The sequence below is a fragment of the Uloborus diversus genome, chromosome 5 (genome assembly GCF_026930045.1).
Source record: "Uloborus diversus isolate 005 chromosome 5, Udiv.v.3.1, whole genome shotgun sequence".
In the NCBI taxonomy this organism is placed as follows: Eukaryota; Metazoa; Arthropoda; class Arachnida; order Araneae; family Uloboridae; genus Uloborus; species Uloborus diversus.
The window spans coordinates 47,484,382-47,535,997 of NC_072735.1; the positions used below are offsets into that span (position 1 = coordinate 47,484,382).

General features: G+C 32.1%; 1 protein-coding gene across 1 annotated transcript; it reads right to left on the reverse strand.

The window, feature by feature from the left end:
- Positions 1 to 9,767: 9,767 nt before the first annotated feature.
- On the reverse strand, positions 9,768 to 46,315 carry LOC129222869 (solute carrier organic anion transporter family member 1A1-like). The gene is made up of 9 exons (XM_054857428.1): positions 44,376 to 46,315; positions 42,454 to 42,540; positions 33,315 to 33,503; positions 29,286 to 29,450; positions 27,171 to 27,366; positions 24,892 to 25,048; positions 16,274 to 16,452; positions 12,339 to 12,403; positions 9,768 to 10,204 (listed from the first exon to the last, which is right to left on the reverse strand). Exons 1-9 carry the CDS (start codon positions 46,231 to 46,233, stop codon positions 9,906 to 9,908), a joined length of 3,195 nt encoding a protein of 1,064 aa, XP_054713403.1. The 5' UTR covers positions 46,234 to 46,315; the 3' UTR covers positions 9,768 to 9,905.
- Positions 46,316 to 51,616: the final 5,301 nt, after the last annotated feature.

The following is a 51,616-nucleotide window of genomic DNA, read 5'->3' on the forward strand; positions in this document are numbered from 1 at the left end:
CAATTCTGGGTTTCCCCTCTCGTTGTGGGGCTATCCATATAGATGTCACACTTTTTTTCATCATATTTGAAACACCTACAATTTTCATTACAAAGTCTAATACTTCACTCTGCTCCTCCTCTGCCCAGGGCCTGATTAGAGAATAGGCCAACGAGGCCCCCACTTTTTAGGGGCATTTCTTTGAATGGCTGAAATTGTTTTAGGTTTAACTACAAAAGGCCTCAAAAAAAGTTTGCCCTGGGACCGCACAATATCTTCATCGGACCCTGCCTCCCCTTGTCAAATATCACGCGAAATTACATAAGCATATTGTTATAAAAAGTGTGTGTTATCGTAATTAGTGTCATCCACTTACGCTCGATTGTCACAAATTGTTATTATCTCACGATTCCCTCCCCCACAAAGCTTGATATCATTTGTGGACGTCCCCTCATTTGTGGACGTCATCTATAAGGTTTTCCTTCCAAAAATAATTAATAGAATAAAAAAGGCATAAAACGAAATAGCCAAACTACGGTAAGTCATTATATACCCCAAATTATACGCGCGTACATCATATTTTATCAAGAAGCGATGCTATATTTTTAGTCTGACTTCGCGTAATCACTATTGTGAACTACACCATGGACATCAGTCATGAATTACATTATGGTCAAAAAATACATATCCCGAATATAGTGTTTTCAATGTCCAGTCAGGTGTTTACTGTTCCCAACAATGTACACTTTTGTTATACTTTTTAATTTTCCATAGCTACTTAACCTTAAATATGTGTTTCAGCCATAAACAATTCTAGTGGGGAAATCTTAACTTAATAATAACTATTGATAATGCGTTACACTGTCGATTTATCACTAATTATAAATGAAAGCAATGGGGAAAATATGATCATGTTCTCTCTAGCTTTAGGATTGCAACAAGTTGAAAATGTTATAATTTTATAGAGTCTGAACCTATCTGAACCTAATCTGAGTCGCCCTATAGTGACAAATCGCCACTATAGGTTCTGACTCAGATTATTTGATTTTACAAGAGTTGAGCCAAGTATAAAAAAATGACTACGTTCTATAATAACGTTTCATATCACTTAACCGAAGCCAACTTAATAGAAGAAAAAAACAATTTTAAGTAATTTTTTTGTAAATCAAAAGGCTTTGTTTTTCATAATTGAAAACATTTTCTATAAAACAACGCAATTGTAGAAAAACTTTGATATCGTAGCAGAGATAAGAGCTCTCTGATTCAGATCGTTTTATCGATAATCAAATAATGCATAAGACTTCAAACAAGAACTTATCAAGTTTGCTAAGTAAAAAAACATTAAAATAGGGAAAGTAAATAGTTAATCAAATATGAGTAATATCCTTAATAAAAAAAATCTTAGGCTTCTTTATTTGTGATATGAAACAACGAGAAGCAAAGGCAGTTCCAAAATAAAAAATTTGGAGATAGCTTCTGCAAATAGATTAAACTCTCATCTGGTTTTGGGGCAAGAGATGGTACTAAATGCTGAAATACAGAGGAATATTTATAAAAATGTTCCAATGAAAGCCTACGTGGGGTTTGAACTTTACACATAGTTTATCTAAAATTAGAGAATAAATACAGGCAGTCACGGGACTGCCAACAGAAGTAAAACTTAAAACTATAAAACAAATTTGGTACGTTTGTGCGCGCGTGTGTTTGTGGGAGTGGGTGTGCGTGTGGTGGGTTTTTAGTTTTCTTTTAAAATTAATTGTAGTTTCAAAAATTAAAATATTATCATTGTAATTAAGCAATTATTGATGCAAATATAGGAAATATTTGAAAATAAATTCTTAGTTTGTTATTCAGTCTTCCATGCATAAAATAATAATTGATACACATGCTGAACTTTCCACGTAATCAATTGACTGAACTATTCCTCTTTAGCCGACATGCCGACAGATTTACCAGCATGCCGGGAAATTTTGAGGCATGCCAGATAATTCAGGGTTCATTTCGAAAAAAAAAAGAAGAACAAAAAAAAAGTGAGCTTATGGATGAAAAGACGTTTGGCAGAAACCAAGTGCCTATTTGTTTGTCCTTATTTTATGCATTTATATGTACAATTATGCAGTTTTAAGTTTGATTTGAATCTTAAACAGCTGTATTAAACCGGTTTCGCATGCTGATATGAAAACATTTCGGAGACGTGTTATTTGAAATTTAATTGTTTTTAAAGTATTAGAATATCGAGAGAGATTTTAAGTTCAATTGTAGTTTTATATCTCGTTGCGCTAACTAGAGAACCTCACGATTTCAGTAATCATGGAAAAAGTTCAAAATGGTCTCATTCGAAAGAGCATATTTAGACATATTTTTAACCCATGAACTGTGTGCCTTCGTGCACTTGTTTTTGAGATATGGGGTCTTAAAGATTTAAAGACTTGGCAAGAAATTGAAAACACAGCACTATTTCATCGTCTGTATCTTGCATCTGCTCTCATTTCCATTTTGAGTCATCTGCAAAGCGTGTGAAAGATGTATTGCATTATACCCTTACTTGTGCGTGTTAAATTAAAGGAATTACCATCAAGATTATGAAGTGAAAAGTAGTAAGCTTTATCCAGAGGACCAAAGGAACAACAACTTTACAATGAAATTAAACATAAATTGTATCATTTCATTCGAGATAATAATACATTTCAGAATTTTTCTGTATTTTCAGTGTATTTAACTTAACTTATTTAAGTGTTAATTCTTATTAATGAAATATGTTGTAAATAATTCTTAATAATCTGAGAGAATTAATATGTACAAAAAGAGACTAGGTTGAGTTCATATACAGATAATGAAACGAATGGTCTTTGATGTTGAAAAAAATTGGTCAAGGATTATGGTATCAGCTTCATTTTCAGCGGAAAACGCATGTGCAATTTTGTACACTAAAGCTCAGGCAGAGGTGCCTCCCCCCAGAGGCAAGGGCGCACCCCCCCCCTGAACTATCACGGAGACCCCCCCCCCAAAAAAGCAAGAGAGCCCTCCCCAAAATGAGAAAAATTCTCCTCAAAACACCCCCCTAAAAATTTCAATGGCGCAGTCTGGCCTACGACCTACCCGCCCCAGGTTGGCCTCCTTGGATAAAGTACAGAATGTGGCAAAAAAGAAAAAAAAAAGACCTGTGACCCACTTCCCCCAATTAACTCTAATTTGAATTCTGAAACTTTGAATTCAAATTATGTTTTTCGCAATCACGAGTTGCGACAAGACCCTACTGAATAGAGTTATTGTTTCTAGAAATGGCTCCCCCCCCCCCAAGCATGTCCCTCCTTCTGAGTGGTTACGTGTGTATATTTGTGTGTGTGTGTGTGTGTGTGTGTGCAGGCTTACGTGTGTGCGCGTAGGCGTGTGTATGTGTGTAAAGGCGCGCGCGTAGGCGAGTGTGTATGTGCATGCATGTGTAGGACATGGACGCCACCATCCAGCAGAAGGGATTCCGGGGGACAGTGCTCAGGACCAGAGGAGTCGCGCCGCCGCTGGTCAGTGGTGGTGCTGCAGAGGCCCCTGGTTCAAGCTGAAAAAGGAACCACAACATCAAGGACTGTCAAGTGAGAACAATAAGCAATCGTGATTGCTCAAAAAAAAAAGAAAGAAAAATTTGCTGATACTACGTTTTGCTTTCCCACAGCAGAATTATATAAAATGCTTATCATGCCGAAAAGCAACAGAAAACACACCCACATACACTTAGCTAGAGCTGGAAATAATGTGTCTGTGAACTCACCATGGGGTTTAGGGGACTCGCCAGAAAAAAAAAGGTAGTTTGAAATAAATTAACATTATAATTTGCATTGTTTAAAAAAAAAAAACATCCGGTGACATCGTTCCCAAGCGCTCGTCCTTATTCCCTACCATACTACTCTTGCAAATAGGGGAATGTGGGGCAAAGTGAAATAGCGGGGCAAAGTGAAATGGTGAAATATTTACTTTGCTTTTAGCGTCACCTATCTAGTAATATTTTAACTACGTAATAACACATGTAGCCTATTCCAGTCAAGATAAAATTAACTCTGAAAATCATAGAATATGATAATATAAGCGATTTTCAAAAAATTATATTCATATTGTAATTATTTCTTGTATGTCAAAAACTATTTTTGGTATTATAAAATGATAAAGTTCTTGTAGTTAACATTTGAAACATTAATTGAGACCTTCTAATATTCTATGCAACATTTATTTAGTTAATATTGAACCTATTTGTATTTTAAATATTTTTTACAATTTGACAAGTACATGCGGGGCAAAGTGAAATAGTTAATTTTGTTTAATTATTCAATCATTTATTAAATGTCTTACGTATTTCTTGTTACTTTGTTAACACACCTTAATTTAGTAATTCACTTATTTATTCATTTATTTATTTATTTTCTCCCTCGTTTATTCGTCTTCATACACTAATTTATTTATTTATTTAATTATTCGTTTGTTTTTTTCCAATAACTTTTCATTTACTCATTCAACCTTTCATTTTGTGATTCATTTGATCAAAAATATTTTTTATAATCGAATAGAAAACATTTCATTGCAAAACATTTTCATATTTCACTTTACCCCATGAAAAAATATAGAGAAAATTTTCCACTTTGTTTTTAAAGCAAAAATTCACCGCCAAAAATAAAAATACTATTTCAATGCAGGTTTTATCATAAAATACTGTTACAAATTCTGTAAATAGTAATTATTTTTGTGATTAATTTGTTGTAATCTAGCTAAATTTGGTGTTTATTCCATTATTTTGCATCTAAAATCATCTTAGTTACGTAACCTGTAAATAGTTTCTTGTAGTGTACATACAACCCCCTGACATTCGACAGAAGTATACGGGCCACCTATTTTTCATTGATAAGATTCGTGAATGAATAAAAAGAAAATACGAGAAGCATTTCGAATTTTGTGGAAACTTCTTTCAAGATTTATAAATAGCCACGGCCAACGGGGGAGTCAGTCTCGTTTTAGTTTTTGTTTGTGAATTGTGTCAGCGGCGCGCTGGAGAGCATGTATTAGCTCTGTTTTGAGAAGCCTTTCAGCTGTATTTTTGCGCATTTTGATGTAAATACGTGGTTGACCGTTGAGTATACGGTGTTAATCGATATTTGCCTAATTGCTATGGTTAATTTAGCAGTTGTTAACGATATTTCTTGTACATAGTTGTAAATAAATCTTCTGTGTTTTCTCAAGAACTGTGTTGTCATTGAAAGAAAGTTTGAAGCTGTATCATGAACTCTTAACAATACAATGATCTTTCTTTATTTACAGTAATTTTCAAAATGAATTTCCAATTTTTTCATTTTGAAAAATCTCAGTCATCTTAACCATTTCACTTTGTCCCACGTTCCCCTTCATGTAAATACATTTTCGTTAAAAACTAGGAGGGTCAACCTTAGCCCCTTAAATCCAAGCCCCCCTCCCACGACTTTGGTGGGCATGCTTTTATCATTAATAATAAGATAAAACTTATTCTTAATCTTGATTTAAAGTTGTTCCTCTGGAAAAACTTTCCACTTTATAAGCTTGATAGTGGTTCAACTTTGACGCACACAAGTAAAGCAGGGATGCCAATTTCCTCCTAGAGCGATAATGCTACCCTTCCCTCACACTAATACCATAAAGACCCCACAAAAACAAAAGCCCCCCGCCAGATAAGAGAAACCTTTGCAAACAACCCCTTAAAAACTTTAATGGCGAGCCTCTCCCCCTGGTAGTCACCCATGTGTAAAGAATTAACTTAAAACATCTTTCACACATTCTGGTGAAGTCCAAAAATGGCAATGAGATGTCTTGTCAGATGCAGATCTAGAATTCGCGCCGTACCTACCATTTTTGAACAAAACTCGCTAAATTTGGCTACTTAACTTAAAACTTTGGAAAACTTTAATACCACGTATTTCGATAACGGGGTCGCGAGGGGACGTAATTTTTGTGCCATAAAGATGTTTTACGATGCTCTTTCACATGCCAACAATTTCGATTTTTTTCGAATTTCCTTCATCTTGTGGTTTCCTAGTAAGATTGCGATCATTGGACATCGTTAAAAATTAAATTCTCTTTTGAAAAATTTAATTAATGATAGATTTGTATCATGCGCAAAGTTGATGTTGAAATCCCCACTCAAAATCATTGGCAAAGCATCAAAGTTCTTCCCGATTTTATTTTGAAGTGATTCAGAAGAGTCTTTAGAAAAACTGAATTAATTTTCATTCAAAAATTCTTGTGTTGCGTTTATAAACTTAGCCGGTAAAATATAAGCTGCAACCATTACAATTAGCTGTCCGTTTGCAGAGTGGCAGCGACAAACATGTGTATCACTGACATCAGAAACATTATTGTTTTCCCCTTCTCAAAAAAAAAAAAAAAAAACCATACAGCGTCTAAAGAAGTTTTCTTTTCAGTAACATTATGTAAGCTTAAAGATATTTTCTTCTGGTGAAGAAATGCACTGACCCGGGTGAGGACCGAACTCACGGTCACTCGGGAATCGGATGATTATCAAACTCACCCGCTGCTGGCAGCGCTACAGAAGTCCGCAGTTTCCAACGAAAGCAACGTAGTAAAGGACTGAGAGAAGCCACGCATGCCCTGTATTCCAAATGTCGGTGAGGTGACGGTGTCACAAAATTAAGCTCGCGACGCTAAAAAATACGAAAATTAAAAAACTAAACTAAAAAAACTAAAAAAGAAAAAAAAAACCCTAAACACACGAAAATCGCGAAATGTTTTTCCCCATCTCAAAAATGATAAACGCGCCTAAAGAAGTTTTCACTTGAAAAGTCTATTTATATCCCTTCACATTTCACTGTCTCATATATACTTAAGGTGCTATATTTTTAAAAAATCTGGTAAATAACTTAATTTGCAGGGTCAGGGTCAGGTGGGAGAAAGTGAACCTTGATTTAAAAAAAGTTTCTGTTATTGAAAAATCAATTACAGAAATCAAATTCGACCTTGTTACCAACAAAAACTTATTAAGTAATAAAGTGATTTACATTTTCTTTTTTCCTTTCTTTCTTTTTCTTTTTTTTAATTTTGAGTTGCGATGATCTGTGATGAGTTATGATTTGCTCCGATATAAAACTTTTTTTTCTTTTTTTGTGACGGAGATTGGCTGTCAGAGGTTCCATTCTTTATAAAAAATAATAAAAATTCTTCAGATGAGTTTTATCATGCAGTAATTTTTAAAATAAATTTACAGAGTATCCAAAAAATCGTTGACCTACTTTGAAAAAGGCATAGAAAAACAGAAAACTGTCGTATAAATAAGCACTTTAATCCGTAGTACATTATACGTTCATGATTTTTTTTTTTTTTTTTTCAATCTGTGTTTGTATTCATTTGTGTCAAATTGCGCAGCATTGCTAGCAATGAAGATCTGAAGAGGCGAATTTCCAAAGTAGGCGTAACTATTCATCCACAGTTCGTGCTGGCTAGAATATGGGATGAACTTGAGTACCGTTTAGATGCGGTTTGGGCAACAAACGATGCACACATTAAACTATAGAGATTGAAAGGTATTGCTTTCTGGTTAATTAAATGATTTAACTTCGTACATTACGTTTGCTTTTCTTACTGTAACAGCAGTGTGTTTTTTTTTTTTTTTTTTTGTGTCGAGGAATTTTCGGCCTCCGTCGTCAAACATTTGAAAATAGGATTTATTGTATCGAATAAACTGTACTTTCCTATTACGAAATAAATGGCATGTGATAGGAACTCTCAGACTTCGGATTTATATCAGCATGCTAAAAATATTCCAAAATCATTCAAATTTCGGACACAGAAATTTCATTGCAGTCTTATTTTTACTTTCTTCTATATCTCATATATAGAAGAAAGTATTGGATTCGTGCAAATTTTCGAATTTCGAATTTGACGGATTCGAACGTTTTGAGGTGTGCTGAGTCCATTTGATTATTTTTGGAAAATGTCTCTCTGTGTGTGCGTGTGTGTGTATGTTTGTGTGTGTATGTTTGTGTGTGTACGTGTGTGTGTGTGTATGTGTGTGTGTTTGTGTGTGTATGTGTGTGTGTTTGTGTGTGTATGTGTGTGTGTTTGTGTGTGTATGTGTGTGTGGTCGTGTGTCGCGTGTGTGTGTGTGTCACGTCTGTGTGTGACCAGTTTTTTGTGGCCGCTCTACAGCAAAAACTACCGCATGAAATCGAACGAAATTTGGTACACATATGTGCCCTTATATGAACTTGTGCCCATTAGTTTTTGGCGCGAATTCCTCTAAGGAGGGTGGAGCAATGGTACGTTTTTTGAGTTACGCGTGATTGCTATTCCTCAGGAAGTAACTGGCGGAATAAAACAAAATTTGGTCCATATGTTGCCATTAACAGGAACAGGAGCTGATTCAATTTTGGTGTTAATAACTCAAATGGGGGTTGAGCTATAGAAGGTTTTTTGTCGTTAATTGTGACTGCTGTATCTCAAGAAATAATGAACGGAATGAAAGAAAAATTTATCGGCAAGTAGAACTTAGTGGGTATAAGAGCTAATTTTATTTTGGTGTCAACAGCTAAAAAGGGGGGTTGCGCATTTGCACGTTCTTTTTTTCCATTGTGAGTGCCCTATCTCAAGAAGTAATGCTACGTTCTGGTTGAAATCTGGAATATATGTGAATCCATATGTAAACAGGCTTTGGTCCAATTTTGATGTCAATCGCTCCAAGAGGTGTTGATTTTTTTTTTTTTTTTTCTTTTGCGAATAAAAATAGTTTTATTAATGCAACAATAAGAGAGGTAAATCGTAATAGATTGTCGTCTGCGAATTTCTCGTGATTTTAATTGTATGGAAATGATCGGAAATATTATCTCAATGATTTAAAATTTTTAACTGTTGCCATGTTATGTTTGTTAACAAATAAAAAATTTGTAATTAATTCAAGCAAGGCTTTTAAAGTAACTTTCAATTTTCGCTCTTTGCTTTGCTTTTGTAATAATTCAGACATTGGGATGGTCGTCAAGTTTTTGCATGTGTAATTTTGTTTCTGTTGGGAATATTGCTACCTCGTCAAGCATGGGGAGGGATCAGAAAAAAAAAAGAAAAATATAGAAGAAAGTTTCGTGATGGCCACAACAAACTAGTTAAATACTGTACCATCAGTAGTGGCTAGTACTTCACTGGTTACTTCAAGGTTTAAAACGTACTAGTAGGGGCCACAGTGAAATATATTTTTAAACTGTGGGTCTACAATATTAATTACCGCTCTTGAAACCTTATTTCTCTTGAAACTAAACCTCTTGAGCGTATTACATCTCAACTCTGCCTTAAAAAGCCCCATTTTCTAAAAATGGCGGAATTTCAATGCGTTCTTTTATCCACTTTTTCCCAAACCCCCAAATTTGGTCCATTAGTTGCCATCCCAAAATCTGAAAATTTCAGTAGTGGCCACATAACATTCTCCCATTCGAAGAATTTACATTACTTACTTTACGTTTAAATAACTCATGAATAAAATTAATTCAAAAAGATAGTTACATTACGTACCAACATATTAATTACATTATTATTGTTCATTTCTTTCTTCAAAGTATATACTTTGAAGTGGCTATTACTGAAGCACTGACCGCTACTGGTGTGTTTACCTTAAATTCATAAAAATGTAAGAATTAAACTATCAAAATTTCAAAAAAAAAAAAAAAAAAAATGAATTAGAAAAAATAAATTCAGAAAATAAGAATACATGTGAATGTTTGTGTTTTAAGTATTCGTAAGATGTTGATTACCTCCAAAAAATATACTTAAAATGTTTTATAAAAAACATATATTTTTCTTCAAGTACAGAAATTAATAAACATACAGCAGTTATTACGTGAAATTTACAAGTTGTATCTTAACAAAAAATGCTAAGAAATACTGAACAAATTTTAAAACATGAGAAACACATTTTACAATTTAGTAACAGCACTAGATACAGTATCTATTTTTATTGGATTATTTTTTTCATATTGTTCAATCTCACTCTCATCTTCGTCGTAGAGGCTATGCACTCGCTCATGCAGAAAATAAATTCCCACCAAGCAAAGAGCAGACATTGCGCAAAAGAAAGCCGATGCCCCATGAAGTAAATAGTTAAATTTCTCCACGTCATAAAACCAGCAATTTCCAGTCTTCCCACAACTTTTTTCCCACACCAAGCACGCAGAGTCGACCAAAGCTCCAAATGTTACGGGGTAAGGGATAAATCCTAAAATAAGGAGAAAGTACACCAATTAATATAGTTTTTATCTTCTTATCAGATTTATGCACATAAAGTTTGTATCCAAAAATTTTTTATCCCTTGCAGTTGCTGAAAAGCTTTATGGTTATCTCCACTGAGAATATAGGCCTTAAATTTAGACTTTTACACATTAATAATTTAAAAAAATATTTCATACACAAAGAACGAGTTAGCTTTTATGTTTCATATGATATTTGGTTAAGAAATTGCTGTAGAGATTTATCCAAAATACATTCTCATGTACAACAAAAAATAATACGTTTACTTTATTTATATGGAAAAATATCTTTGCATATCGTCGCCTCAAGGCAACAGTAGGATATCTTACTGCTATTCCTGAGATTAAATGTCGTACTGTTGCTTGGAGACGACGATGGTATGGAAATGGGTATAGAAATGGGGATGATATTTTAATGTCCATTAGAAAAAGAAAATACTGGAGCTCAGGATTAAGTATACGTTATTTGTCAACTGCCAGTTACATTGGCAGCTAGCCCATCGATTTTCTAGCTCACCAATATCTTTGAAATCTACAGCAATAATTACTTAGCGTAGAATGCTCGTCCGAATGATCCGCCATCATTTATTGCTTAAATTCATACAAAGTACATTATGGAGAATCAACAAGTCTAATGCTTTGTAAATGAGCTTGTAAAAAATTTGTATCTCTTCAAAGGTCAAGAGAAGAAAAATAATCAACAAACAATCACGGTCGTTCAAAAACAGTGGCAGCATCAATCCTATTAGATAGCATTAAAGAACTTATCAGGACAAGTATGGAAGTAAAATCTTTAAAGTACAGTAAGCTTTCTGTTTAACGACGCTCTATTTAATGACTTTCTCTATTAAAGACTTCTTTTCACGGTCCCAGATGGTCCACTATAGTGTTAAAATCATTTTATTTAAAGACGCTTTCTACTTAAGGACGATTTTTTGTGGTCCCTTTAAAGTCGTTAAACAGAGAGCCAACTGTATAATGAACAAATCAGGGACATCAGAAGCTTAACTGAATGGAAGCATATATTCATTGTTGGCTTTTGGAGAAACTAAGCCTCCTTTTTGGCAAGCAGATCAATTATCTCATTCCCATGTATTTTGAAAAAAGTTAATAATTTTATAAATTTTTCTCTCACGTAAGAGTTAATTTTTCTCTCACATAAATTCTCGCTATTAAAGTGATAACTACTGTAGCCATCTATTGTGACAGACGTAATGGTTCTATCACAATATAAAAGAATTCAACATTTTTCGTACATTTGATACAATTGGCTTATCGGACAAGACTTAGATTCCACTGGCTTGGTGCGATTGAGAATAAGACGAATTTATATTAAAGATAACAGCAGCATAAAATAATATATTGATGACAATAAAAGTATAGTATTTAGAACTGAAATTCAATTTGACGCATTGCCTTTCTAAACATACTTTTTATAGCATTCATTTCCTGTTAACATAACATCTTAGAAGTTTGGTTCATTGTTCTGACAAGCTCTCTTACGCTGTTTTATGAAAATATACTCAATACTCAAGAATATTATAGATCTATAAGCCAGAGTTACCCAGAGTATGCCATACAAGATCAGAGTTTTGTCATGCAAACAATTTGAAAAATGTTAGATAGATTTTTTTTTTGCGTGTGTGTCAAATGTCCAATTTTTATTCAGCAACACTTTTATGTCACTTTTTATATTTTTTTTTTCAAACAATGTCAGATTAAGAACATAAGCCTCTCTTGAACGAAAATATCATTTAAAAGACATAAAAAAAAGAAGAAAAACGTAAATAAAATTAGAATGACCTTTAACCTCCAAACAAGAAAATAGCTTTATAGCTCACTAATTAATAAATGGATTTTACAGTATTAATCTTCAATCTTCTTTTTTACCTTCTTTAAGAGTGAAAAAACCTCGATATTCCAAATTAAAGGGGAAAAATGGCTTTTTGTTCAAAGAAATCTTCTAAAACCTTTTTTCAAAAAACATTTTGTAGAAAGATTTTGATAAGTTTTCTTCATTTCAAATAAAAATGGGATACACTACCATAATTTAGCATTTTTATTTGAAACAAAATGAACATAATAGGAAAAAAATTTACTTACCAAAAAGAGAGATAAAAGTTTCAAACGTCCCTAAAGCAACACTTTTATCTTCAGGGTTTATTGATCTGAAACATAATTTCCAAATTAATGAAATGTAATGAATAAACCCAATTCCTAAAATAAAAAACTTTTTTAAAAAAGAAGACAGTCAGTTTGAAGTAATTACAAAAATCGAATAACATTCTAATCCTGATGTAAAAAATACAGCTTGCTAAAAGATGTTTTCGTAAATGAAACTTTCAAAATTTACCACCAATTACTTTTTTTAATAATAAAGTAAATGAATGTTTATAGCAAACTGTTAAACAAAATATGCTCGTTATTGCGATATTTGATATATAACTTGAGCAATTTTTAAAAAAATAAGAAAATTTAAAAGTTAAAAATTTTAAAGATAGTGTCCAGTAAAAATTTTGAAAAAAAAATATGTTTTGAGAATAAAGCGAAAAACAAATGATGATTGATAAAAAAAATTTTTAATCAACTAGGGAGTTCTGCCGCTCACCAACCCCCGAAGATTGCTTCGCAATCTTATTTGATTCGCAAACATTTAAATCGTCAGTTAAAAAGAAACAGATTAAAAACACATTGTGAGCTCCCATTGGATCAAAAAGCACCCCTTCCCCGGGTTTCGAAATAACTTGTACCAACTTGCAGAGCCGTAAGGGCTAAGGGACTCCTGAGCATTGCAAAACTGCAGTTTTGTATATTCACGGTCCCAGTAATATATTATGCTCTTTAGACCGGGGCTTGAATTGAGTTAAGCCTAAGATTTTCCGTTAAAATCAAAACCTATAAAGTTTGTGAATAAGGGAAAGAAGAATCATGTGAAACGAAAAGACGTAACTATGGCAACGCCAAATAAAACATCAATAATTTTAATTTAGATGAGGATTATTCGAACTTTGTTTTTAACGGCTTATAACTTTTTTTCCTTTGGAGATAGAAGCTCAGTTTTTGGACTATGGGTCAAGTTAGATCTGGAGTAAAAAAAGCCGCTCTTTTCAGTGGTGTCAAATAGAAAACTGTAGAACAATTCCTTCGCCTTTTACTTCCTCTTTCAAAAGAAGTAAGTATTGCATTCGCGAAAAAAATGTCACTCAAAAATCGCTTTAATTTCCATTTTGCTCGCCCCCGAATGAATATTGATTTTTTTTTTCAACCCGACCACACATGGATACATGCCTAAGAACGTACAGACACCAAAAGAATCCATTTTGACGATCCCCGAGTTAATTACAACGAGTTTTCTCGTGACGTCCGTATGTACGTATGTATGTGCGTATGTGTGTATGTGTGTATGTATCTCGCATAACGCATGAACGGTATGTCCTAGAAAGTTGAAATTTGACACATAGACTCCAAATGGGGTCTAGTTGTGCACCTTCTTTTTTGGTTGCATTCCGATATTCCAAAGGGGGTCATTTACACCTTTTTGGGGTAAAATCATTGTTAATTTCAATGTAAACTCAAGCGGTGCTATAATTTGGCAAACACTTGGCAATATATCGCCAAGATTTTGGTCGCCAAGTTTTAACGGCAACTTGTATATATATATATATATATATATATATATATATATATATATATATATATATATATATATATATATATATATATATATATATATATATATATATATATATATATATATATATATATATATATATATATATGTATGTATATATATATATATATATATATATATATATATATATATATATATATATATATATATATATATATATATATATATATATATATATATATATATATATATGTATATATATATATATATATATATATATATATATATATATATATATATATATATATATATATATATATATATATATATATATATATATATATATATATATAATCTGGTTTCAATTTAGTGATATTTAGAGAGTTAACCATTGAACCACATTAAAACTGCCAATATTGGGAAAATTTATCTGTATAAAACGTTTTCTTTGCTTTGGTTTGCAACAGACTTGGAATAAAAGTATTTAAAGTGTTTTTTTTTTTTTTTTTGCTTTCTCCGAGGCACTATATTATCTTTAAATTGGAGTAAAAGGAAGTCATGTGATGCACAGATCAGCTCGTTATCGATAGATTTAATGAAGAAAGTAGTGCCTTAATTTTAGCTAAGCCTAAAAAAGTTCGAGCTAAAAACGCAAATAACTCCCGCCGTATTTCAGTTAGAGCATTGAAACAAATTGCGTTGAACGCGGAAAATTATACCCTTTTCAACGATACATATATAATACTAAAACGTGCAAGCAATTTTTCACCCCTTTAATAGACAATAATAGGCAGTTTACGCGAAAATTTGAGCTTAAAAAATCAAGTACAAAAAACTAATTAGAATTTCAAAAAATAAAACCCCAGGTGCGCACCCTCAGGACTCGAAGTTATTTTGTACAAAATTTCAAGGCTGCAGGTGCTACGCGGTCTCCTGGACGCACGTCCGCCACAGACTTCCTTCCAGAATTTCTTTGAAACCTTACTTTTATTTACTGCTAGCAAAAATACCCGGCGTTGCCTGAGTCAGTAATAATTGTGAGAAACAGTCGCTACTTTCTTTCGTTTTCTGTTTTAACTGAAAGTACTCAAAACACACCGCTTTGAGGTGATTAAAAATTGAGCTTTTTCCTTGCCCATAAAATTAAAGTAGCAATAAATATTAAGAACGAACGAGAGAACATTTAGAAACGAATTGAAGCATATAAAAATTTGAAGAATTTCCAAAATATGAACTAACAAAAACAAAGATCACTGAAAAAAACCGTGCACTTTATTTAATTAAATAGTACACACACCCACACACGCAAAGAAAAAAAAAGCTCTCTACAATATTTCCCTAAGTGTGCAAAAAGTAGAGTTTCCAAATGTTTAAATGACTTTAAACTCATGTTTGCTCTGGAGAAGCCTTGATTCAAAATTTTCACTATGATTACTTTTAATATTGCTGTTGTTAGGCAACGAATTTTCGTTACAATGGGTTTTATATTTAATCATTTAATGGGGTAATTATATGATGAAATTTACTGTCATCCGTCATAACGTTTTAAAACTAAGTTTTTAGTAATAAATTATAGCCTAAATTGCTCCCTGATAATGTTCCTATCTGTGGTGAAAAAATGGTTAAAATCGGTCCAGTAGTTTTGAAGATTACCCCGGACGTACATACATGTATACAGAAGTAGCCATTTATGTATAAAGATAAAGAGATATTATATAGTATGTAACTACTGGTATAAACCTGTTTGAAATAAGTTATTAAGTAATTTGGAATATTTAATAGTCTAACGTAGTAAATTGTTAATGTTAGTTCTGATGTTAAGATAAGACTGACATCTGGCGGATGAGGACTGAGACAAAATTTGATGAAAAATCTGAAACATGTTTTTAAATTCTAGGAACTCTATTACCAAGTTTCATAAAAAAATATAATTATTGTGCCAATTAGTTCTATTACAAAAAATTTCCAGCAAGTTTGAAATGCATTTTGTTTTTTGTATGATGAGCTATCTCTATCTGGTACTGGCCCACAAGTCTCAAGAAATTTTCAAAAGGTGCCCTTTGGCTATAAAATTTAGAAACCCCAATCTTAGATTCATAATAATATTTTGAATCTAAAAGATTTCGACAACATGCAAAATCACCAAACACGACCGGTTCTTTTTTCTTACACATCACAAATTTTAGGGAGACCATTGAAATATATAAATTACATGTAAGGCAAGGGCATCATTTTTTCGGCAAATTTGGAGACGATATTACAATATTGAATGTCTTTTAATCTTTTCTACTTGGGATGCTTGTATTTTATCATTCAATAAAATTCGAAATTTCATGTGGTAATTTGGGAATTTCCCCCATCCCAAAAATTTAACTTCGGTGCGCCTCTAGTGAAAATGTATTCTTACCTGAGTAGTATCATAGTATGAGCAACTCTAAGAAGACTTGTTATTCCAGAGAAAATTGGCATTGTTATGATATAAGCAAGTGCTTGAGACCAACAATTTTCAACAATGCAAATTCCTTCGGTTGCGGTCACCATTTGCTCCCTTGTTGGATCTCTTACGCACGAACAGTTGGTAAATATCTAAAATAGGACAGTAACATTTTATAACTTTTGAAGGAATTGAGCTAAAAAATATGTATGTACTAATCACTTGTTCAAAATTTTAAAAAAGTGGAATAATCTTTTGCTTGTGCAAAAAGTATGATGACTGGATTATATGGTAGATTTCCAGACCTTTATTAAAATCTCATTTATATGTAAACTATAACACATATTAATCTGTACTTAAATTTAGTATTTACACAGTAATCCATCATTAACAAAATAAATAAAAATGTAATGTAGAAACTACTATTCCATCGTGGACAGTAATTGTAAATTTTTCAACTTTCATTTTATTTATTTATTTATTTATTTGCTAGTGGTCCCCGCACGGCTTTGCCCGTAATAGAAAAATTAAAAGGTCTTTTGGTTCGCCTGTATATTTACAAATAATGTATGGTGAATTTTCTAGCCAATCGGCTTGTATCCATGTTACGGTTCCACGTTATGATAATTATGTATCTCGCCACTTGGCTTGTGCCCATGTTACGGTTCCACGTGATGATAATTTCGTAATTTACTCGTGCATCTTATGATAATTTTGTTCTTAAAATTGGAATAGAAAATGAACCACATCGAATTTTCGAAAAATCGCTTCGAGGTGCAAACCCCCATGCTACAAACTAACTTTGTGCCAAATTTCATGAAAATCGGCAGAGCGGTCTAGGCACTATGCGCGTCACAGAGATGCAGACATCCTACAGACATCCAGACATCCTCCTGATATCCAGACATCCTGACAGAGAGACTTTCAGCTTTATTATTAGTAAAGATTTGGATTTTTGTCATCTATCGTACGTACGCTTTCTTGTACAAGCTTGTTTATTTGGTTTCCGCTGAAAAAAAGGGCGAAAAGAGCTTCTAGTTCCATCATTACCCTATCGTTAATATTGAACCCAAAACACATTTTTTTTTAAATCTCGAAAGCTCGTTTCTGATGCAGATACTGCCGTTTGCCTGCCCACAGCTGCATTTCTTAGGAAAAGAAGAAATGCGCTTTTTGTAACAACGTTTTCTTGTCAGAAAAAATTTATTCCATTTTATTCTAGATCATAGGTTCTTAAATTGTCTTTCGTAAACCCCTGGGGTTGCGCGGAAGAGTTTTGGGGTAAATTTTACATCTCCAAACTATTCCCTTTTATTCAAAGAACTCATTGAGTAAAACCCGACACAGTTGAGACTTTATCTACTTTTGTAACTGAATTTGTGGTTATCATTGAAAACACGCGTGGATTCTATGAAAATTGGTATTTTTTCGATTATATAGTTTTATTTTCTACCATTTATATTATTATTTAAATGTTTATTTTAAATCTTATTTAAAGTAGTTCTCTCAATAAGTCTGCAAGGCTGTTTATTAAAACAACAAGCAATAGATTTTCATGAAAACTTATTACAGCGAAGTGGTTAGGGGCTACCTACGTGTATATAAATGACGTACTTTTTTCAACGTATTTAAAAAATCTCCTCCTTTGCCAAAAAGTGTCAATCTTCAGTTTATCTCCTCCTCTTTTGTCATATGTCGCGCTGTATTACATAAGCGTATTAATATTTAAAAAAATGTATGGTGTCATACTTCCTGTTACATCCACCCTCTCTCTTGTCACAAACTATCACCAACTCAAAGCGTGACACCATTTGTGGGCGAATTATTAAAGCATAATTAAAACTCAAAAACATCCAAGTTACATAATGATGTGATGAGGTCTCAAAAAAAATATTGTTCAAGAAATATTCTTCGGACTAAATTTAAGAACCTATATTTTTGGTGATATTATATCCTGGACCATCAAACATGTTAAAAACATTTAAAATCATGCGACAAATCCAGCATTTCCACTACTGCGATAGGAAGGTTTAAATCAGTAACTAGAAATGTTTCTTTTTTTTTTTTTTTTTTTTTTTGTCATCTATTGTACGTTAGCTTTGTTGTATACGCTAGCTCATTTGGTTTCCACTGAAAAAGAAGGGCGAAAAAAACGTCTAATTAAAACCTTCTCCATTGTTCCTTTCCGCAGACACTGCCTTTTAGCTACCCAGGGCAGTATAAATGTTAAGACATGTTCTGTTTGTTTTCTGCTGATACATTGTTTTCAGCTTAAACTACCAAAAAACATAAAATATATCCAGAACATATTCCAACTTTTGGCATTTATGGTGATAGAAGTTATTTTCATTGCTTTCCAGGTAGAACGCATTGCATTTTACTCGTAGACGAAGCTATTAAATATCTTCCAACTGCTTAAAATAATCTGTAAATAATAGAAAATTTTGCCAGTTGTTTTATTCATTCTGAAAACGTTTTATGTATTCTGCGAAAAGAAACTGCTCTAGCCAAATCCTCCTGTCTTGGCAATGAGTCATAAAGGACTGTAACTTTCCATAGAGTGTAATGCTAATTTTTTTGACATTTTAAGAATTGAAGAAAAGAAATTTCAAAAACAAACCTGAGAAATTTTTTTTCTGATAAGTATCTTAAGTTTTGACTTTTGTTGGATCTCTTTTCATCCACAAACACTTTTTATTTTGCATCGAAAAACGTTTCTTACAACCTCGAAAGACGTGTCTGCAATTGTAATTTCTATTTGAAATTTTACGCTGTTCTATGTTTCTAATTTTTTGCCTAAAGGTAAGCATTTTATTTACGTTTGTAAAGATGTTGAATATTAAAGCGTGTAAAGAAAGATGTTTCGAGCAGAAAAAATGGCGAAATTGAACTTTTCTTGAAATGAATTGTGTGAAAAGGGGCAAATGAATAGATCAACTTACCGTTCTGCACACGTTCTCTCATCTCTCTCTCTCTCTCTCTCTCTCTCTCTCTCTCTCTCTCTCTCTCTCTCTTTAAATTATTTACTTATTTTTCCATTTGAATTTGGAGAGGGTTTTTTATTTGTATTTATTTATTCATTCAAAGATAACGTCCTAAGTAGGCATTCATTGATTTTTCTTTTCTAAATCATGCTGTACAGCAGTACCTACCAGGACTACTTGTACTATCTCTTGCCCCAAGACAGAGGAGTGCTTACTGGTTATCTCTAAATCTTTATTTTTGCCACTTACATCCTTTTGTTCTCTCTGCCTCATATGACCGTTCTCAATGTTCGTATGATTTTTCAAATTACCATGACGACACGAAAAGTTGTTTTCAATATTTATTTAGAGAGACTAGTTTCTGTCTTTAGTGCAGAATCACATTTTTTTTTCTTAATTTTTTTTTCAGCAAAAACGCCTATATGGATGAACTTAACAGTAAAACTTCATCTAAATACTAAATTTCCTGATTACTAATTCCTATCATTTAAGATTGATAAAATACAAAAATACCATAGCGGTATACGCAATAAATGTAATCTTTATGATAAGTGCACGAGTGCAAATTACCCATAATGTCTATATCTTTATTACTGCATCACAATTACTATTTCTTTTTTTATGAATAAACCTCCCGGTACCTAATCTAGAAAATCACCAGTAATAATATGACAAGTGTGAAATTGTTCTCTATTTACATTCCATTTGTAGTGTAGAAGCTAGAAACCCAACGATTAGGGTCATATAACGATTCGTTGTTGCGAAAAAAATATATATAATTTGAATTCATGACGTCAAAGTTTAAAGGAATGCCGTGGCTCTTTACTAGGCATTTTTCTCTCTTTTTTATGACATTTATTCAAGTTATAACTTGTGAGAAAAAGGTATGAAGATGCAGTAAAAATTCCCAATGTCACGTGGTAAATTTTTACTATAAATAAAACCTTGTGTAATCTTTGTTAAGTTAAAGCAAGTTAATTATACATTCATTAATTAATTACCCCTTGTTGTTATAAATTAAAATAGCTTCCCTCAAATACATTACTAATAATTAAAATACATTATTTATCATATTAAATATATAAAATACCAAAATCATCAATGTTTCCCATAACATGTATTTAATGAGGATTCTGTAGTCACTCCATTTTGCAGCTATCAAAATTAAGATAGAAATGAAGATTTTATTATAAGAGGTGGACTTTTTTTAAACCTTAGCAAAGTTACTCGTAACAAAAATTCTAAAAATATAGCAAAAAAGGGGAAGAAAGTAAAAAAAAAACACGTATTCGTAGACTTGTGGCTATTAACTTAAGAGAAGAAATGCAGTTCTATCTAGATCTGTCATGTTCTAAACGTCTGGATCGTGATAAGGCCAAATCATTGTTTGTTTATTTGCGAATGACACTCGTGCTGGAATTGGACAACGATCAAAGTTGAAATCTCTCAAGATAAAAATCCTTGAAACATAGACTTTCCAAAATAAGAATTTATTTCAAATCAAAGAAAACTGTTTGGAATATAGAAACAGTTGAAATGAATTGCCTTGTGTTTTTGTTTTTGGTGACCTTCAGTTTGGTTGTGTGCCGACTAACTTGGACGGCGTACCAATACGCTTCTAGTAGTGGTGAAGAATCACTAGCACACTGTGAATGTCTTTGCCACGATTATAGATATGATTTTGCGGATATGAAAACAACAATACGATATTCTGGAACCATGAAGTCAAGATCTTGTGCCTGTGAGGAATTTTTGCTGCCAAAGTTATATTCTGGCCATTTTATTCCGTCTCCAAGAGACAACAAAACTTGTGAAATATGTAAGTGCAGGACATACAATGGTTTAGATTGTCTCGATGGAACAATAGTAAATTTTACCACCGTTTTTGACATCATAACAGCAACGGTTCTTGGAATAACTTTGGTGTACCTCCTGATGACAGCACTAGAAAACATTCTACTAGTAACTCAAGAGCTTACGGATAAAGTTGGTAGTTCATCGCATGAGGGCGGCAATAAGCCTACTTCCAATTACTTGCTTCCTATTGCCAAAGATAATGGACAAAATAAAAGAATAGATGTTACTGAAAATCAGAAAACTTATGAAACATTTCATTCTATTTCGTGAAATATTGAAACATAATGGGCAATATAATGGGTGGTTTGCATGTTGATCTATTGTTTATTTCATTGTGTGGTTAAAAACTCAAAGGAAACTAAAAGGTATTTTACTATCAAGCATTAACAATTTACCTTCAGTTTATCAAAAAGTTATGTATGTTTGCTAAATTTTTTATTTAAAGTAATTTAAATAGGATTTTGATCTTAAAACTTCAGAATTTAGCATGAAAGTTGTATAAAAGATAATCTAAGACCATCATTTTTTTAATAGATATAACACTATCTCAAATGTCTGTATGAATATTTATAAAGTTTCTTTCTATCATTGACTTGATATTTTCGGACTTAAAACATACATTTCACAGTCTAGATGTTGAAATACTTAACTAAATTGGTGGGGGAAAAAGAATTTTTCTACAATTCAATAGAAAATAAATTGATAATGCACTTAATTTGTCAAGTAGTTGTGTAAGAAAAGAGTTACTAAGTGAACTCATTTCTTATACAATTTATTTTATTAGATAATTTACTTTTAAATTTATAATTTAATGCAACTAACGTAAAGTATACACAAAACTAAAATTGGTTTAGAAATTGGCTTGATTAAACTGGTATTTAAATATAGAACTTATTTCAGATTTTCTCCGAGGAAAAGTTAAATCAAATCAAATCATTAACTATATGAAAAATTTGTGAGTCTGACTCCGCATGTTCTATATTATCTTCATTTTCTGTGTATGACGTATTTTCGTTGAGATATTTTGCGTCTTTAAAACTCTAGTTTTATTTTTTTATAATAGTCTTCCATTTCGTTTGGGAGGAAAAGGTTTGAAAAGATGAGATTAGCATTTTTTTCTTTTACTTGCTTTTATAGTTTATACTCCACGCATCTTTAAATGAAAATATATTTTTTATTTATGTTTTCTATAAACTAAATACGTTTTCTAAAACTGACGCTTCCTTCTGCCTTGCATTTGTGCCATTACTAATATAGTTAAGATTCAAATACACTTATGCTCCGACAAGCAAAAATCAGTGCAGCAATTAATTTAACGTGTATGTAAAAGATGAAAAAATTCTTCATTAACAACTACTTTAATGAAATATATCCTCAAGCTTTTAAGATTAAGTGAATTTAATCTTAAGTACTGCATAACAATTTTGATGTAAAGAATGTCATGAAATATATTTATGCACTTGGGTTTTCTTTGAAACTAAATTTTAAACCTTTTTTTTTTTTCAAATGCCTTATAAAGTTAAACTTACATTCTCTGTATATATAAATTAGTTTAAAATATTTTTTCAGGTGATCTAAAATTTTATCGACTACCTGAAAAAAAAATTGAGTGATACTTTGATCATCTATATCTGTGTAAGAAAATACTTTTCAACTGTTCATTTCGTGCTTTATAATTTCTGAAGAATTCTAAAGTTTCTGATGTTAATATTTATTAGTACTACTGGTTAGTAGTTATATAAAAGTAAGTGCAAAAACATGTTTTAACTAAAATACTTAACATTCATTAACATGTCTTTAATTCATAAAGTAGTTGTATAAGTAGTATCATTACACAGTTGTTAACACAACTGGTATTATTTGAAACCAGGTAGTAGCTAGTTGATTGGGGAAGAATGCCTAACATAACCCTTCATTTTAACATCATTACCAATCCCTCCCCCCCCCTCCTCCTTTCCACAAGTAAATTTAAGCTGCAGTACGTAGGAAATAAACTAAGCATACCTTTTATTGGAATTGAACTTTATAAAAATGGAATGAATATATATATTATATAAGTTGAGTAAATGTTGTGTGTTTTGTAGTATTCAATTTAATGTGAAGATCTGAAGATTTCATATTCATTAATAAAACATTTCATGAATTACATCACTCGTTCTGGTCATTTAGTTGTTTTTAAAAACGATGGAAAACCAAAAATACACATTGTGATTGAAAATTTTGAGATAACTTGTACGCATGGTAGACGTAACTCTCATCTGTTTTGGGGCAAGAGATGGTACTAGTACAGTACTGGAGGTGGTAGGTGTTGCTATACAGCATGATTTTGAAAAAACATTTAAATGAAAGCATGTCTACGGCTTGAAATGTGCACGGGTTCGACTCAAAACCTTAAAATGTTCACTAACACCACTTAGTTTCTCATTTCCTCAGTTTAAAAATAATCTTTTTTTTTTAAATTTCAATAACTTATTTTAAGACAATAATTGAGAATCATTTTAGTTCTATTATTTAGTTTTTATTGAACTATGTTTTGCAAGATTATGACACTGAATGGCATTTGTATTGATATTATTATAGTGATTTTCGTTTTTAAACGTTTTCAGACATCACGCTATCATTTTATAATTGTTTTATGTGAGTTAACCTCTAATGTCTTGCAGCGATTTTCCTCGTTACAAACATCATTTGAAAAGAAATCCTTGCTTCCACCGAAGGGAATTCTGCTTCAGTGATGCGAATCTGCTTCGTAAAGATTTGGAAACAAAGTGAAAATTTCAATCTTTCCTTTGTAACCGTATTTTTTCAATTACATCGAAATAGAAATGTGACCTTCAGTTTCCTTCAAGTTAATCCTTTGGTCAAATATCACGCTGAGAATTGTTTCAAAAATTTAATAATGACAATAAGTGATGATGTATACATTCTTTATCAAGATGTTTTTGGTTTATTTTGCATAGAACGTGAGTAGTTTTAAATGTCTTCCAAGAAAAGTGTCTAAAGATTGATTTTTTCTCTTATTGTAAACGTCTGGTTTTAAGATTCATGAGTTATTGTAGTTATAGGAGTTCCCATGCAAAAAAAAAAAAAAATAGTTTTGTTACTTATGATGGAAAATTAAAAACTTAAAAATTTTTCTAAAAAAGAAAAAAAGTAGTAATAACAAAAATTGAAATTAACAATACGGTAATAAAAAATCATCCAGATGATTATTTATAACAAATAATAATGAAATATCTAGTTGATTTTTTAAATAATCATCAGGGTATTTTATTATTATTTGTTTTAAATAATCATCTTGATCATTTTTTTATTACCGTATTTAAAAAATGATAGTAAAAAACTATCCAGATTCTCACATAAAAATAACAGTAAAAACTTTAATCCTAACTTAATATATTAAAATAACTAATATCACACAAAAGTATTTTCAATTTGTACTATTATAGAATAATTCGGTAATGCTCATTTGATTTCTGAAAAACTAAATAATACAAGAATTCTGAATCAAATATTGATATCCTCCCACAATAAGTACAGTAAAATGAATGTATTTAGTTAATTAATGCAAATAAGCTTGAACAAAAACACCCAATTACAAACTCTGATATTTTAACAGGAAAACTTGATTGCACTGAAACATAATGAATCTACAGCTTAGACACAAATTATTAAACAACTGATTGTCTGACAACTTTATGTGGTACTTTAAAAAAAATTAACGTTAGTTTTTGGATAAAAATATAATACCTGTTCTTTCTGGTAGGGCAAAGCACTATGAAGTGTTCCCTCACACCCTGCAAAACATGGTGAGAAATATGTTGTTTTTCCGTCTGGCCCGCAAACAGGCGTGAAAGCACTTGTCGTGCAATTACAGTTTGTATTACATGCATCTTCTAAAATAAATCTGTAAGAAAATTCAGTAAAAAAGGATTAAAAGTTATTTTGGTTCTTGCTTACAACCAAGTTTTCATTACATTACAAATGCACTTTTGTAAGAAAAAAGTCACACTAAATAAATAGTACAATTTTTAGATTCTAAATACGGAATAATTAATATTTTAAACATACATTTTGTTTGAAAAATGTCCGAAAGTTTTTGAAAGAAACGTGTTTTTTACACCCAGAGGAATGTGTTTCTTTCATTGCGAGTGTGTTTCGTCATTCATTTTACACCGACGATGTTTTACTTCATCTACACTGTAAAAAGAAAACTACAAAACTACTACTACAAAATTTCTAGTAAACTGGGTTTTATACAGTTTTCCAGAAGCCGATATAACGCATACTTATAAGTAATGCTGCTACTTACGGGTAAGCTGTATCCAGTTACTAGAAAATTTTGTGGATTCCTAGTTTAACAGAGACTTAACAGTTGTGCTGCAGTTTTTTTTTACAGTGTAGAACCTATAAAGCTTTATATTTTAATCTTTCCGTAATTTTGTGTACTTACTATGATGAATATTGCTCTTATATTTCTGCCTATTTATTTTATTTCTTCCACCGAGCCACTCTGTCTTTTAAATTTAAGGAGAGACTGAAAACATTAGTATCTTTTTTTCCAAGGAACAACTGTAGATTAAGTTGAAATGTTAATTTTGAAATTCCAAACTGTATTTAAGCATAACATACAAATTTTATGCCTAAAATTTTGTGCTGTTAAGCGAAAAACGCACGAAACGGGTCCATTTGGATTCGTTAATATTTTTATTAAATTTAATGTTGGGAAAACTGTTATAAATTCGGAGAGACATGCCCGCTGTTTTCATCGCAGAATAAAGTCAAACAGCATTGATCTTTTCAACATAAGCACAAATGTCGTAATTAATAATCCAAAAATTATTTTCTTATTAGTGTTGCTGTCAAATCAAAGTAGTAAAAACCAGTAGCCTTCGTTGTTAACACAGAAAGACATGCATGATGTTTTCATTGCAGTGTAAAGTAAGTCAGTTTTAAATTTTTCTGTATAAATATAAATGTCACAATAAAGCAGTCAAGAAATATCATTATTTGCATCATCATCAAATTATATGTGGCAAAGAAACTGACCCCCTCGTCATGAATTCGTAAAGCTACGTACTTAAGTCTAACAACACTGGACTTTTGAACATAAACATTAATGCCACAGGTAAGAGTCTAAAAAATTGTCGTTAATAGTATTCTTATAAATTATTTGTAAGAAAAACTGTACCCTTAGCCATTAATTTGGAATCTCGTACAGACATTTCATTGCAAAGTAAAAGTAACCTTTCATACAAACCAAACCGTTAAAATCTTTACTAATAATAAAGTTGAAAGTCTCTCTGTCCGGATCTCTGTCTGTCAGGATCTCTGTGACGCGCATAGCGCCTAGACAGTTTGACTGATTTTCATGAAATTTGGCACAGAACTAGTTTGTAGCATTGGGATGTGCACCTCGAAGCGATTTTTCGAAATTTCGATGTTGTTCTTTTTCTATTCCAATTTTAAGAACAAAATTAACATAAGATGGACCAGTAAATTACGAAATTATCATAACGTGGAACCGTAACATGGGCACAAACTAATTGGTGAGATACGAAATTATCATAAAGTGGAAACGTAACATGGGTACAAGTCAATTGGAGAGAAAATTCACCACACATTATTTGTAAATATACAGGCAAACCAAAAGACCTTTTAAGTTTTCTATTACGGCCAAAGCCGTGCGGGTACCACTAGTAAATAATACAAAGATATTATCATTTTTGGTGTTATTGTCAATTCAATCTTAGAAATACTAGACCCTTCGTCATTAATTCGTAATGACACGTATATAGTTTTCTTTTTAAAGTGCATAAACGTCACAAAATTCAAAAAATATATATTTATTAATGTTATCATCAAATTATTCTTGTAAACACTGCACCCTCCGTCATTAGTTCGGAAAGGCACGTATGCTGAATTCATCGGCACTGAGTTTTCAATGTAAACATAATTGTCACAATAAAGAACTCACGACATTGTCATTAAAATTATTATTACAAAATCGAGTACTGTAGAATATATACCCTTCGTCGTTAATTCCAAAATTTGACAATTCAACACTTTGGCAGTGCGGGATCATAAGAATTAGGTACCCCAGAGCAGCAATGATTTCGATAATGACCATTCCAGCTGTTAGTATTTTAGCATTTGGTTGATACTTATAAATTAAATATCCTCCTATCACAGTTGATATCATCACTGCTGCAAGTCCAGGTGGACCTAAAAATAAAACAAAATTTGCAAAATGAAGACGAGAACATTTTTAAATTCATAAGCGGTGTTGTACGCCTTTTGAATAACCGTGAAAATAAAATTTCTGGACAGTTCATATGACAATTTACTTATTTCTAGCGTGTATAAGGGCTTTTTAAAATATGCTGGTGGGTTATCTATATTCAATACTTCTAAAGTTGAAATTGCTAAAAAAACAAAACTTTCTTATATTGAAGACGTTTTTGAAGCTCTGGTTAAAAGCTTCTTAGTTGTACGCTATTGAAAATTTTTCATCTAGAAAATGTTCACGTTCTGTACTCACTGATTTGAACCCCTAAACCCTAAAGAAACCCTAGAGATGACAATCATTTTGTGCAAATTCAACATAGTGAAAGTAATTCCTTTTTCTTTCTTTCTTTCTTTTTTTTTTTTTTTTTTTTTTGCACAAGGTCAAAATCTCGCCCTTTTTATTGTTTATTTTATTTAATTTAATTTTTTTTTTGGTTAAAATATTTTGTTCTTGTAAATATAAATTGCAATATTTTGTGTTCTATAAAACATTGTAATGCATATGTACAAGATCATTACAGAAAATCACTAAATCACAGTAACAACAACTAAATCACAGTAAAAATGGGAAAAAATATATAATCCAAAGTATAATTTCAACTAGCATGATAAGAGTTTACATTTCTTTTTAATTATTAAAATTGCGTAACAAAAATGAATATATAAACATAGGAATTAGTCTCAAACTAATGAATTTAAATTTCTTTATTGCCATTATTTAACATAACACTGATCAGTTTTTTAAAACTCAGAAGCAATTATAAGATTATTTTTAATTTACTAAAACTTAAACTGTTAATCACTAAGCAAAGTTTCTTTCCTTATTATTAAACCGAAGTATATATTTCGTTTTCTTTATGAATAAATAAATAATCTATCACAAGATCAACCCATGATCTTTTAGAAAGATCAAGGGGTTGCGTTTAAATAAGTTTTAAAATCCTCTAAGTTCCGTATATCCTTAGCTTAGCAAGGTAAACTTTTATAGTGCAGAAAATTTTCATTATTTAAGCTTAATTCTAAGATTTCGTCAAACGCAGTCTTTCCTGTATATGGGTCTATCTTATTGATCAACCGCTTAAGCTCTTTAAGCAAATAGAGATCATTAAATCATTCAGTAAAACTTTATTGTCATAAAAAAATGAAAATATATTTTTCGTAACTTCTCCGTAAGTGAAAGAATAATCTAACGCAAGATGAACAATAATGAATCTGCAAAGATTCTAAAAATCTTCTAGGAAGATTCTTCTAGAAAGATTCTCTTCTGGAAAGATTTAACATTGTATTTAAGTTAGTTATAAAAATACATAAGTCTTAAGCTTAATAAGATAAACCCTCATAGTAGATATTATTTTCAAAGATTTCGTCGAACGTAGTCTTTCATTGTATATGGATTTTTCTTTTACATTGATCAACCTTTTAAGATCAGCTGCAAATACGAGATTATTAAATCGTTCAACAAAACTAATCTAATTCATACTAATGCCCCGTAAGTGAAAGAATAATCTAACACAAGATAAACAGTAATGAATCCTCAAAGATCCCCAAAATCTTCAAGGAAGATTCTTCTAGAAGGATTTATCTGGAAAGATTTAACATTGTATTTAAGTAAGTTATTAAAACCCTTAAGTCCTATACATCCTAAGCTTACTAAGATCAACTCTCATAGTAGAAAATATTTTCATTCAAAGATTTCGTCAAACGCAATCTTTCCTCAACCAAACAAGAAAATAAATTCTTTTAAAATCGGATTTGAGGTCGGACTTATCCCCGGAAGATGGGATTAGCTGCGACCTTCCCTCATTGGAAGTTCTCTCACGCTTGTTTTGTTTTCGATTGTCTGGAAACACACTTACCTGAAAAAAGACTAGCATCCGATGCCGAAAGACGAAACTGGTTTTCCATGTACTTAGGCAACATTATATAATGCCCAAAGCTCCCGAAGATGGCCATCGTCGTGTTAAGCGAAAGAAATATAAAAAGTGGGTTCCTGGCAAGTCTCTTCAAGGCAGATAATAAACCTAAATAAAAAATTTAAACTGTTAAAAACACTCTTAAAAATTTTTTCTGCTGTATTTATGGTGTATGCGTTGAAAATTAAGTTGTGCTATGAATACGATCCTAGATTTAAAATTAATTTTAAATCAATTATCAATCAACATTCAATTTTTCCCACGAATATTAATGAAGAAAAAAAATAACATTTACAACTATAATAAATACAGCAACTAACATCTCAAAGGAAAACAGGATAATTTTACCGCTGCATGTTTCTTTTTCCTCAAAAGTGAGAATAATTCTACGTTAATTTGCAAGTGAAAATTAGATTTTCGGATTTAAACACTTCTTCCCTGACATAGAAGATTTATCTTAAAATATGGTTTTTCTTTTCATAAAAAATAAGCATAGTAATGCATGTTGTAAAGCAAATGTTATGTTAATTGTACATTATGACATAATTTATAAATTGTGTAGTTTCGTATTATCTTACTTCAAAATTAACATTAAGTAATAAAAACGTTTTGCTTGCACCTATAACTCTACTATAACTAATGCAATGTTAATCCACCTTGATCATAGATAATTAAAGATTGTTGATTGAAAGGTTTCCATTACCCAATTAACGAATTCTGTAGTTATTTAGTCAAATCAACGAATTGGGTTATTGAGGGTTTCAAAATATTTTTTTCATGCAATAAACTAAGAGAAAGGCATAAAATGGCACAACTTATGCAGGTGAGACAGTTTTTTGTGCTCAAAATACCTTGAATTTGTTTATTTCGGTTTTTTTATTAATACTAACTTATCTTAACAAACTCACATATTGACATCAAAAAGCACTAATTAATCTCTTTTTAACCATAAAAGATAAAACATATCAGCACTTTGGGTTTCAATCCATAACAGAAAGCGAAAGCATTTCAGAAATTCAAAAGTTATCAGAAATCCAATCTCTGAGAAAAAAAATTAGGACATCAGAGAAGAGTTATCTGAATGCTACAAGACGTGACATGAGATTAGTGTCAATGTTTATATTCAAAAGATTGATGAGGCACTTTTTCGTTCGGCTCATCATAAAAAACACATAAAAGGAAATGTAAGAGGCATTTAAAGACCAATAAGTTGAACTTAAATAACAGTATTAATTTCAAATCAATAATATAATCAATAATTCCAAAGTTATAATGCTTCTGTAAGCGAAAAGATAGTGAGAGACAAATAATCACCTTTGTGCAGAAAAATGAAAGAAAATATAACAGCGTTATGTCGTACTTTTTTTTGCGACAGATCATTGTTATATTTTCCTTTATAAAAAAATATTTTCAACTTTCGAACACAGTAAAGGCACTTATTTTCGCATGGCTTTAGTTTTCGCGAGCACGTCGAAATTGCGAAAATTTGATTCTCGCGAAATATTTCAACTTTATGAATATGTAGGAACCCAACTCCAAAATCAGACAATGTCTAAAAAAAAAAAAGCTCACATCGTGAATGGATGACAAACACAGAAGCAAAGTCCGAAATGATGATTTATTTCGGAGTTTGCGTTTTGAATTACGCACTTGGTTAATCAGCGGTGACCCTAGTCGGATTTAACACTTGGAGGATGACCGAAACACCCCTACCCCCACATCAATTGTACGACTATTGAAGAAGTTTCCATAATTTAATGGGATTTTTTCATAATAGGAGCTCTCTGTATTTTTCAGTCCGATTATGGACGTGAATTTTCGAATGAAATCCTTAAGGTGCTAACATTTATGTTTGAAGCAAAATTTGTTCATAGACGGTTGCCATGGAATCATGAAGCTCACAGGGTTCTGTTCAATGCAATTGCAAAAACAATGCGGCAGGAAAAGACGTAAGTGCGTATCTTCTGGCATCAAAAAATGTAACTCTAAATGCAATCATAGTTTCGCTTACAAATATAAGTATCTGCATTTTTCATGAGCTGTTACATCCTTTATTATTCTATTATGTTTTACTTATACTCCTTTCATTCATTTTATTTTTTTAAATATTTAGAACCAAAAACGATCGTTTTCTGATTTTATCTGGCTGATTTGTGCATGTGAAGGTATTTTGCCCATATACCCAATGTAAAATCGGACTTGGGTCACTACTGATTTGCCACATTGCCAATTGATTACAATCAAGTGCGCAAACTACGAAAGAATTCACCATTTTGGACTAAGTGCTTTTGTCAGTGATCCATTCGCGATGTGTGCATTTTTTTTCGAATATTTTCCGATTTAGGAGTTGGGTTCATATATAATCAATTATCAGTGCATTCATAATAAATCGCGAAATTTTCAGCTCGCAAAATTACTAATATTTTCACTTTTACGAAAATTACGGCCCGCGAAAGTAAGTGCTTTTACAGTATTTAATCCACTGCTTTTCAATCTAAGGCGTGCCTCTCCCCTTTAGAAAAGGCATGCATCTATTACAAAAAAATTTAAAATAGCAAAGAAAGGAAAGAGTTCAATCAACGCTGGAAAATAAGAATCAGCTAATCAACGTGACATTTGTGATTAAGCATCTGCAATAAAAGCAGCGATATTTTTACAATGTTACCACGGTGTGAGTAAATTGCGCTTCGAAACGAGTCCATCTAACTCATTAATATTGTATTTATATTTCGCTAATGTTGTATTTTAAGCATCTATTTTTTAATTTAATTTTGTGCTGTTTGTCATATATAGCAAAACTGTTTAAAAATCCATATTGTGTAATGATCAATTAAATATGTTTGGTGTACAAAGCGACTTTACATAAAACTTTTTTTTTTCTAACCAATGAAATAAACTGCAACACTAGGATATCATAAAATCATAGGGTTGAAAATATTAAAGGAGTGTGGTTGTAGAATATTTTATGAAGGAAAAAAGGAAGGCGTAAGTATTAAAAGCTTGGAAACTACTCTTTTTATCCATTTCAGAACTTTAATAACAGATTTGCAAGTGCATTTACTTTCACTTTTCATTTGTTCATCTTAATCTAAAACTCAACTTATGTTGAATCATTGCGTTTTAAAAAGCAATGAAGAAGAGTGTATAGCAATGGATCCCAACCAAAGAACCATTGCCCCCAAAGATGTGGTAAAAAATAAAATAATAATAAGCCAGCGACTATCGAAATTGAAAACTTATACGAAGCCAATTGTTCAGAGTTTGAACAAGGAATCAGAAATTTAAAAAGAAGCAAATTAAACTTCAGGAACTTCCCAACCCCAGTTTAACCTTAAGGAAATATTTCGTCATCCATTGCCCAGTTATAAATTTTTAGTCTAAAAAATGACTTAATTTTAAGTGTCAGTGTTTTCAATTTCCCAGATTCCAATTTAAAAAAGAAAACAATTTCTTAAAAAATGTGCTTCAGTTTTTGAAAAGTACGTCAATGATATTAGTCAAATGTTTCTATTCAAATGACTGATTTCGTTTTGTTAAAGGAAGAGAAAAAACGTTAAAAAGGTACTTTATTTATTTATTCATTTTTGTATTTATTAAGTTAAATAGTGATTAGATAAAATTGTTTTCTTGTATACATTTTATTTCAAAAAAAAAAAAAAAGACATTTATATTTTCATTGGCATCGTTGCTCACTAGTGATAACTTATGGTTTTTTTAAGGAAGAAAAGGGGGAGGGGGCGATAGGTATCAGTCAACCACTAAAGGGGAAAAGGAGATGAAAATCGTTGGGACCTATGTTCTATATTTTTACTACTTATAAAACATATTTTTAAGTAACTGAGTCTAACTAAAAGCTGATTGTAGAAAAACTGTTGCTTGACTCGAATGTTTTGAATCCACCATAATTACGGTTTTAGAAGGGGGCATTGCCTACTTATCTTAATTAATTAGGTTAGTAAATGAAAAACTCACCTGAAAAATTTGACTTTAAACTTTCCTTTTTTGAGTGAGTTTCTACTGCTGGTGGTAAATGACTTGGTAATCTTCGTGGAAAAAGGGATATAGGAATTGTGAATATAACCAACAAACAACCTTGCAAGAAAAAGCCCATCCACCAACCTCCAATCCATCGTGGATCATCTGGTCCAAAACCAGGATCATCTAAAAAAAGTGATAAGATTTGGAACTTCAATTAAAACTAACAAATATGTGTGTTTCATTAACAGACGTATTATTGTGTTAATACTACAAGAAAAAAATAATGTGTTTTTTCATCATACAAGCCCAAAATCAACTATTTTACAATTAAACACAAAATATTATGCATAAAGATTTTTATATATTTCTGCTCAAACCTGTCCTATACAGGATGTTTCTTTCAACAATAAAGCAAAAAATATAATTACACAGACTTTTATCAAAAACTACACATTTATAAAAACTATAAATTATCTTTATCTTTACTAATAAAAAAGCTCAAAATCTCTCTGTCTGAAGGATGTCTGTGTCTGGATGTCTGGATCTCTGTGACGCGCATAGCACCTAGACCGTTCGGCCGATTTTCATGAAATTTGGCACAAAGTTAGTTTGTAGCATGGGGGTGTGCACCTCAAAGCGATTTTTCGAAAATTCAATTTTGTTCTTTTTCTATTTCAATTTTAAAAACATTTTCCGGAGCAAACTTATCATAAGATGGACGAGTAAATTCCGAAATTATCATGACGTGGAATGGGAGAGCGAATGAACATAGCCAATTGGCACGAAATTCGATATCCATTATTTGTAAATATACAGGCGAACCGAATGACCTTTTAATTTTCAACCACGGGCAAAGCCGTGCGGGTACCACTAGTTCAAAATAAAAGTACACCACTTTATTTACTAAAATTATAAACGCTTATGTTTTAACCAAATGTGTATACATAAACAATTGATCGTAAAGCAGAGTAACATTGCTTAATTTTTTTTTCTCTTACTCAAACTCGCTTGTGTTGAGCTTAAATAGATTTTCCTTGGAGGGTCAATAATGGTTATTCAGCATCACTCATTCTTAAGTTCACCCAACGGTTTCCGGTAATTTTTTTTTTCCAATGGAGCTGTGTTAGAAGCCATTTGGCCTTTACTAGACCTAGTGCTTTCCCTAACAAGGCATCAGTCTTTCATGTGACACCATTAAGGCACTGATGCATGACACAAGCACTTTTTGACGCCCATTTTCCACCAGATGGAGGCATCTGGGCTCTCTCCTATGCGAAACTGCGCTAGGAATTTGATTTTGCCGAGGGAGTTCGAAGTGAAACGATTACCCAAGAGATCTTTTACATCCCGCATGATCATATGACATGGCCGCTGATAATTTTGCTGCATCTCGAAAATCCACCGACTGGCCACCTCAAGTCAGAACCTGTGTCAAAGGAGTGGAAGCCCTACGTCTTAACATCACGCCACCAGTCGGACGACCTCCAGATATAGTCGCATTAATTCGTAACTCCAGAGCTCAAATACGCAACCTTGCGGTGATTAACAATACTAAAGAAAAAGGTAAAACATTCCATTCCACGTGTTTTCTTTGGGGTAAATTACAGGCTTCAGAGAGTTTGTGGTGTAATGTAATTTCAGAAGAATAGAAAAGAAAACTTCCCACAAGCGCGATGAAAAACTACTGACATTCACTAAGCGTCAAAGCAAGTTATAAGTTACGGCATTTGTTTGTTTTACCTTTTCATCCGCCATTAGACAGTGGCTGCAGCGCCCCCTATAGTTTATTGGAGTTGCGAATTCTGGAATAAGAAGAGTTGAACTTGAACCTTGTGGGCTCAACGCAATTTTTGAGTTGTCATTATGTGTCTATTGTTCTGGAAAACATTTAGTGTTTGGGAAGGGTCTGTCAGTCAGAAAAGTAAGTTGGAATTTTATCTCCTGTAAAAAAGGTTCGGGTAGTTGGAAAATTCCCGTTTTTAAAAAACCATAACCATAAAAGTTCAATATTAGGTAAATAAAGTCTTTAAGCTTCATAATTTTGTTTTGCATACACTATAAGATAAGTTTATAAATAATAGTATTTAGATGCATGTATTACTCATTTTTATCAGTTAATTTGTTCAACTGCCGCCCGAACTTTTCAGTTGAAAGGTGCCCCATCGTTTGAAGTTAAGCAGAAAAACAATTTACTTAAATAAGCCTAAGAATTTTTTAAAAAACAAAGCTTATAAACTTAACCTAAAATTTTCTTTAAAATCTTAAAACTTCATTTCGTGGTATAAGAAGAAAAGTTTATCAACAAAAGACTTGCAACTTTATTTTCTAGATATGGGATTCAAGAAGGAAAACAAAGCAATCCTTGTTCAGACAATACTGTACATGTATAGTGGTGAGCAATGCTTGCATTGTTGCAGAGAAGTAATACTAATATGCTGCTATCTATATCAAAAATAAAATATTTAAAACATACAGTCGAATTTCGAAGCTAATAACTCAAATATTCCTTTATCTCAAAGTTTTCATAGGGTCCCAAACTCTTGAGACTGTTGTGGTGGGAACATCCCATAGCTCGAACTACCAATAACTCGAACGTTTTAGCCGGTTTTATGGGACTTCTAGTTATCGAGAGTTGACTATATAAGAATTGCATTGCCCTTCCCCTGTTACTACAGACTTAACGGCCTCTTGTACCGGAGCTGAATTTAATTCCACAACACCCATGTGTCATTCTGAAATCCTATTCTGCCGCAAGTCCTTTTTAAAAAAATAGTTGAACTTACATGATTTTAACCATTTTCTCCCCCCCCCCCCCCCCCAAAAAAAAAACTGCTTGACGCCTTCTCTTCGTTTCTTTTGCGATACTACATCTCTTTATGCTTAGAAAATGTCTTATTTTCAAGATCAGGAAGAAAAATAAAAAAAAATATTTTAACCATAAAAACAACATAACGTCACGAAATTTCACGAAAGCTTTTCATTCGATTTTTCTGTTTTGGAACACTTAAGTGCTAATTTTACAATTTTCCAGTAGAAAGATACTGCGTGCGAAATCACAATTTGACATTTGAAAAACATTTTAACAATTACGTGTATTAATGCCAATTTTAAACTGACAAACGAAAGGGTTGACGTAAAATAGGGCTCTAAATTAATATTAGGGATATTATCTTGGGAGTAGTGCACGAAACGTTGAGGAAGAACTTTCGATCACGCAACCATTATCCCAAAATGAATGTTTATGGGATTTACCACATCATACTCTTTCTCCCCGGAAAAACACTTCGATGAAGATTTTCAAGGTTGTGCATCGCTGGTTAGTTTTATTTACTGGTTGAATGTTTCTCCTGCAATAATCTTTTCGCAGATCATTATACTCATTTTTTACCTGCTTCTCTGTTACAGACGCTGTGTTTTTATCATTTAAAAACCCTTGCGTATTTATTGGTCTCAATATAATGACGCGACGATAAATTCCATTAATATTTTGAAGTTTATTTACTAGCATGGAGTACGACTGAAAGCAAAGATTTCCTTCTTTCCAGACAAAATTTCATGCATAAAAACCAAACTCAAAAGAAACAGAAAAAGAAGAATTAGTCATCTTATTTCGCATGTCTCTGGGAGGATATTTTTTTTTATTTTTTTTCTTTCTGCGTTAGAGGCACAATCTTTTTTGCATCAAATTCTTACATGTAACACTACAATCGGCGGACGCCAATACCACGAGAATTTTGTCAGCTGACAGAATAAATAAAACAATATTAATTATATGAGACAGCTGCAGAACCACTCTTTCATCATACCTTTTATGAATGGGCTTTTTTTTTCTTTAAGAAATCATAAAGATTCCTTAAACCCCAACGTATCTATTTCCTGACGTCAGCATCCATTTTGCTATTGATAGTTTATAGCGAAGTGGCTTTTTCTAAATTCGTTATTCTTTTAATGTATACACAAAAATATTTACTTAACCTTGATTTTTATATTCATCAGAAATTGAGCCCTATTTCATCTATCTATCTATCTATCTATCTATACATATATAAATATGTATATATATATATATATATATATATATATATATATATATATATATATATATATATATATATATATATATATATATATATATATTAAAAATTTTTGTCAAGAACTTCAGGGGTTTTGAAGAAATAACCATCTTTCAAACTTTAGCATAGTAAATGACGCTTTCAAATGTCTACAACGAACGCTAAAGTTGTCAAATACGTAAAAAATTTGCCTGTCTCGCATCGTTTTATGAGAATAAAAAATTTTGTATCGAGTCGTCAGTTCGCCAGTGTCGAATGAATTTTTTTAATGAACCATAGAATTAAAAAAAAAATACCATATTTACCCAAAACGAATATTACTAGATCGAGTAATCACGAGACGCGGGAGCGTCCCGGCCCCGCCAAGGAAACCAAACATCAGTAGCCAACAGAAACAAATCCACCGCCAAAGACGAAAGAAAATAAAAGCGACCAAGAACAAGATTACACGACAGATCAAGTTGGGGTTTTTTGGGGTTTTTCACCTCTCTGTATCACAGCCTCATGAAGACCCCCGGAGTTGATTTTTGGTACACTCAATCTCTAGTGGCCCCTGACGCCGTAAACCAAAATACAATACCCTGGACCATCAAGGGGACTAGGTATTAAAGTAATAAAATCGCTGTTCAAAAAAGTTTTCGCTTTCTTTGACAGTGCTACAGCCCAGACGAAAAAAGGAATCAAGCTGAAATTTCGCACACATTCTTTGTGCCCTACTGATGTGCCTTTTGTGCCGTTTGACCCCCCCCCCTCCCCCTTCCCCCCTCGTTTTTACCCCCAAAATTGTACATTCCCGGGGTTCTATCACAGCCCCCCCCCGGGGGGCTACGGTAATGATTTTTTGTAAACATGTTCTTAGGGGGCCATTGAGTACATATACAAAATTTCAACCCCCAGGGACATCATGGGCCGGAGTAATTAAAGTTTATAAAATCACTAATTTTCCCAAAATTCTTATGTACTTACTCTCAGCTCATAGGGTTTGTTTATCTCGGACTGCAATTGCAAATGTTAAAACAGATCTAACAGTTATTCCAAAGTTGTCTTAGGAAATGAAATTCAATCAAGACTAAAACATATCCAACAGTTGCAACTAGACGTTAAATCGCGGATATCACAAATTTGCCACAGCGACTGCGCATGCGCGCAGACTTAGCTCATTGGGTTTTCTGTTTTCAGATTCTATGTTTGTTTATACTTAAGCAGAGAAACAAATTAATGAATGAGATTAGAATGCTGTCCTCCCCCCCCCCCCCCGCCCCAAAGTTTTGCCGATACGAAATTTCCTTTCCCCCTGTTTTTCAGTTTTGATATGTTTATGGAGGGAAGAAATTTTAAATGTCGGCGCGACACTGGGGTTAAACCATTACGATATTTTACGTGACAAATTATATGAAACTACGCATATGAATACGGCAGATATAAATTTTTAATTGAAAGCGAAAAGTAGCACTTTTTTTTAATTGGTGTGCTGATTTTCTGAATTAATGGATTTTTCACAAACAATACATAATGAATTGAAAATATATGAAATACTTGTGTGGTTATCCGTGCTTTGCAGTAATTTGTTAGCTGAAAAATGTTTTGCAATTAATTTAAGCAAGACTTTTAATGAGCTTAGTCCACGAGCAACAATGCGCATTCGCTACGGCAAATTTGGGATACCCGCGATTTGACATCGAGTAAAGTTGTATAGATCTTCTGATACATTCAAATTTATAAAATATTTAATGGCTTAGCCTTTTTTTTTTTGGTGATAACATGCGTTATTTCGTTTTTTAAATGAACTTTTAAACAAAATTAGGTATTAAACAAGGCAAAGACTTCTATCAAGAAAAAGATAAATCACCAAACAATTAAAATTATCCTATAAAACGTAAAATAGTCCACGATTTAAGAAAAAATTTAATTAAACAAAAAGTGAAAAGCTAGATTAAAATAGCCTCAAGCTGTAAAACATTTAAAGAAACCTTCATGAAAATGTTGAATAATCTGTCAGATAAAGAAACTGTAATAGAATTTATTGCGAAGATGTAAAATACTTGAAAACAATATAATTTAAAATATAGTATTTTATTATCCAAGAAGTTTTCTTTGCAACAGAGAGGATACAAGGATTGCAATAAAATTTAAACCGCCCATTATCACAAAATGAACATAGAATCTTAATAGTCAGAAAATATCTTGATGTAAAATTAGGCTAGCCATTATTGTTCCTTAAAAACACAAAGCAGCGTTGTTTCAATTGACAATTTTCTGACTTGAAGTTCTCAATTCTAAAAATACAGACACAGTAATAATATCAATACAAAAAGATGCGATATCTCATCAAAAACAACCCTGTTGTAAAAATTGCCCCGCCAAGAAAACGTTTAACTTTTCCGCACAAAAATGACCTGCATCCTAAACCCAAAAAGCCTCAGCCATAAAAAGTTATGATATCTAGTTTGTCCGTCAAGTATCTGCCAAACTATCATCCTCCCTCATCTCCTTTTCATTACAGCTACTTCCATTAAAACCTCCTCCCACCTTCAACTCCCCAGAAATATGGATAGATCTTTTAAATTGTTTATCTTGTTTGGCGGGAAGCTTTTCAAAGTGAAGTGGTTGCTTGGTAAGTTATCTTGTTTGGCGGGAAGCTTTTCAAAGTGAAGTGGCTGCTTGGTAAGCAAAAAGCTTCCCTCCAAACAAGATAAACAATTTAAAAGATCTATCCATATTACTGAGGAGTTGAAGGTGGGAGGAGGTTTTAATGGAAGTAGCTGTGATGAAAAAGGAGATGAGGGAGGATGATAGTTTGGCAGATACTTGACGGACAGACTAGATATCATAACTTTTTATGGCTGAAGGTTTTTGGGTTTAGGATGCAGGTTATTTTTGTGCGGAAAAGTTAAAGGTTTTTTTGGCGGGGAAATTTTTACAACAGGGTTGTTTTTGAAGAGATATAATTATATCTGAAATAGAAATTACATGGAGTGCTATGCATTCATTCAACGTAATTTACTAGCTAACAAGTCCGGAGTCTCACCTACCTATTTTAAATGATGTTTTACATAATGTTAACTAGAAAAAATAAAATCGAATGACTCATGTTCGAAATTCGCTTCGAACCTCCCCCCCCCCCCCCTTCCTAGTTATATGAAGGACGGTAGTAGCTTAAACTATTTCATTGAATGATAAATATTTCCCGTAAAGGAACTTAACATTTCTCAAAGAAATAAGGTACAATCTGTCCGGTAAAAAAGTACTTAAGAACAAATATCAGTAAAAAGTGTAACATTTAGTTCATAACATTAAAAGCATTTTCATTGTCCATTGTCATCCGCAGTTATTATAAAAACTGGAAGAATTTTCTAGTTCTTTTAAAAGCTTCTATTCAAAGTTTAAATGAAAACTGCTTCAACAACGCAGTAACAAATGAGCACGTCTAACCAGCGGACAGATAGAACATTTTTTAGTAGTTTTCTTTTTGAAAATCTATAGGAGGAAGTATCACTTGCCAATTCCTATAAGGAAAAACTTTTGAGAGAGAGAGAGAAGTCTTTTTTAAAAAAATATTACGATCTGGTCTGACTACCTTAATTGTCAAGTAGCTAAAAAAGAAAGAAAATAGGATGAATAATGAAAAGCATGTGTCGCTGCAGAAGCCTCAAAACGTGTGCTAATAAGAATAATTAGGAATTGATTTACTAACATGTAGGTTAAATGGTAACAATACTGCCATAAAAAACTATTAGCGCTTCGAGCAATCGTCTGCGCGAAGGAAATGAGAGCTATTGAGCGTGGAGAAGTGAGAGTGCGCCTATGGTAAAGCCTAGAAATCTGTGTTTAACTGAACTACAACTCCTGTTTTAATTTAAAAGCTACATCTGCATTTCATCGTCTGCGCAAAAATCAACACTTCTGGACAACACTTCTGGATAGAATTTAAAAAAATTAATTCGCAAGCATAATTTTCTTTTCCTTTTTTTATTTAACTTATGTGAAACAATTACCAGGGTTGCCAACCATGTAAAAACTATTTGAGGTGCATCTGTGGTGATTTTGAGGAGCATTTTGAAATTTTGCGGAGCAGCTTGGTATTTTGTATGAAAATCAATATAAAATAATTAAACCTCTATTCTAAAATTGTTTTTGAACTTTGATAATCATTCTAAGCACAAGCATAAAAATAATTACTTTTGAATTAACGAAACAGCACTATGTCATGTTTTGAGTAAGCATCTTTACTTTCCCATATTTACATGTCTGTTATGATAAACTAGCAAAATATAATAAAAATAAATTTAATTTTATTACAATCTTTGGTAAGCCTGGTCAGAATTAAGACCAAACTGGAAATGCAGAGCGAAATAACTAATTTGCGGAGCTGCGGAGTTTCGCTATTTTTGCGGAGCAACTCCGCAAAATGAAGAGCAGTTGGCAATCCTGCAATTACTTAAAGTTGAAATAAAAAGAACAAGTTCTAACATTGAAGATTATCTTTGATAACGCTTCTTAAGTGCATCCACAGATCTTCCCAGATACAAGCACACTCCCCTCCCTCCACACACACAGATAGACTCTCTGTTTTATTTATGCAACTCGTACCGAAATGAAGAAGTAGGAAGAAGATTGAAAAAAAAATATCGAGCGATGTAAGAAGATCAGAAGTTAAGTTTTGTAGCCCATCTCACATTCTATACTGATGGTAAATTTTTACTTGCTTCTCTCCGTTATTTCTAAACAGTTGCACTTGTAGCCAGTGCAAAGCCAGCTTCTTCACTTTTTTCGGAACAAATCTTCTTGACTTTGCACCCATTAAATACGCAACAACTCTGCACGTGCTAATCCTGAGTGAACAACAGTGCAAACAAAGAGTCAAGCGATTTCCTTTAACTATTTTGCTGTACTCCAGGACTTGCGTAACTGAAAAATCCATAACCATAAACATTTTCAAATAAGATTTCTGTACGAAAAACTAATTTGTAATTATAGAATGTAAATAATGAAAACTGTTCGTATTAAAGTTTCAAACCTGATTTTTTAAATAAGTTTAAAGAGAAAGATATTAAACTCACCAAAAGGATTTTCATAATACTTCAAAAATGCCGAGGACATTAAAAAGCCTACTAATGGTCCTAGAAGTCGTAATGCAAATGCTACAGCTAAAAAATGAAATGGAATACTGTTAGGTAGTGTTGAATGCACTATATCCTATTTTAAATTACTGTGAAAAGCAGGAATGTTTACTAAAATGTGATGAAACACATGATCTGTTATTTATTATGTATTTTTTGTACATTTGCAGTGAGTAACTTACTAAATTTCCAGGTTTTACCTATTTTAATTTCTTCCATTTTAACTTTACTAATTTTGTTCATTTTTTCTTAAAAAACGTGAATTAGTACTTATTATTTGATCCTTTAAGTGGATTTGATACTACTTTCTTAGTTTTAGCAAATAGCAGGTCACTACGAGTGACGGTTTGTCGTGACAGAAGTCACCCCCATCAACAAAAGGACTATTTCTGTGTCCGAAAATACTCAATACTTTTTCAATATTGCACGTTTATGTACATAACATTTTTGGCTGCAACCAAAACTTCTTTCTACATGCGACCAGTATATAAATGCGCAATAATCACCTTTATGAACAAAGAAAACATTCTTTCTTCGTAATTTAATCTGCGTTTAAACAAAAAAAATTAATGTTTTCTTTCAAAAACTAGGCTTAATGATGATTTACATCATTCTTAGTAAGAATTCTTTTAAAAACTCCTCGTTCAAGGAATCTGTTAGTAAATTTTATAGACTTTTAGCGGTGCCCAAGATACTTGAAAATTTTGTATTAAAATTATTCAGTAATTTAAAATGCTATGAGATATTTTTGCAAGAAACATTTTTCTTCTTATTACCCGTTTTAATAAAGTTTACAAGAAGCAATTACAGCGTTTTCCACCAAACATATTTGATATAAATATGTCCCTTGCAAAACCTTTTCTTTTGGGAGAAAATGCATAAAATTGTTGCTAGTTTTTCAATAAGTTATCAAAATACGGGAAATGAAAACAAAAATGTGATAATGGACCAAATATAAATGGCATACTGAGAAAATTTTTTAGTGACCAGGGGCTGGTAATAACAAATTCATTAGAAGACCATTTTTAAAACGATCGCCACTTTTTTTCTTATAGTGTTAAACGTTATGTTTTGATTCGTTAGATTAGTTTAGATATAGTTAGATTTTAAAAATTACTTAGTGTCTTTCAAACACTTAATTCGTACACACAGGTCGCAGACGTTAGTTTTTATTTTATTTTTTTTACATTTTTTTTTTCTGTTTTTTAACCATTAATGCTCACTTAAATATGATTAACATATAAAAATAAGCAAATAATGCCAAACGAAATTATCTGTTTTCAATGTCATATGCATCTTAGAAAACAAGCACTCAAAAAAAAAATGCCTAAGTGCAGTGTGCAAGAACTATCAGAAAAGAAACACTTGACAGTTAAAACTGATGAACAATCAAATAACATCGTTTTAAAAAATGCAAAGAAAATTAAAAATTGACTATAACCGAATCTTAGCCATATTATGATTATATCTTGTTTCTTTCTTCCTTTCTTTCTCTTTTTTTCTCCTAAATTTGAAAATTAACACTTTCTTTTTAACTTTAACTCGATAAATATTCTCTAAAGTTTACTTTTCAACTAATTTCAACTCTGAAATTAGTTGAAGTTGACTCCTTTAATTTAAGAATATTTTGATGTCAATTTGTTATCAAACATTTCTCATAATTCAGCTGCTGTTTTAGTGTGCGTTTTAATTTGTTAAATACATTTCCTTTCTAAAAATACGTGCTTTTTGTAGTTGAAAAATATTAAAAGCATTACATGCGTGCATTTCTAATAGAAATAAAGCATTATGTTTGACAGAAAACAATATAAATATAAATTATTGTAATAAGTGAAAACTGAAATAATACTTTAATACTTTACCAAAATATATGGGTGTGTTCTTCTTTTTAGCATTGTCATCCATGTATGCTAACCCAATGGCATAGTATGCTAAATTTCCGAATCCTTTGCAAAAATTTCCCAATAGCAGAAACAAAACTGCTGCTAACGTAGGAGGTCGATCATCCACATCACAGAGTTCCTTTGTTGCTTTACTGAGACACATTTCGGGTCCTGTTTTATTATGCACATCTAAAGACGTAAGATGAGTTCCTGGACCGTAAATGAAGTAAGGAAGAGCTGAAACGAAACAGCAAGCAGCAGAAAGCAACATTCCTACAGCTACCATACGTGGTCTGTGTGTCCTACCACCAAAATATCCAATAAGCACACCTAGCAACAAAGGAGTTATTTCATCTACCGTCATAATAAGTCCACTGATTTTACTTTTGAATGCAAACCTTTTCTCTAAAGTGGACAAAGTACCAATTAAGTACGTATAATAGGATCCCTGAAGAACTCCTATGATTGAATACAATATAAGATATACAGTTGGAGTTGCCAAAGGCTGTATCCAGTTAGGTCTAAAACTTCCAATACCGCATATTGTATCTTCATCGGGAGGTTCTGAGAAATCGGGTTTATTGACATTATTTGTTTTACTTCCGTTCAAAGTTTTTTGATAGTTTTTCAACTTTGAGTTCAAGTCATTGTTCAAGTTATGTTCTATTTTTCTCTTAGTTTCGGTATTTCGTAGATTTTTCTTACTTTCACCCATATTTGTTTTGAGTTCCGTATTTCTTTGATTTAGATCACAAGCGTTGGCACTAAGCTCTGAGACTGTCTTATGTTCAGCGTTTTTTTCTTCCAAATTACTTTTGTTGACTAACAGTTCACTCACGTGATGCCGAGCCGTGTTTAGAACATCATTCACAACACCCAAGCTTAATTTTCTTGCCAATGCCACCTCATTTTCAAGTTTCTGCTTAGCAGGTGAATTAGTTTTTAATTCTTGACTAACAACTTCGTTCTCACACATTTTTTCTGAACTTTCCGCACATAAAATATCTTTCTCAGGAGTGCTTGCAGTTTTTATCTGTATTTCAGAACATGATTTGTTGGAAGACTCATTGTTATCATTAATGTCCGTATTATCTGACAAATATGCTCCATTTTCCAGTTTAGCTTCATGTTCTATTTCTTGCTTTAGAATTTCATCTGGGTCTTGTAAAAGTATACCACCAACCGAGGAATTATCTTCTTGCAATAAACCTACATTCATTTTATCTGGTAATAGCGACATTGGCATTTCATCTACAAAATCCCCAATTTCTGTAATACTTGGATTTAACAAAACAGGTGATTCAGTTTTTCTAGAATCTTCCTCGACCGGAGAAGATAAATAGTCTATGTTTGCGGTGTTATTTTTCAAATCATCAGTAGAACTCTCAAGATCTTCTCTTAAACTATCTTCTACTAGACAAATGTTTCCTTCGTCAAAAAGAACGTCAAGATTAAGATCTCCAATGCTCAAATTTGATTGCACGCTCTGCGCATCGTCCTGTATTGAGACACCTACTGCAATATGTTTTGATTCTCTCTCACTAGCATCATCTGATGCATCTGTAGCATCGGCATCATTACGTAAAGAACTTCCTCCTAATTTCGGATTACTCTCCCATCCAAGGAACTTCTTGATTTGACCGGTATATTTATACACATTCTCTAAGAGCCTTGGGTTCGCCGCTTCGTCCGAGCCAATAATACCGGTCTCGGGAGAATCCTTCTCTTTTTCAAACTCACCAGAATCAGCATGAATCTGACGTTCCTCCACGTCACGTGAGGTTTCTCCACTTGACAGAACGTTCGGTTTTGTTTCTTCAGACCATTTGTCTTTCATAATTTCTCTTTTTTCAAAGTTAGCGAGCACCTGGATTTTATTTCAATAGAAACCAACAGCGCTCCTGAAAACATTCGATCAATTCTTGAACTGCGCCAAACTAAGAAGGTATTCTTAATAAGCGAAAAAAATGAATGTACTTTGATCTCATATTTTTCAGTCGCTGTAATGAAATGGCGATCGTTTCGTGATAGGGAATCTGATAAAGATATGTTTGCACTTTTGGTCACTTCCATGTCTTCGGTTGTTTTAGTTCTTGTAATTCGAATATTTAATGGTTTTAGGAAGGAAACGAGAATGGCTCATTAGATCAATGTTGAAACAGAATCATTAAACAAAAACAGGTTTAAGTTTATGATTTCAGATACTAATAAATGACATTTTCTTTTTCCCCCCTTTTTGAATAAACAGTATTAAAAAAACGCAAAATATACGATTATTTCTTACTATTCAATGTAATGTTTTAATGTTAATTTCTATTTTACGAAAGTTTGCGGATAAAATTTTAAGTTGATCGGCAAGATTTTTTTTTTTCATCCGGCACAATTATTTTTCTCTTAAAAAAAACTACACGTATGAGAAATTTTTTACCGAAATTATTTTCCAATAATTTTCTTATCATTTTATATTCCTTTTATATAACCTTTTTTTACTGTTTTAATAATCTAAATTTAATTTAAAAAGTTAATAATGCAATTATGTTATGCTCGGTATACATGTAATGTTTAGAAACAAAATGACGTAGTTTGTTTTTATTGTTGCCAAAACAATGAAAAATAATGGTAATTACAAAATTAGTTTTGTTTTTAAATTTCAAGGTGGAACTTAAACATGCATATATTTGTGGATTTTGACTTTCTCAAATAATGCAGATTATTGAAGATTTTTTTGATGCAAGTCAAGGCCTCAATTTAAAAGTGTAATCTATATTTCTTAAATTCAGCCATGAATTTAGTTCTCCACTTTTATTTTTAAAAAATTAACTTTACAATGACTATTATTTTTCATTGTTTTTGGCAAGAGTTAAAAAGCGGATTACGAGTATTGTTTAGTTTTCTCGTTGTTTATAATTTATTTTCTTCATTGAAACATTCAATTTTGCTGTGAATAAGTTCGAGTCTGGTGCAGAAAGAACAAGAGCTTGGCGTGAGAGAACACGTGCGGTTGTAATGACAGTTCGAAACGTAAAAAAAAGAAAAGCTGTAAATTTTACTTCTAACGTGTGTCTTCACGACAAACAACTTTTTTTCCTTATCATATGTACTTCACGGTTTATGGTCAAAATTATTCCCATGTTGTATTTAGATAGAGGAGTAATAACCGTTATTTTCTGCTACTTAAAAATTAAAACTTGTTATTAAAAAATTCTAGCATCTACTTTTGTAAACAGTTCTCTCTAGTAGTCACTCAGGGTATCTTTGAGCCAGTCCGGGTAACCTTGCACCATCTCATATTTTTAAAATGTATTTGACTTATAAGAAATAACTAGAAATCCCAGTGCTGCGTTTTTTCTGGCGAGGTCATAGAATAAGATTGCTGCTTTTTATGGTTTTAAAATAGGAAAAATAAATGGTGAATATTTATTTGTAATTTATACATATGAAAATACAGTTTTGTAATTTTTAATTATGTAAAAAATTAACAGGCATTTAAATGCAATGAAAATTTAAAATCAGGCCTTTGTTTACGTCTCATTTCTTTCAGAATAGATAATAGTCGCAGTTGTATACTTTTACAAAGCTGATTTTTGGTCAAAGTTTTGTTTTAAATGAAAATTATCGAAAATGCTTGGTACACAAACATGATTAAAATTTTTAAAAAAGATTAATTGGAATTTTGAAATTTCGAATTCAAATTATGCTTTTCACCGTTAGGAATTGCGATATGATCCCACTCGTTAGGCTTCTTGCTTCTACAAATGGCTCCTATAACAATCATAATTTTGAGAAACATAATAAAAAGTGTCAAAATTCAAATAAATGCCCAGAGCTGGTTGCTAAATGCTCTTTTTGTCTAGAGAGGATTGTGTTGTCAAGAGGATCGGGTATAATTAATGTCGATTCTATGGGGCTTGGACACCACCACCCAGGAGAAGCACCCGCGCGTAGAGACCTAAAAAGTAACCCGAAAAGCCGATTTCAATCAAGTAAGGGCGATTAGCGTTATGTGATTGCTCAAAGAAAGAAAAAACACAACAACATGTAAAGCAAAACTTATCAAGACAAGTATCGCAAATAGCTATTTTAGGGCTACAATAGAGCCTCTTCATCAGTGCAAACACATCAAAAAAAGCAGTGCGTGAATCACAGAATAAAGTCTATCAAAATCACTACGAATAAAAGAGTAAAAAAAAAAGAGTAAACAAAAAAAAGTAATTTGAATTTTGAGATCTTAAATTCTCAAATTATGTTTTTTGCAATCAAGAATTGCGATAGGACCCTACTCGTTAGGTTTCTTATTTCTACTAATGGCTTTTATCGCAACCATAATTTGAATTCAAGACGTCAAAATTCAAATGAATGCCATGGGCCTTATGCTGGATGTTGTATCTTGTTAGCTGAATACTGTTTTCGCGTAAAAAGGATTGTGTCAAGTCGAGTAGGGTCGTTTATAAATAATTCAACTCCGAGGCATATTAAGGCCTAAATTATGAGCATAGAAAAATAATATCAAAGGACACGAAAGTCATTCAAAGATCAAGCGCAAAGCAATTCGTGATTACTCAAAAAAAGGAGTAAGTTTTGTTTTACTCCACACTCTCTTAGAATAGATAACTGCTGCAGGTATATTATCTTACGTAGATATTATTTTTTCAAACGAATGTGTTATTTTTTATAACTACTATCAACTTTCAGCCAAAACACAAAAGATTACCTCTAAACTTAAACGGAAATGTAACTTCGTTGCACCAAAAGAACTAGTTGAAACACATTTATTAAAGAATTTGTTACGTTTTATTTATGTATATATTCAACATTTTTTTTTATTTATTGACCTTTCTGATGAAAGTAAAGAATTACTAATCGCTAACTTAAGAATAAGTACAAATTCGTCCCCACTGTGGCTGAAGGCCGAAAACATGAAAAATGATCGAAAAAACTATTAGTTTGAAAACCATGTCTATTAGACAAACGGTCTGAGCGTTCAAACTTTCGAAGCAAAATAAATCGTTAAAGTTATCAAGGGAAGGGAAATCATCTGAATAAATTGAGGAAATAACCTTCGTAGATTATTAAGAGATCAAGAGGTTTTTTGAACTATTCATAAAAAATGTTTTACTGTTCGAGTCATTAACTAAAAAAAAATGGTATTCTCTAAACTATTGAAACCGTTCATTAGTACTTTAGACGAAAAGTAAAAACATTTTTTTGTAATTATTTTAGCGAAAAATTCATTGTTAGTTATTTTTTAATATATTTTTAATTCATGTAAAGGTTTTAAATTTATAATTAATTCCACATAAATACAGCAGATTTTGTGTGTGTTGGAGGTCTGTTGGGAAGATTTCAATTTCATGTACCTTGGGAAGCGTTGTCAGACCTCTTGAAGAGATTTTTTTTCTTTCATTAGCTAAAATTTTACTACTTAATGAATTTTTATTGCTGTTTTTTCAGATCCAATGTGTAGGCAAAAAGCAGAAAATCCCAGTTAGATCGATTTATATGCTGCGTTAGCTCCAAAGTAAAGCGGGATTTTAAAATTTGGGATTTTATTCGAAATTATTGCACATAGTAAAGTATTGATACATGAAATTAAAGAAAATGTACCTTCTTTTTTTTAAATTACGAATGTTCAATGAATAAGACTTGTATTACATGACAAACATGTAATATGCAATGCAATTTCTTCCAAGCATTTTGTAGTGTCACACTGTCAATCGGAGGGTCAAGGGTTCGAAGGTCCCGCCACCGCCAATAGCCTATCTAGAACACGTGGAGTGTGTGATCATTGACTAGAAAATTAATTTTTGAAAACCCGGTCATTCTTTTGTTCTAATCCTGTATTGTTTTACCATTAGAAATTTTTCAAAACCATAAAGAAAACAAAAAAAAAGAAACAACTACTGGGAAAAATATTTCACTTAAGTGTGTCAAAATGCACTGCTAGTGCAATTTTGTATGATTTGAGGTTGTTGAAAACTGGTTTTAACCTTGGAGCCACGGTATGGGGTGCTCTAATGCAAGCTTGTGATTTCAGTGTTTGATATGCTTATGGTATAAAGTGAAAGAAGGAGGCGCTCGAAACGTGCGCAAGCACTGCGACCACTGGTCTTTCGTACCATGGCAACCTTCGATCTTTAAACGGCGAACACATAACTATACAATGTATTTTGGTGGTTATTTTTTTCCACCAACACTTTAACATTTATACGTCTCGAAATCGAGTCTTAACACACGTTTTTTGCTGTAGTTATTCTTTTAAAACTCGCACTGAACCCTAAGAGGCCAGTGCCAAATGATTGAAGGGGCAGAAAATGTAAGTTCTGACGACTGTAAGTAAGACGAGCTTTTTCCCTCGTCTGGATAGCCGCTATAAGATCGCAAGTAGCCATGATTGTACTATCCCTGCTAGGATATTTAGTAGAATTTCAGCAATTGTCTAACCGATATATTAGGCAGTTCCAAAGGATTCACATAATGGTATCCTAAATTTTGAAATCTTTGTGCAAAATTCATACTTCACACTTCCTGCTCACGGTATATTTAAAGCAAAATCCTTGTACTTTACGTCGAATTAATTTCTCAGAGACTATTCCACTGAATCTAAAAAGGCCCTTTAATACACTACACTCTAAGTTTTCTTATTCGAATTGTTGAAACGTTTAATATGATGTATTAAATTGTTCATCACTAATCAGAATCATTTATTTTATTTCAGAAAAAAATGTTGGCAATGGTTTCAAAAGTACTTCATTTTGTTTAGTTTCTTGATTTTTCTATCATATACCTTTATAAATTTGTCGATCTTCCGATTTATTTTAACATTTTACTTATGTGTTGAAATAAATCGAAGGATTTTCGATAAATTTTTTAAATTTATTTAACGTATTTTGAAGCACTCATTTAGTTTTAATAGTGCAACATTTGTTCAACGTTTTATTTGAAGGTACAAATTTTACTCTTAACTAGTATTATTTATGCTTAACACCATTTTTGAAAAGCTTTCCTCGAAAAAACCACGTTTTACACTTTAGCAGTTCTTTCTGAAGCACATAAATTATTAAATTACCCAATTCACACCGCATACCCATTCAATCCTACACAGCTCTAATTTGATCAGAAAACGTAGTCGAACCATTTATCCTTGGGGATTTTCGAAAGATTAGGGTCGTATCAATTGGAATGCTTTAGTTGCAGAATTACTCAATTGATGAAAATTTGAA

Bases quoted from the DNA above. Each gene is read 5' to 3' on its own strand.
- LOC129222869 (XM_054857428.1), bottom strand. From the start codon at position 46,233: ATGAAAGACAAATGGTCTGAAGAAACAAAACCGAACGTTCTGTCAAGT. The intron at 33,504-42,453 runs GTGAGTTTAATA...CACTTTTTTTAG, and splicing joins GTATTATGAAAATCCTTTTG to ATGATCCTGGTTTTGGACCA. The intron at 25,049-27,170 runs GTATATATTCTA...ATTTTCTTACAG, and splicing joins TTTGGAATTAACGACGAAGG to ATTTATTTTAGAAGATGCAT.